Here is a 72,089-nt window from a genome sequence, read left to right as displayed (position 1 = left end):
ACCTAGAGGTAAATCTCCATGAGTTTGGATTTGGCAATGGTTTCTTAGGTATGATACCAAAAGCACAGACAACAAAACGAAAAATAGGTATATTGGACTTCATCAAAATTAAAAACTTCTGTACATCAAAAGACACTATCAAGATGCTCCATGAACCAGGCAGCAGTAGTTGGGGTAGGAAAAAGGCTGTATTTATTATATTGCTTGCATGTTTGTCTCCCTCCTGAGACTGTAAACCCCTTGGAGACACACACATTTCTGGATCTCCTGTGCCGAGCACAGGATAAATATTGAGTAAATGTGATGTGAACTGAGAAAAAAAAAGACACTATCAAGAAAATGAAAAGACAACCCACAGAACAGGAGACAATCTTTGTAAATGATATATCTGATATGGGGCTAGTATCCAGAATATATAAAACTTCTTACAATTCAATAACAAAAAGACAAGCCATCCAATTTAAAAATGGGCACAGGACCTGAATAGACATTTCCCCAAAGAGGACATACAAACGGTCAACAAGCACATGGACAGATGCCCAGCATCACTAATCATTAGGGAAACGCAAATCAAAACCACAAGATACCACTTCATATTCACCAGGATGTCTATAATATTGTTTTAACAGTGGGAAAAAGTAGGTGTTGGTGAACACGGGGAAAAATTGGAACCCTCATGCATTGCTGGATGGAATGTAAAATGGTACAGCTATTGCGGAAAATAGTTTGGCAGTTCTTCAAAAAGTTAGACATAGAATTACCATATCACCTAGCAATCCCATTCCTACTTATACACCCAGGAGAATTGAAAACAGGTGTGCAATTAAAAACTTGTACAGGAATATTCATAGCAACACTGTTCGTAATAGCCAAAAGGTGGAAACAACCCAAATGTCCACAAATAATGAATGGATAAACAAAATGTGGTGCATCCATACAATGGAACATTATTGAGCCATAAAAAGGAATGAAGTATGGTCACATGCCACAACATGGATGGAACCTGAAAACATTATGTGAAGTGAAAGAAGCCAAACCAAAAAGACCATATATTATATGATTCCATTTATATCAAATATCCAAAACTGGCAATATGGAGACAGAAAGTCGATTAGTAGCTGTTTAGAACTTGTTTTTGTTTTTATTGTGGTAAAACATACATAACATAAAACTCTCCATTTTGAACTTTTTTTTTTTTTTTGAGGAAGATTAGCCCTTAGCTGACATCTGTTGCCAATCTTCCTCTTTTTTTTTTGCTTGAGGAAGATTAGCCTTGTGCTAATATCTGTGCCAGTCTTTCTCAGCTTTATATGTTGGTTGCCACCACAGCATGTCTGACAAGTGGTGTAGGTCTGCGCCTGGGATCCAAACCTGTGAACCCAGGCTGCCAAAGCAGAGTGCACCAAACTCAACCACTATGCCACTGAGCTGGCCCCTATTTTAACCATTTTTAAGTGTAAAGTTCAGTGGCACACTGTTGTGTAACCATCACCACCACCCATCTCCAGAACTTTTTCATCTTCCAAAAAATGAAACTCTGTGCCCATTAAACGTTAACTCTCCATTCTCCCATCACCCTGCCCCAGGAAACTTTATTCTACTTTCTGTCTCTATGAATTTGACTACTCTAGGTGCCTGATAGAAGTGGACTCATACAGTATTTGTCTGTTTGTGACTTGCTTATTTCACTTAATGTATTGTCTTCAAGTTTTGTCCATGTTGTAGCACGCGTCAGAATTTCCTTCCTTTTTAAGGCCTAATAATATTCCATTGTATGTATAGACCACATTTGGCTTATCTCTTCATCCGTCAGTGGACACCTGGGTTGCTTCCACCTTTTGGTTACTGTGAATAATGCTGCTGTGAACATGGGTGTGTGCATACCTGTTCTAGATGACGTTTTACGAAATGAACATACCCTTGTGGCTCCCACCTAGATCAGGAATAGAACATGACCAGAGTGCATCGATTTAAAGGTACAGCAGGAGATTTCAGACAATTTCCCTGCCTGCGTGCGGCTGCTTCAGGTCTGGAGATTGGATGTGTATTTTCTCTACTGCGACGTGGTTTGAAAGAGATGTTTAAAAACACAGTTTATAATCTGTAAGGATGAGTTGTGCGATTTAAGCACCTTCTTTCCCTAAAACATCTCAGGAAGCTAGTGCGACATGTTTGGGGCTTGCAGCCGCAGCTGTATGAGCACAACGTCACTAAGTGTCATTCTTCCAGGCTCTCCTGGCCCAAGGAGGTTTGCGTCCACCTGGAGAACTCCCGCTCTTTTGTCAGCTTCTGCTGGGGCATGAGATTTCAGCCTGAGTGAAAAATTCTGTGGCCGTGGCCTGCCTTCCTGCCTCCCTTTCCTTCCTTCCTCCTTCCCTCCCCTTCTGGTCCTCTCTCTGTTTATATTTGTGCTTTAGAAGAGTTCTAGAAATATTTAGAAAAATCTCTTTCTTACTAAATCTTTGAGTCATGCAGGTACTTTGGGCAGCTGTGCTCTGTTCATCCCAGGACATCAATGGCACTCAAGGACAAGGGTGGGGGTGGGGGGAGTTCATGGATCCAAGTTCAGGAAGGACAGTAGAAAGCAGCTGTCTGAGCAAACGAAGCTGTTCACAAGTGATGGACATGTTATCTTCTCAGAAAGTGTATGCTGTATAGGCAGGCGGCATGATTCTCCCAGAAGACACTCTTAACATTATGTTGGCGACTCATCAAGGAGGACACGTGGGAGACGTTGCCAGGGACATCCATGGGGCCAACCTGTGTCTGTTTGTCAGAGATTCCGACAATGAAAAAACCAAAAAGAAACCACCATTTGCATATAACTTTATAATATAATTTAAAGGCATCTCAAGTGAAGTGATCAAGAAGCCCTGGGCAAGAAGAACTTATTGACCGTGATCCCACCCACATCCTCAGGATGGGCTGAGTCCTTCTCGCTCTACACCCGTATTTGCCACACACAACTCGCCCAGGTAGATTGTTTCTGCCAAGGGAAGTGCAAAAGATTTCTTAAAAGTCTGGATGCAAATCTTATCTAAACTGTCACCATCATGCTTTATCACCCTTGAAGCAGTGGCTATTCTGAAAGGGTGGTCTTGGCATCTAAAGACTTCACTGGCACAGGTGGCGGGGAAGACCAGCCAGCACACCTGGCCGAGCTGTGTTCCCTGCCAGGCATGCACCACGCTCAACAGCAGAGGACAGCTGGAATGACGAGGAGGAGACGGTCTGAAGACTCGCCTCAACCTAGACACGGCTGGAGACTTAGAAGGTGAGCAGAGCATTGCTGTGGCTGTGTCTCTGTCAACGTCTGCTGGGCTCTCCCTTTTCTGGCCGACAATTGCTAGTCCTGCTGATTCTGTGGCCTGCAGCCGGGCAGCCTCTGGCCTCTTCATCTGAGGCCTCATGGCCCACCCAGGGTCCAGAGTGCAGGAGGGTCTGTGGGACACCACCCTGCAGACTGACCACAAGGTCTTTCTCCCGAGGGAAATGGACAATGGTAATTACAGGCTGTTCTTCAGAACCCAGGCAGCCCTGGGAGTGAGGAACCATACCTCTTACAATCCCAAAACTGTAAAAGGAAGGAAGCAACTGCAGCTGCTGACGTGGAATCACCTAGAAATTCCACCCCCACGGAGCTGGCCTCCTAGCTAAGGGGAAAGAGAACTTGTGATTGCCAGAAGACAGTGTGGCCTCAGTTTAATGCTTTGACCCTTTTGAGTTCCTGCAGTTGGACAACAGGATTGGAGCAATCAGTGTCTCTGTCCCTAACCAGCTGTTTTATGGAAGGTCTGTTTGTTCTGTCTATTTCAGGGCAATGAACTTAAGAGCAGAAAATCTAGGAGTCAAGAAATAAGAGATTCCATTTTCTCACACAGCCAGCCAAGGAAAGAGAATTCTGACTCATGAGTCTCATTAATAAGACGTAAAAATGATTTATCGCCCTATTTCAAAGCAGAAAAACACAAGTAATGAAAACGCTAAAAGTAAAAAGGTCTGGTCTTCTACTGCCCACCAGACAAAGACAGAATAGACATAGCTGTCCATAAATGAAGGACTTCAGAGGGAGGCCTCTTCTCTGTCACAGGATAGGAACCTCCGACTTAGGATGCCAGCTGCCAAAATACTCGGGAGCTGGTCAATGTTCTCAATGAGATTTCTTTCTGGGGCCTTTGTCTCTTCCAGGAATCCCCGCCACAGTCATGTCACTCATCCTACTTTCAGACCCAGGAGCCAGAGAATGGGGAGGGACAATGCTTCAAGGTTTGGAGAGGGACCACTGAGTCCTTGAGAGGTAAGTCGTTATACGATTTTACAATGAGCTGGGAAATGACCCCAGGCTTCCTGACTTTGCCGCTGATTTATCTCCAGCACCAAATGGCCAACGAGGAAACATTTACACAGGCAGTCCTGATAGCAGGTGTACAGGAAGTGATAAGCCCAGGCTGGAGCTAGAGGCAAGATGAACGCTTCAGAGAACAGCTGATGTTCCATGAGGAGCACTGGGAAACACCACTGCTGCCAGAGCCAGGAGGCTGGGTCAGGCCTGGCCCCGCTGTCCCAGCTGTGCCGTCCGGACAACTTATCTGCCCGCCAGGTCCTCAACTGCAAAATGAAACCAGTGATGCCCACCTCACTCTTTAGTGGGATGTTGTAAGAGTCAGATAACATAGTGAACAGAAAAGTGGTTTGAAAAGAATAACATACAATGTGAACATAAATTATAAAAATCAACAGAACTCAGATCAACTATAAAAAGACATTTTGGGGAAAATTTTTTAATATGGACCAGGTATTAGATGATACCAAAGAATGATTGTTAATTTTCTTAGGTATAATAATGGCAGAGTGGTTATTTAATATTTTGAGATCACGCTGAAATATGCAGGGATGAAATGATTTGATGTCTGAGATTTTCTTTAAAATACTTCAACAAAGAAAGAGAAAAGGGACAGACGAAGCAAGTGTGGCAAAACATCGATAACTGTGGAAGCAGAGTAAGAAGCGTATGGACAGCTTCTGTCTACTCTTCGGCATATTTAAAACTTTTCAGAATAAAAACTAATGTTTAAGTAAACAATGCAAAATTTGGGAGGACATTAGAAAGTTCCACTGATGGTCATCTCCAGAGCATAGAAAATGTGTTTCCTTCACGAGCCCTTTCCACACTGGTCATCCTGCTGTCAGAAGACAAGGCCAGGAGAGGCCAGACAAGGGGCCGAGTGGGACCAGAGACAGTAGGAAGCAGCTCCCCAGACTCTCTCGTCTGCTCCGCATCAAGTCAGCCACCCTGTGCTGTCAGGTCATGCTTTGTCTTCAGACCTAGCTTTCATATTCAGCTTTGTCATTTAATGGCTACGTGACCTTAGACCAAGTCACTTTATAACAAAGTCACGGAGAGACAAACAGATGCTTGGGCACGTGCGTGCACACACACACATACACACAAAACCACTAGACTCGACCCCCTTGGGCCCTAGGAGCCACCACGGTCCATGGGGCACAGGCACTTTGCCGTGGGTTTGATGGTCATTCGAGGGACAGATACTAGGGACCAGGAAGAGGAAGAGGACAAAGGGGGTTGGGAAATGAATAGTTCAGCTAAGGCAGGGTCCAATGAGTCAGTCACATCTGGGAACTGAACACGGAAATGAACACTTTGTCTTCGTCCTAAGCCCCATCCCTGACCATTAAGTACACAAGACACTACAAATAACTAAATAATCCCACCAAGGGTGACAAATGGGTTTTTGGGTCCCAGGACAGACAGCATGTGGGTCGGAGTTCCCACACTGACTAACTCAGTGGCCTTGAGTTTCACCATTTTTCCTCTTCTGCCAAAAGAAACGACTGGACTGATTTTAAGATCCCCACAGTCCAAAATTCTAGAGGATGAAATTAATTTGGGGCAAGTTTCTGACTTTCAAGCATCTCTCTCCTCTCATCAAGACTTGAGCTTTCCCAGCGAGAAGGAGCAGTTCAGGCCCCTCCCCCTGCCGCCTTCCGCCGCGTCCCCTCACCCCACCCCCGCTGGTTTTGGTGGTCTTTGCCGGGGCGGGGCTGGGGAGGGGGTGATGAGAGAGAGGAGTCTCGCTTGTTTCTTCCCCTCGTTTCTATGCCGGCGATGATTTACAGCGAAACCTCCAGCAGGCAGCTACATCAGTGAGCTCCTAGATTTGGGGGACCTGGGGAGTGGGGGCGGAGCGCACAGGCGAAAGCGCCTGCGTAAAAGCTGCAGGCACCGAGGACCGCGGGAGTATCGGCACGAGACGAGGATTAGCTCTACCCCGGGGCGACCCCACAAGCACGATCCGTGGGTTCGCTTGTGCTGGTTCTTCCCCACTCCAGGCCCTTCTGGGATAATGGCGGGAGAGGTTCCCTGGTCGCCGGACGAGCCGGGACGACTTGGGAGTGAATACCTGGCGTGCGGACCGCGCCTCTCCTGCAGGACTCAGGGCGCTCCTGCGCTCTGACGAGCCTTCCGGCAGGCTGGGGAAAAAGCCCAATTCCAGGCAGTGGGCGCTAAAGCGCCCAGGAGCAGGCCCAGGGTTCCCCCACTCCGTCCCAGCTCCGTGCGCTCCACATCCCCAAAGCCACAGCTCCGGGGACACCCCAGGGCGCCGCTGTTCCTCTAGCGTTCCACATCCTCAAAAACCAGAACTCCAGACTCGAGAACAGCCCCCAGTGTCTCTGGGCCCCACGTTGCACCCTCCTAGGCACCTAGCGCGCACCAAGCCTAGACTTGCTCCGTCCTGCCTGGTCGCAGGCACCCCTGGCAAGCAAGGAACCGAGCGCCCTCCTCCCCGGGACGCGCCGGCTGCATCGCCTCGCCCGGCTCAGGCGAGGTGGGGCTGGGTGGGTCTGCCCGAGAGGGGAGGTGACCCGTTAGCCGGCACGTCCTCGCATCTCTCAGAGCAAGAAGCCTTCGCCCTGTGCGCCCGCTGCTCAGATCCCGGGACCCCCAAGCACGGCTGAGAGGGGGCCTCGCGGGGAGTGGAGCCTGGAGACCCCACCCGGACGCTCCCGCATTCCCGCGCACCGCAGTGGGGAGGGGAGGCGCGGGCAGCTCTCTTACTTGGCCGCAGGAGTCCGCCCTGGCGTGGCTGGGCTCGGGCTTTCCGCGGCGGCCCCTCTGCGCCCGTCGGCGTTGAGCCCCGTCCGCAGCAGAGCGGGGGAGAGGACTTCTCCGGCTGCTGGAGAAAGCGAGCTCCAAGTTAGGAAGCCGCGGGCCGGAGTCGCTCCTTTACTCTTTTCCCGGTACTTTTAAAGGGAGTCGGACGGCAAACCCCTCCCCGGACCCACCTCCTTCCCCGAAGGCGGCCACCGCAGCCGCCTGGCCTCCAGCCCCTTTTGTTGTAATTCGAGAGCCGCCACTCCCGGGGCCGAGGGGGGTCTGCGGGGGAGGCCGCGCGCCAGCGGGGAGCCCTTCCCAGGCTCTTCACGCCTAGGTTTCCGGAGCCTGAGAAGCCAGGGAGGGGGCCTTTCCTCTGGGAGAGTCCTCTGCCCTCCACGCCCCCGCACAGCGCCCGGAATTTAACCCTTCGATGTCCTTATCCACCAGCGCTAGGGCGTCCTTCCCTAATCCATGTCTGTATCCGGGGAGCGCAGCACGGCCCAGCACACAGTAGACGCTCAATAAAAACTGATGAATGAAGAGTTCAGAAACTTTCATCCGTCTCGCCGGGCTTTCTCCTCTGAGGGGAAAGCAGATTCTGAAGGTGAAACAAACAGCCCCCTTTCTTCCAATAGACCACATCAACCGATCAGCGAGACTCTCTCTTCGCTGAGGATCAGCTTTCTCCTTTGTAAATTAAAGGCTTTGGAGTCAGTGACCTTGACGGTCCTTCCTGGTATGGCAGGGCCAGGATTAACAAGCTCTGCGCTGAGGGTACTGAACAGGACACAGCCAAGGGGTGCATGTTGTGCTGAAGGACATTCCATGCCTGGCTCTGAAGCTCATAGCAGGGGCAAAGTGACCCTGTTGGGGGAGCCCTCGTGCAGACTCCCGGGGCTCCTTAAGCAAGAGCCAGGCTTGGCCAGGCGGGAGGCCGCAAGCTGTAAATCAAGGCAGCAGTCTGTGGGCCTCTGTTCGGGCCGGCCCGGAGGGGGCAGTCCGCAGACACTGTGACGCACTGACGCGGCGATCCTCCTCGACCCTCCTGCGTCCCTCTCCCTCCTCGGTCCTGTCCTCTCGCTCGGCTCCCTCCCCAGCGCACACAGCACCAGCGAAATCTCAGACTCCAGCTCAACCTTCTCTTCTCGCCCAACCCATTGGCCTCCAGGTCATTCCTCCGGGCCCCCTGGACATTCCCACGGCCACAGTAACCTAGGAGCGCCAGACTCGGGCACCCTAACTCACAGCGCGCCCCACCCCTCTGAGCTCTGCTAGGCAGAAATGGGGTCTTCTCAGGCCCCTCCTGTTGACCCTCCACACCCATCACCCCTTGGTCTGGCGAGCAGTAGGGGGAGGGGCGGGAGGGAGGTGGGCGTGGCCATGAGAGGGAGATCGAGTTCTCGCGGTGTTGGAACGGTTCCGGGTCTCAACAGTTGTGGATGCAAGAACCTACACGAGTGATAAAATTGTACAGACCTTAACACACCCGCACACTCACAAGTATAGGCAGCACTGGGGAAATCTGAATAAGATCAAAACCTTGTCTCAACGTCAGTATGCTGGTTGTGATCTTCTCCTACAGCTTTGGAAAATGTCACCGTTGGGGGAAACCGGGCAAAGTGTATGTGGCATCTCTGTATTATTTCTTACAACTGCATGTCAATCTACAATGATCTCAATAAAAATTTCCACTTAAAAAAAGAAAAACAACCGCACAGGAGCCCCAAGGCCCCCAGGACACAATCTGCACCCTTGGGTACAGCTGACAGGGAACATCCAGCCCACCCATCTCCCGGTCACCCCCTCCCCCATAGGCCCTCACTGCTGTTTGCTGTTCTCCGTGCCTGTTGTTTCACACCCCAGGGCCTTTGAACACACCATTCCCTTGTCTCGTCTGCCCAGCAATGCCTAGTTGTTTGAGCTCTCCCTCAGCTGTGACAGTCCACCCAACACAGGGCCTGCACATGGCAGATGCTCAATGAAAGCAAGTAGACCTGGGGTCTCTCTACTCCCTTCATCCTTTTCTCTGATCCCTGCACTTCTAGTCCTACTCTTCCTGCTAAAGCATCAACCGACAAGGCACAAAGTGAAAGGAAACTCACTTCGTAAACAATGTTTTTTCTGATTGTGACAAAAGCCCAATTCCTTGTGGAACATTCAGGAAATATGACAAAGTACAATGAAGAAATTGGTCACCCCGGTGTCCACTCACCCATGGATGAACACTGAACATTTTGGAATATTTCCTTCAGGATATTTTAAAAACCAAATTGTAGATATGGCTTTTTGTTTTTGGGGTTTTGGGTGAGGAAGATTGTCGCTGAGCTAACACCTGTGCCAATCTTCCTCTGTTTTTTATGTGGGACGCCACCACAGCATGGCTGATGAGCAGTGTGTAGGTCCACACCAGGGATCCAAACTAGTGAACTCTCAGCTGCAAAAGCGGAGTGTGCAAACTTCACCACCACGCCACTGGCTGGCCCCCTAGATATCGTTTTTGTATCTAGCTTTGTTTTTTACTGTATTGTTTTGTGTGCATTTTTATACAGTGTCCTTTTTAATGGTTTTAGATGATTCTAGGATCTAAAACTACCATGTTATGGCATCATTTCTATACTGTTAGATGTCAAGTTGTTTACAACTGTTTACTACTATAAATTACACGGTGACAATTATGCTCGGAAAAGTAACATTTATCAAGTAGCTACTGTGTGGTTCCTGCTAATTGTTACAGATTAGAAAACCGAGGCTCAGAGAGGCTAGGTAATTTTCCCAGAGTCACAGAGCTGATCAGGAGCCAAGCTGGGATAACTAAAGGGTACCTGACCCCTCCTGCAAGTACTTAATGACTGCACGCTGGAGGCCCCAGTCCACCTGGGCATCACCGTGCCCCCACTACCAAGAGAAAATGAGTTTCGGAAGCCTGCACAGAGTAATTCATTGACGCACTTTTGTTGAATCAAACCGAAGACCTGGGAGACCACTTCAGGAAGGCAGCAGACTCCTGTTCCAGATGAAACAAAATGATGACCGTGTGCTGCAGGTCTGTAAATCCGGGTGCGTACGCTCCATCCCCCAGGTCCTGTGCTGCTGCAGAGGCCGAGCCACACAAGGGATCTGGAGCATGCTTCTGCTGTGGGAGGACCTGGGTTCAAATCCTGACTGCACCCCTTCCTGTCCTGGACGGGTGACTCCCTTTGCCTCGTCTGTAACAAGCACCTCACTTTCCTCCTGGAGTCAAAGGGCCGAATGCACCTGGGGGCGGGGAGCTGTCCCTGCCGCGTGGTGTTGCACAGAAGGATGCTGTCTGGCGTCTGCTCCTGCAGCGCTGCAAGGCTGCAGGGAGCTGGCACAGCTCTGCTGTGCCGACTCCCTGCGTGAGCGGGAGCTGCAGAGCCCACGCGGCCGGAGGGAAGGCAGCGCCCCGGCCTCCCGCAGGGTCCGTGGGAATTGCTTCCTTAGGACACACTCCCAGGATGGGATGACTGAGTCCAAGGGGTGGGGACTGTTCTCTCACTTTTTTCTTGGCTGTTGAGCTCTCTTGCCAAGTGGCCTTGCTAACAGTCTGGGCATGTGTAGGAAGCACCCCCGGGGCCTCAGTGGAGGCCCAGCTAATGTTCTCATCTGTGCTCTCATGCAGCTTACACAGCAGTGTGCGGACACTGACAAGACACAAACTGACACGTGGAAACAATGACATATGGGAGGGAGCGTGGCAAGGGCTATGGAGGAAACCAAAGCCGAGTAAGGAGGCTAGAAGGCGAGGGATGCAGGGGGCGCTATTTCATCCCAGGTGGCCAGGAAGGCACCTCCGACAAGGTGGCATGGGCAGAGGCTCGGAGGAGGGCACGGGGTGGTGTGGACATTTGGGGTAGAAGATCCCGCTGTCCTCTGGGCTCCACAGGACTTCACTGTCCCACTCGTGAGCTGGTATCACTTCGGCTGCTGGTAAGGGTGTGTGTGCGTTGGGTCTCTCTCTGCGCAGGACAGCTGTAAGGCCCTGTGCACAAAAACCTCGGCCCCGCGGCCTCGACCTCCGTAGCCTGCAGCATGCCTTGCTCATATTATGGGCCGTCAGTGTCTGCTCAAGTGAATCAGATTGAATAAAAAACACTTGAAAGCCTATAGGCATGATTAAAACAGAAATCATTCTAGTTGGTATTGTTACTGATTGCCCATACTAACAGGAATGGAGAAACGAGGAATTTACATCTACAGACCTGAAGAAGAGGCTCCCTCTTGCCTACTTGTTAAATTAAAAGGGAACCAACCAACCAGCCCAATAAATGACCATTGATTCAGCCGTTTGGAAAGGGATTTGGAAATCTGTGTCAAGGGGCCAGGATGTGGTTTGGATCTGGTCCTGGGGGAAGGGATTGTGGTTAAAAGAGTCAGCGTGGCCAAATATTTCACATGTTCCAGTGGTCCTATGTTGGCCAGATACCTGTCAGGCCCTTCTATCCGGCTTTCTCAGATTCAGAAATCTGTAGTGTTCTATCCACCATGCTTAGCGAGTGTGGACACTTTACCCGAGAAGAGCGAGGATGGCTCCTGCCTCCTCCTGGGAGGCAGCGCCCCCTGGTGGGCCGCGCCTCGCACAGCACTGACCTTTGCCTTCTCCGGACCAGGTTGTAAGGCCGAGTTCAGAGAACGTCAGATCCATGCATCTCCGTTACAGACGTGGGAGCAGGAACCCCCAGCGCTGGCGACGGGTCACGGTGCGGTGGCGGCGCAGAAGCTGCGCCGAAACCATGTTCTAACTGAGGCCTTCTAACCGCTGGTAGAATCACAAATCTGCTCAGAAAGCACAGTGGTAAACTGGACGTGGGCTACATGCGGAGCGGTTACGGTGCCTCTGTCTCTTCCCCAGGAAGCACGTGTTTTTACATTGGAGTATACTTTCATTCACATAACCTATTTTCTAGGATGTATAATCATTCTTTGTCACACACTGTGGGCTACACTTCCCTCATCCCTTTCCTTTTCCTTTTCTTACTTTCATTATTAAACATCATCACAGCATCTTTGATTTACTTGGGGAGCTCAAAGCTTCCCAGAGCCTTCTCTAGGGAAGAAAGCAGGGCAAGGCCATCCTTTACATCCTGCAGAGAAGACACTGAGTCTAGAAAGGGGAAGTCCATTTTGCATGGCTGACCTACCATTTCTGCTCCCAGCCTGGGCTGCAGCCACTTAGACCCTCAGAAAACTTCAGGGGCTTGCAGCCGACCCGGGGCCCAGTTCAGCCTCATGTCCCCAGTGCTCCCATCCCTTGAACTTGACCTGGTAGGTGCAGTTTGAGAAGCCTCCGTGGAAGTGTGCTTTCCTCTCCCGGAGGGCGAGCGTCTGCAGCCCTGCCGGTAGAAATTAGTCCCTTGTCCATAAACTACTGGTGCTCGCAACAGGATGGTGGAATCTCAGAAATATCACGCTAAGCCAGAGAAGAAAGAAGCCATCCACAAAAGAGTAACATACTGTATGATTCCATTCATATGATGCTTTGGGAAAGTCAAACTTAACTACGGTGGCTGAAAGCAGATCAGTCTGGCCAGACCCTGGAGCTGGCATGCGGCTTACCTGGGAAGGAGCGTGAGAGAACTTTCTGGGGTGATGGAAACGTTCTATTTCTTGACTGTGGTGGTGTTTACATTGGTATTTGCACTTTTCCAAAATTCGGGAAGCTGAATACTTAAAATAGGTGAATGTCATGTTATGTGAATTATTCCAGAATAAAGTTGATTTAAAACTTTATTGGGCCCCCCTGATGTCCTCTTTTAAAGTGAAAGCAGCTGAGGCAAGGGCAGCCCAGGGTGATGTGTGGTTAAGAGCACAGTAGCCAGGTCAAACTGCCCGGTGGAATCCAGCTCCCCGCTTACTAGCCATGGAAACTGAGTGAGTCGTTAACTTCTCTGGGCCTCGGGTCCCTCCTCCGTGAGGTGTGGAGATGCCTCACAGAATTCTCATGAGGCTGACTTGGATGCGTACATGTGAGGTGCTCAGAGCGCAGTGTCTGGCACACGGCCAGTGCCAGCTCATTTAATTTACATGGAGGTGACTTGTTGGACACAGACTCATGTCAAGCTTTTTTTTCCTAGTTCCTGGTTTTTTTTTAGAGCACTTTTGGGTTTACAGAAAAATTGAGCAGAAAATACAGAGAGCTCCCAATACCCCCTTCACCCAGTGAATTTCCCCTATTACTAACATCTTGCTGTTGGCTGGTACATTTGTTACAATTGATGAAACAATATTGATACATTATCAACTACAGTTCATAGTATACTAGGGTTCATTCTTTATGTTGTATGTTCTGACATTTTGACAAATGTATAATGACGTGTCCACCATTACAGTATCGTACAGAGTAGTTTCACTGGCCTGAAAATCCCTCATGCCCTCTCTGTTCATCCCTCCTTCCTCTCTAACCCATGGCAACCACTGGTCCTTTTACTGTCTCCATATTTTGCCTTTTCCTAAATATCATATAGTTGGAATCATACAGTATGTAGCTTTTACAGAGTGGCTTCTTTCACTTAACAATATGTATTTAAGTTTCCTCTATGTCTTTTCGTGGCTTGACAGCTCATTTCTTTTTAGCACTGAATAGTATTCCATTGTCTGCATGTGCCACAGTTTATTTATCCCTTCACCTATTGAAAGACGTCTTGGTTGCTTCCTAGTTTTGGCAATTATGACTAAAGCTGCTGTAAACATCCTTGTGCAGGTTTTTGTGTGGACATAAGTTTTCAGCTCATTTGAGCAAATACCATGGAGCAAATTGCTGGATATATGTGTACAGTAAGAGTTTAGTTTAAGTGGTATACATATATGATGGGATATTATTCAGCCTTAAAAAGGAAGGAAGTTCTGGGGCCGGCCCTGTGGCCGAGTGGTTAAGTTTTCGAGCTCCACTTTGGCGGCCCAGGGTTCAGATCCTGGGCGCAGACATGACATCGCTCATTAGGCCATGTTGAGGCAGCGTCCCACATGCCACAACTAGAAGGATCCACAACTAAAAATATACAACTATGTTCCGGGGGTATTTGGGGAGAAAAAAGCAGGAAAAAAAAAAAGGAAGGAAGTTCTGACACATGCTGCAACATGAATGAACCTCGAGGACATTATGCTGAGTGAAATAAGCCAGTCACAAAAGGACAAATACTGTATGAGTTCACTTATAAGAGGTACTTAGAGTAGTAAACATCACAGAAACAGAAAGTAGAATGTTGGTTGCCAGGGCTTTGCAGGGGTGAAGGAAGTGTTTAATGGGTAAAGAGTTTCAGGCTTACAAGATGAAGGAGATGGAGTTATGAGATGTCATAGAGAATTATGGAGATGGATAGTGGTGATGGTTGCACAGCATTATGAATAGGTTTAATACCACTGAATGGTACACTTAAAAATGGGTAAGATGGTAAATTTTATATTCTGTGTATTTTACCACAATTTTTAAAATTGGAAAAAAGTCACATGTAACAGGGCATGCGGTCCAGGCTGGGACAGGTGGGAATGGCCAGTGAGAGACACACATCCAGGAAAACAGCCTAATCCTTGCGCAAGGAGGAGCCCCGGGACATCTGGGCACAGGCGGGATGGGGCTGGGCAGAGAGTGGACCCTGGGAATTTGGCGAAGGCACAAAACACGAGGCAACAGGTTCTGAACACCAGCTTCACTTGCACTATAATTTTGCTCCTCCCCTCCCTTTTCACCTGCCCCTCACTGGGAAAGCCCCTGCTGAGAGAGGAGGGGACTTTGAGGTAGCCCCTCATTTAGAGGAAAAAAGCAAAAAGAAAGCAAGCCTGATCCAAATCTCACTCCCAGACACCTGGCCTCTGCCAGCTCTGACCACCTTCTCTCAAAGATGCAGCTGGAACTGGGAGAGTGAGGGCCAGACAAAAACGGACGTGCTTCTGCAGTGCCCTGGGCTGGCGGCCGGCAGGGCCCTGGCTCCAGGCTGCAGCCCCGCAGAGCCTTGGAGCAGCCTGCCCCGTTGCCCGAGGTTGGCTGAGGACACAGCCTGACTCTGTTCCATTCCAGCCACTGGCATTTACGAGGCTCCTGCGTGCCCAGAGCCGGTTCAGCACCCAGGGCGGGAGAGGAGGGCCCCATCCTGCTCAGCCTGCCAGGCCCCACTGCTGGGGAGAAGGCCCGGACGAGCCTGCAAGGGCAGATGCCTTATCTCACGTATCTGGAGAGGACGGGAGCTTCAGAGGGAGCCCTGGTTCAGGAAAAAGCCCCCGAACCCCAACACAGTTAATCACCAAAATGCAGGAACACTGCCGCACCCTGAATTGTGCCCCTGGATTCACATGTTGGAGCCCTACCCGCAGTGGGATGGTATTTGCACATGGGCTCTGGGAGACGATTAGGGTTAGACGAGGTCGTGAGGGCGGGACCCCCTGCTGGGATCCATGGCTTTCTAAGAAGAGGAGGAGAGACCAGAGCCCGCTCTCTGCCACGAGAGGTCAGGGCAAGAAGGCGGCCGTGTGCAAGGCGGGAGGCGGGGCCTCGTGGGGAAGGAGCTCGGCAGCGCCTGGATCTGCGGCTTCAGCGTCCAGACTCAGGGAAACAGTGCGTGTTGTTGAAACCGCCCTTCTGCGGTCATTGGTTCAGCAGTCTGCGCTGACTGAGACAAACACGATTGCTGCTTCCTCCCAGCCTCCCAGCAACACTGTGACCCTGAGGCTTTGCCCCTCGGTCCCCTCCGTCCACGGTTATACTCCCTCCTCACACACAGGCGCATCCACTGAGCCTCCCTGCGTTCGCCGAAGAGGCTGCCTCGTGAATAAGGCGCCCTAAGAGATGTGGGAGTGATGTCGTGTCTCCCCAACACCCCCTCCCTTCGGCCTCTGGCCTGACCCTCCTCCAGGTGGACAGCAGCTGTCCCCACTTGGCCCCTGATGCTCTGGGGGAGACGGGGACCCGCGGGGGTTACCAAGATCCTTCCAGGAGGTCCATGAGGTCAAACTATTTTCGTAATACAATTAAGACCTTATTTTCCTTTTATTCTCGTTCTCTGGAGTTGGCGATGTGTCAGGAGCTGCCAGAGCCACTTGGTGGAGAGCTCCAAGATCTCAGGCGTCTTGCGCTCCGGTCCGGCTTTTCCCCTCCGGAAACGAGAGGCTGAGTTAGATAACGAAGGGCCCTCCTAACTATAAAAGTCGCATTGCTCTATTTTCTCTGACTCTTGGTCTTTCCTGGAGATTGAGAAATAATTATACCTTCCTCACTTACCTCACAGGGCTGTTGAGAACGTGAAAGAAATTAAACGTGCACATCCTCTAAGGAGGGAAAGTTGCTCCCCTTTGTCATTGGGTGTGATGAGGGAAGGAGCAACCTCAGGAAAATCGGCAGGGGCCGCGTCATCAGAGGCCCCGCCTCAGCGACCAGCCTCCTGGGTTGTTAGGAGACCGCAGCAGGGATGCGCATGTCTGCGGAGCATCAGTCTTTGAACAGCCTCCTCTCCACACAGCCGCTGCTTGGGAATTGGAATCGTTTTCCCTTAAAGGAAACCCGGAGTTCCTGAGCTGTAGTAAAACAAAAACGCAGCTTCCTGTGGCTCAGCATAAGTAATTTCTAGCCATTGAGTTTCATTCTCCTGGTTTTTCCTTACTAGCTTGATGTCTATAATCTACCTATCATCTCAAAACTTTTAAAATTGTGAAATATAACCTACATATAGGAAAATGCATAAAATACAAACATGAGCATAATGAAGCAATATAAAGCAAACACCCGAACACTCACTACCAGCTCAAGAACTAGAATGTTACTGGCATCCCAGAAACTTCCTCACAACGTACTCCTCCCCAAAACTGCCACCCTGTCCCAAGGTAAACTCTCTCTTTTTATGGTAATGAGTCCCCTGCGTGTCTCCTGACCTCCTAATATCAGAGGGCTCCAGGGCTCAGCCTGGGTGATGCCATCAGGCCCCCACTGTAACCACTTCTACATGTAGCCAATTCCCAGATGCGGATCTCCAGCCTGGCCCTCTGCACACCTCTTCCGACCCCTGTGACCCCCTCCACGCTTGACAGTCACCACTGGGGATTAAGGGACGCCTCTGTGTTATGTCCCACACCACCCTCCTGATCCTCTCCCCAAATCTGCCCCAATCAGAAACGGTGAGGCATCTTCCCTTCCTGCTGTCTGACTCTTGTCAGTGCAAATAACCAATAACCAGCCTGCCAACAGGACAGAGAAGGGGAGTGTTACCTGAGCCAAGTGGAGGACTGTAATCTGGGAAGGCAGTCTCCACAAAGGAAGACAGCTTTCCAGAGAAGCACAGTTTTCAGTACAGTTTTATACCTTTTTGGAAGAAAGAACATACATCAAACACACCCAGGACCTGTACTCATCAGAGTTTCAATTCAGTTCAGATTAGCAGGTCAACACGACCCGACCCCACTTGGGAAAAGGACGACTTTCCTTCAGGAGTACCGATCTGGGAAGGAGAGGTGCATGCTTATCTTCAAAGGGTGCGTTCCTTTACTTTGAGATAGTTTGATGCACCCTTATCTTTAACGCTTAAAGCAGATGTACAATGTATGTTTGATAGGCCGTAAGTCAGGCTACTTAGTTGGGGCCAAGTCAGGTTTAAACCACAATAGCTACCTCTAAACCTCAATACGTGAAAATTTCTTATCAGTCTTTTACTTTTAAGCCCCAGATTCACTGCAAATTCTGCTGTCTCTGCCTTCGCAGGCTCTCCAGCATCCAGCCCTCCCCAGCTCCTCTGCTCATCACTCTGTTTCAGAAGCGTGAAGGAGCCCAGTTCATGGCTTTGCTTCTGCATTTGCCCCAACCTCCGATTTTCAAGCCCCCAGGCCAGGTAATGCTTTTCTTTACCAGCCGGATGCTGTCCCTCCTCCGACCAGCACCTTGTGGTGGCATCCCGTCACACGGAGAGTTTAAGCTGAATGACTACAACAGCCCACGAGCTCCTATGCCCTCTGCCCCACTGCACACCTCTCTGCCTGGTCTCCCCTTCGCTCCCCCTGCTGGGGCCCACGGCCCGCTCCCCGGGGCCTTTGCACCCTTCCTCACACTGGAGCTCTCTCTACTTGGGGCTCCTTGGGCTTCCTCTCTTGCCTCCTTCAAGACTTTGCTCCAATGCTGTCTCCTCTAGAAGGTCCTTCTTGATGGTAATACTTTAACTTTCCACTCCGCCCCTCTGGCGTTTCTGACCCAACTTCCCCGCTTTCTGTTCCTCCCTTTAGCTCTTAAACCTTCTTGTAGCATACTATACACGTTATTCATTAATTTTTCTCTCCACTGGAATGTAAGCTCCATGGGGCAGAGCTTGCTTTTTATTTTCTCAATTTGTTTTTCTTCACTGCTATTTTGAACACCTAAAACAGTGCTTGGCTTAATAAATATTTGTGCAATTGGCACCCAGGGAAGTCCCTAAAACATTTCCCATGTCTAATCTTTGTTTTTAAGTTGTTCTTGCTTATAGGAACCAAGGCAGAATATTGCCAGATGACCAAATGGCAGAACTGGTCCAAACCAGAAAGGTCCAAGATGGCAGCAGGGTGCCAGGTGTGAAAGGTGCTGTGTGCAAGAAAAGGTCTGCATATGCCCCAAATGCCCAGCCCAGAGCGATGTGGCAGAGACCCCTCCCCCTTCACATCCTGTAAGAACCCTCTCACCTTCCCTTCAGGAGAAGGTGTTGGAGAGCACAAGCTCTGCCTCCTCCATTCACTGATCAATGAATAAAGTCTCTGCTCTGCTATTCCAAACCCTGTCTTGTCCTGTTGGCAGCAGCGGCCATGGGCAAAAGGATCCACTTAGGGCTCCGTAAAGGGAGAAATGGGCGGGTTTTTTGAGGCCAGCAGAGTCCTGAGGAGCAGATACCAAGCTGGCCCCGCGGCCCTGCCTGGTCCCTCATCTCAGCACTCTCACTCATAGTGCGTTCCTGACTTCTCTGCTTTTGGAAAGCCAGGAGTTCACACCTCCTAGGTTTTCACGGCACTTTTACAGACGCACTCACTTCTTCCCTACAAAGTCAGGGAAAGTTCTCACCATGTGGCTGAGGGGAAACTGAGGTGCAGAGAGAGTAACTGCTGTTCGCAGAGGGGCTGCCTTGCAGTAACCACAGATTTTTTTCAGAGTGTGTGTGGGTGTGTGGCGTGTTGTACAATAAAGAATTTGTCTGGTCTCTGTCCTTGGTTCTGGGGAGGGAGTCTTTAACCGTGGTCGAGGGCCCTCCAGGACCAGTTCAACTGACCCCCTCTCTTATTAACAGAGTGACCAAGAATTGTCATTCAGAAAGTCTGCAAAGTCACGTAACCTGAGTATGCACAAAGGAAGAAATCTTGACCCGAAATGACCGCAGAACCAATTATCCTCCTTCCCGTGGAACCCAAGGGAAGGAACTCGAGAGTCAGACTTAGCAGAAGTGAGGGGTCCCTCGTTCAGGAAGATCTGGTGTTCAAATTCCTTCCCCACCTCATCGAGAATGTTTAGAGCCCTGTCAGAAATGATTCAAACCTCACCATAAGTGCTTGAAGCCCGCCAATCAAAACCTGCCACACCAGCGTTTCCATGTGCCAGCCTGTTCTCCCTAACCTTTTACCTTTCACCCCAAATCCTGAATCGGGGAGACAGACCTGAGAACACATGCCCCCTTTTCTCCCTGCAGATGCATGTCACAGAATAAAGCTGATCTCTTTTCCCAAAGGCTGATGCCATAACTCATTGGCTGTTTATGTGCCTCAGGCAAGAGCACCCCAATTCTGAGTGGTAACATAACCCCTTAATTTCCCCAGGGACAGAAGTGTCTTTGTTATTCATGGTGGACCCCTCAGTTCACACCTGAGTTTATGCTAATGAGATGACTCATGGTAGTCCCTGGATAGTTTCAGGTTGGGGGCTGGCCATGCCAGAAAGACCAACTATGTGATTAGAGGGGTGAGGTTTTGGGCTACATGATACCAGTCCAACCTCCCAACCTCAAAAGGAAGGCTGAGGATTGAGTCCAATAATGTGGTTGATGATTCAACCAATCATACTTACATAATGAAACCCCAGTAAAAACTCTGGATGCCACATCTTGGGGGCACTTCCCGGTTAGTGACGTGCATTAAGGTGCCTGCAGGCTGATGTGTTCTGAGGGAGGAGAGCTTTGTATTTGGGACCCTCGCAGACCTTCTCTTCTGAGTCCTTTCATTGGGCTGGGGTCCTGATTTGTATCCTTTATAATAAAACTGTTAAAAAAACAAAATTCAACCAAGTAAATTTGAAGACCTAATTGGCTTTATTCAACAATTCATGGATAGGGCAGCATCCCATCTAGCAAATAGAAGACTGCTCCCAGGAGATTACCAAATGGAAGGTTTTTATAGGCAGAAGGAGAGTGGAGCAAAAAGATATTAGCAAAAGAACAGAAAGGATTGTTTCAGGCCAGGACATCTTTTGGGGCAACAGACCAGATTCTCTCTCTTTTTTTTTTCGAGGAAGATTAGCCTTGAGCTAACATCTGCTGCCAATCCTCCTCTTTTGCTGAGGAAGACTGGCCATGACCTAACATCCATGCCCACCTTCCTCTACTTTATATGTGGGATGCCTGCCACAGCATGGCTTGCCAAGTGGTGCCATGTCTGCACCTGGGATCCGAACCGGCGAACCCCAGGCCACTGAAGCGGAACATGCAAATGTAACCACTGCATCACTGGGCCGGCCCCAGACCAGATTCTCTAGGGTGTATGTACATCTACATTGCAATTTCTAGGTCCTATAATGTGTAAATATCAGCTTCACATGAGAATATCAGGATGTTTACCAAAGTAGCTGTTCCAATTTCCCTCCCACCAGCAAGTTGGAAATGGTCCACTTCTTCACCAAAATCCATCAGATATCTTAAATTTTACCATTTGAATGAGTGCAGAATGGTCTCCCACAGTGATCTTGATTTGCATTTCCCTGATTGCTAATGAGGTGGAGGATTTCTTCATGTTTATTGGCCACCTGGCTTTCTCTTCATGTTTCCTTTGAGACTGTTGCCCATGTTGTCTCGGGGCTGTTTGTTCTTTCTGAGGCATCCCATGTTCATGGATTAAGAAGACAATCTCAGAAAGATGCTAATTCTCCTCAAGCTGATCTGTAGGTTTATTTCAACTTTGGTAAAAATTGTAGGAGAAATTTTATAAGATGATGTGGAAAAGCAACGGATCAAGAGTAGCCCAGATACTTCTGAAGACAAAGAATGAAGTGGAAGAATTGACCCACCAGAATAAAAGATGCATTATAATATAAAGTTACATTAATTAAAGAAGTATGGTACTTGGCATAGGGATAGACAAACTGACGGGGAAACGGTATAGACAAGCTGCAAACTATCCCGCTCATTTGAGGAGTTTTGACGTGTGACAAGTGTCTAGGCAGATTACTGGGAGAAAAGGGACTATTCAGTAAATGCGGCTGGAAATTATAGTGATCCAGATGGAAAAATGAAACTGGATTCTAGTTATCACTGTACTCAAAAACCAATCCCAGAGGTATTAATAACTTGTGTCAAAGTCAAAATTTTAAGCCTTTTAGACGACAGTATAGGAAATTACCCTTCTAACCTCGGAGTGAGGAAGAGTTTCTTAAACTAAATACCAAAAGCATTAACTCCAAAAATATTTATAAATTTTATTGTATTAAAATTAAGATCTTGTCGATCAAAATGCAGCTTAAAGAAAGTGAGAATACAAGCTACAAACTAGAAGAAGACATTTGTAACAAATATAGCCCAGAAGGATTAACATTAATAACTCCATTATTTGATCTGTTGTACAAATACATCAAAATGGATGACATAAAGATTTTTTGAGATGGTTTAGTAATGAACAAATTACACTGAAAGTTGCTCCTCTACTTAAAAATGTATCAGAGACAGTTTTCCAAGGTCCAAATGTATTATTTAGACATAATTAACTCCTTTTAGTAACTGTAATATTTTGTAGCATGGAAGTTTCATAATTTATTCAACCATTTATTCCACTGTGGATGTGCATTCAGATTATTCCATTCTTGTGATTACAAGCAATTCTGTGTTTAAGACTGTTTGCTATGGAGATGGATTGCCGAGGTTTGAATCCTAGTTTCATCCTAGCTATGTGCTTAACCAAGTTGCTTGACTTATGTGTTCCTTATGTGAAATATGAGGATGGTACTCATTCTTGCTTCACGGGATTGTGGTAGAATTAAACGAGGGCATCCGTATAAGGAGGAGTGTAGAACCGTGCCTGGCTGCAGCAGGAAGGCCTGCGCGTGCCAGCTACATATTCCGCAGTACACACGGTGCTTTCATTCTTATGGGATAGATTTCTAGGAGTGGGATGGCCTAGCCACAGGGGAGGAGTATTCTAAGTTTTGATCGATACTATCAGATGACTTGCCCCAAGGATTGCAGCACGTCATGGTCCCACGAGCCAGCCCTGAAGAGGAGAGCACCTGTCTGGCCTGCCACACCCTCCAGAACTGGACTGCACCGGTTCTTAATGTTTGCCAATCTGATGAGAAAAATGAATCGCCTAACCTAATTAATTGAACGTTTGTCTTAATTTGCCAATGCTGCAGGATGTATTCAAATTTAGGGGTGTTAACTAGCTACATTTCAGGTTCAATTATCGCCTTAGAGTGACACTGAACCGGGAGACATCTCTACCCTCTGGGTGGTGACACCAACGGGAAAAGACAGCATCCAGGAGCCTTGGATAGAGACAAAGCCACCCGCACCCTGTCCTAAAGGGGAGAACCACACAACGTGTAATGACGAGATATGACACAATCACGGTATGACAAAGATCTTAACGTTTTGTGTTTTTAAAAGGTGCTTTGGCCATTTTTGACCATTTGTTCCTCCACATAAATTTTAGAATCGGCTTTTCTATTAAAAACCTTCTCAGAATTTTGATTAGAATTGCACTGAATCTATAGATCAATTTGGGGAGAATTGATATCTTATAATTGATATCTTAAGCATCTCTGCCAATGAATATGGAATATTTTTCCATTTTCGTTGTCTTGTTTCTCATTAAAGTTGTATAATTGTCTGCATAAAAGTCTTGCCCACCTTTTGTTAGATTTATTCTAAGCACTTCATATTATTTACTGCTATTATAAATGGCATTTTTCAAATTACATTTTCTAATTCTGTTGCCAATATACAGAAATGCAATTGCTCTTTGGATATTAAAATATCTAGCAACTTTGCTAGCTCTCTTATTCATTCTAATAAATAAAGAGATTCTTTTATTAGAATCCATGTAGACAAGCTTATCTGTGAAAAATGGCCATTTTCTTTCTCCCTTTCCAATTCTTTCGATTTTGTTTGCTTCCTTGACCTTGTGCACAGGCCTGGTTATTCAGGGAGAGGCCACGGAGAAAGGGTCCTAGTGGGAACCCTAGTTTTGCTTCTGCTTGTTCAGAGAATGACTGCAGCGCTTTCCCACCAGGCCAGCTGCCGGCGGTGGCAGATGCCTCTGCTAGGGTCGGGGGTCCCTGCTCTTCCTTGTCCTAAGTCGATTTTTACTGTTACAAGCATGTTGAATTTTATCATTTTATTTATATATTTCCTATATCTACTGGTGTGATCATTCAGTCTTTCTCCTTTATTATTAAGGTACTGAGTTACATAAATACGTTTCTTAGTTTTTCCTTTTCCCACTGTCCTTTTCCAGTTTTCATATGAGGTCTGGCTAGCCTCACAGAAGAGGTGGGGAATGTTCCCTCTATATTATATTATCTGGAAAAGTTTGCATAAGACTGGAATTATCTGTTCTTTGAACAGTGGTAGAATTTTCCTATCAAACTACTTAGGCTGAGTGAGAAGATTTTAAATCACTAATTAATTCTTTTATGAATGTAAGACTATGCAAGTACCTTAATTCTTCCTGAATCAGTTTGGTTAAGTTGTTATTGTATAGGATTTTGTTCATCTCATCTAAGTTTTCCAACTTAGTGGCATTAATATATTTATAATTTTCTCTTATCTTTTTAATATCTGCTTTATTTGTAAAATTGTTTATGCCTTCTCTTTTTTCTTGAACAATTTTGCTAAAGTTTTGTTCATTTTATCAGTCTTTTCAAAAAACCAACTTACGCTTTGCTGATCCTCTATTTTCAAGCTTATTATTTGCTTTATTCTTTTTTTGCCTTGCCCTTTTATGCTTAGTTTATTAAATTTTATCTTTTATGCTTTTCTAATATATGCATTTTAAAACTGTAGTGTTCTTCTAAGTACAACATTAGCTGCACCCAGCAAGTTTTCAGATGTATTTCATTTACGGTCAGATCTAATTATTTGCTTCAATTTTTTTTTTTTTGAGGAAGATTAGCCCTGAGCTAACTACTGCCAATCCTCCTCTTTTTGCTGAGGAAGACTGGCCCTGAGCTAACATTCATGCCCATCTTCCTCTACTTTATATGTGGGACGCCTACCACAGCATGGCGTGCCAAGCGGTGCCATGTCTGCACCCGGGATCCAAACTGGTGAACCCTGGGCCATGGAAGTGGAACGTGCACAGTGAACCACTGTGCCACCGGGCCGGCCCTAATTATTTTCTAATTCTTAATATGGTTTCTTCTTTGGAACATGAGTTACTTAGAAATGTGTTAAAAATTTTTAAATATTGTGTCTTTTTAAAAATTATCTTTTGCTATTAATTTCTAACATGATATTGTTGGCAGAAAAGGTGGTCTGTGTGAAATTAATTGCTCAAAATTCGTTAAGTTCAAATTTTGTGAATGTTCTACCTGCGCTTGAAAAGTATGTGTTCCACAAATGTCCATACATTAAGTTTGCTTGGCATGTTATTCAAGTGTAGTAAACTAATTTTTGCTGCTTGATCTAATAATAACTGGGAAAAGTGAGTTAAAATCTTCTATTATAGTGAGTTCTCCCATTTCTCATACGGGCTTCCCTTCACTTTTGAGGAGTCGAGTTAACCGTTTCCTTACCAGAGCTCTGTCTTCCTAGAAGGTGCTTAATAAATGATCACCTGCTGTTGTGGGTCGAATTCTGTCCCCCAAAAGAGACGTTGAAGTCTTAATCTCCAGTACTCGGGAATGTGACCTGGTTTGGAAATCAGGTCTTTGCAGACGTAATCAACTGAAAATGAGATTGTACTGGATTACGGTGGGCCCTGCATCCAGTGACTGGTGTCCTTATGAGGAGAGAGAGATCTGAAGACACACAGAGAGGAAAGCCAAGTGCAGGTGAGGCAGAGACTGGAGAGATGCTGCCACAGCCGAGGACACTAAGGGTTGCCAGGGAACCCCCAGGAGCCAGGAAGAGGCCGGGAAGGATTCTTCTCTAGAGCCTTAGTGGAGAGCACAGCCCTGCCAACACCCTTGGACTTCCGGCCCCCAGAACTGAGAGAATAAATTTCTACTGTTTAAGCCCCCCCAAGTTTGTGGGGATTTGTTATGGCAGCCCCAGGAAACTAACATACCTGCTATTCCAGAGTGTTGATTCGAAGTGAGTTTCTCGCTAGCCTGCCACTCGCCTCACCACGACAGGTTAGCACTCATTCATTCGTGAGAGTGAGATGAGTCTGTGTGCTAAACCTCAGCTCTCCAAGTCTGAGCCCACTCTCCGCTCTGAGAGCAAGCAGTGAACACACCCCAAGGAGGCGCCCTGGGGAAGACACAGGCTCGTTATCCAGGGAAGCTAACTGGTCACGTTATGACCTCTCTTCAGTTCCTCACTAACAGTGGAGGTGAAGTGAGAGCTGTGGAGACCTTCACATTTACTGTCTCTATCATTTCGTACAATTCGCTCAACACTTCTGGACTTCCACCCATAGAGTGACTACTTTCAGCTTCTGATGACATTGCAAAGGGGACACTGCTTCTTCACAAGGGCGGTTCAGGTTCTCAGAGCAGCAGTTAGAGCAGCCACCACAGAGAGTGGCGACATCTCTTTCTGTAGCTGGACAGCAGCCACTCGGCCCCTGATGAGGGGAGGCCCCAGACCTGCCACTTGGCCCTTGGTCAGGCTCTGAGGGGAAACTATCCAGACAGGATGAGTGAGACTGCACCTAGAACCTTATATCCAAGAAAAACGGGGGGCCTGAACTTGGTTGGTGGCTGATTAGATGGGGAGAGAGGGTGATAAGAAAGAAGTCATCTAGAATGACTTCCAGGAGTCTGGTCTGACTCACCTGGTGCATAGAGAGAGGAGGTCGGGGGGAGGAAAGGCTCATATTTGGACGTGAGCTTCAGGATCCTCTGGGACATCTAGGTAACATCTGGTAGGAAACAGAAATAAGAGACTATAACTCTCAAGAGGGGTCTGGAAGGAAAGGCGGTGGGATCTTGGAGGCAGGAGGTCTTCCCTGGTGTGAGGCCCAGCATGGTGTAGTGGTCTCCAGCGGGGGTTGGCAACTCCCACCCACGAGCAGAACTGGCCTACCATCTGCTTTTTGTGGAACAAAGCCACACCCCTTCATTCACATATCATCTGTGACGGATTTCATACTACAAGAGCAGAGTGAAGCCAGTTTCAGACAGAAGTCAAATGGTCGGCCAAGCTAACGTATCACTATCTGGCTGTCTGAAGAAAAATTTTGCCGACTCCTGGTCTAGAGCGGCACTTCCCAACCTGCAGTGGGCAGCAGGGACGACCTGGAGACCCTGTACAGTGAGGAACCCACTCAGGAGGTCTGAGGCGGCCCCAAGATTCAGCGCTTCGGTCAGGCCGTGGTGACACCGGTGCTGCTGGTCCAAGGACCATGCTCTGAGAAGCCAGGACCGAGAGCAGCGCTGTCTGACAGGAGAATAACGTGAACACGCAGCTCAGTGAAGCTTCCAGCGGCCACGTGAAAAATGTAAAAAAAAACAGGTGACATCAATCTAATAACATATTTCATTTAACACAATATAGCCAAAATGTTATCATGTCTTACGTAACCAATGTAAACAAATTGGGATCTTTTACTTATTTCTTTGGACGAAGGCTTTGAACTCTGGCATCTATCTGGCCTTATGGCCCGTCTCGTTAGCAGTGACCATACTTCATGTGGCCGGCGGCTGCCTTACTGGACAGCGTAGCTCTAGACGGGAGCCAGGCTGCCAAATTCAAAATCCCAGACCCACCGCTTACTGGCTGTGGGGCTGTGGGCAGGTCCCGCCACCTCTCCACGGCTGCTCCTCCACCTAGAAAGTGAGGAGAGCAACTGCGCCGCCTCATGCTGCCGTGCTCAGGAGTGTGGGCGTCAACGAGGAGCTTACCACAGCCTGCCTGGCAGTCACAGGCCATCATCACGCTGCTGGGATGATTCTGCACAGGAAGCATGTCCCCCCAGATAGAGGAAGGGGTTTGAGCCCTGGTTCCTGCCCCACACCTCAGGGGCAGAGGGGGAGTTAAGCAGGCTCCTCTTTCTCAGCCCATCGTTACCCCTTCCTGCAAGGTCTTTTCTTTCATTCCACAAATATTCACTGAGCCTTTACTGTGTCTCGGACCCTGTGCCAGGCACTGGGGATACAGCAGAGAAACCAACACAACTCCTCTCCCCGTGGATTACATTCTAGTAGAGACTCACGAGGAAAAATGAATATAGAATATGCTAGAAGGTGACACCATGGGGAAAAATTAAAGCAGGGTGAGGGGACAAAAAGTGCTGGGGAGGGGCAGAAGCATAAGTTTTAAGTAGGTGGCCAGGTGGGCTTCCATGGGAGAGCAAGTCATGGAAGGTCCTGAGGCCAGTGGGGCTGGAGCAGAATGAGGCTCGGAGAGAAATTAGAGGTGGTCAGAGGGGTGTGGAGTGCGCATGTTGTGTGTGCCTTATGGGCAATTACAAAAACTTTGGTTCTTCTTTTGAGTGAAATAGACCGCCAACTGGATGGGTTTTGCTGAACAAGTGTCCTGATCTGCATTAGGTTTCTCAAGGCTGCTGTGTTGAAGGGACCCCGTGGGGGCGGGGTAACCAACCAGCCCTCTGGGCTGTGAGGTGAGGGCTTCGCTGGGCTGAGGTTCCAGTACTCAAGCCAGGAAAGACTCGGGCAAACGGGTGTGGTTAGTTAGCCTAAAACGAGGAGACCAGTTTTATCCTTTGTCCTCCTTTCATAACCAACCTGCGTCCCCCATAACATCCATTTTAATGTTTGACAGTTGAAATATGCATGTCCTCATGACATATCATGTTGTGTGCCTTACGCTTACATAAATGGCATTATGTCATAAATCTTATTTCTTTAAGTTTTCAACACTATTTTTAAGATCCTCCATTTTGGTCTATTTACCTCCAGTTCATCGTTTCGAACGGCTGCACAGTCTCCATAGTGTGCAATGGCCACCTTTTACTTACTCAAGACCTTGCTTGCCTCCTCAGATAGCTCAGGTAACACTGCTGAGAGCATCCCTCTGTAGTCCCCTTATGGATCAGGTGGGAATTTCTCTGGGCAGCACGGGCTCTCGGACACATGCTGGGCTAAACTTGCAAGTGCTGCCGGCTTGCTTTCCAGAGTGGCCGCAGTGGGTTTCACGCCCCCAGCAATACCTAAGCTACTGGGCCCACATCGCTGCCAACACTTCCAATAGCAATTCTGAGGGCAAGGTAGGGGCTCTATTTTCATTTGCACTTCTCTGGCTCCCTCAGTTTGTCTCTTCTTGTTAAGCATTTGGGCTTGCCCTTCTGTGAATCACTTTTTAATACTCATAGCCCATTTTTATTTTGATTTCCTTTTTCTTGTTGATTTGCAAGAAACCTTGTACAACACGTATTAATCCCTTTTCAACTTTAGTCATTGCAAATATCTTCTCATCTGCCATCTGTTGGCTTTGGGTGTGATGCTGTTGAACAGAAATCCTTCCTTCAGGTGAAGCTGGATCCATCCTTTTCCCCCTTACATTTGCTGTTTGGTGGGAGGCTGTTAAGAAGTGATTATCTTTTAAGGAAAATTTTGGGTGAAAAAAATTCTGAAGCTATGCTTAGAACAAGATCGATATACAGAAACTCCCTTCTCTAGGCTGGGCTTCCGGAAACATCTGTCGTACTTGGTCCCTACTCACCACTCCCTACTTTCGTTTTTCTTTGTTTCAGGACTAAATGGGTTAAGAAGAAAGGAAATAAACTGAAGTAAATTCAGTTCCCCTAAGGTTTTCTAACCACAGTTTAAAATGCAACACCCTGGGGCCAGCCCAGTGGTGCAGTGGTTGAGTTCGCATGTTCCGCTTCTTGGCAGCTCGGGGTTCGCTGGTTCGGATCCTGGGTGCAGACATGGCACCACTTGGCAAAAGCCATGCTGTGGTAGGTGTCCCACATATAAAGTAGAGGAAGATGGGCAGGGATGTTAGCTCAGGGCCAGTCTTTCTCAGAAAAAAGAAGAAGATAGGCAGTTAGTTCAGGGCTAATCTTCCTCAAAAAAGAAAAAAAAACCCCACAAAAAACTGCACAAAACTCTGCAATCTGGAAAGAAAAAAGCAGATTGAGAATATAAGATTTGTAAAATATTTGTTTCACAAACCCTAGAAATCTAAAGAGGTGGTTTGACAAAGAAACCAGATATTTACAAGGCACTATGTGCTATAAGCTGTTTTCTATTGGCTTAGTTATAAATATAGAAATAAAGAGAGTACACGTCACCACCCATGCTCCAGAAGGTTCAGGGATCAAACAGGTACACTGATGGGCAACAGGGCCACAAAAGGTTGAAGACAATTTTAAAAATGTGATTTGAACATTATGGAGAATGGCCAGGAAATTCCAGAAAATTCTATTGTGTTGCCATTACCAAGATAAAAGACTTTATGGGGCTGAGTAAAGCCCATTAAACGCTGATGTGCCTCAATCTTTTTGAATCTAAAATCTAGGTAATAAATAAAGCCTGTGCAGGTGGAGAAGATGGATCTTAGGAGGCGAAAGGGCAGAGCCAGGTCCCTGGAGCTTAAGTCCCGGGTCTTCACGGCAGGAAGATATCAATCTTTCCCAAGACGCCCACTTCAAACTCTGATTATCGAGTAAGGCCAGAGGCCCAGCGGGGCTAGGGCAGCAGGGTATCGAGCCGAGAGCCGGAAGAAACGACCTGGAGACTGCGAACGAGACATAGAGGTTTATCTGGACTGACTGACAGGGAGAGTGTCCGGTGGCGGCCGGCTGGACAAAGATTTGTGCTCCGCTGCGGCCCCCTGGGAGAAGCGGGCTTAAGCAGGCAGAGGAACAAAGGCTGCGTGTTTACCAAGGGGGATCATCCTTGTATGGCCTGCATTCCAAGGACCAGAGCCCTGCACCTCCTCCTGGAGACCTTGAGGGTCTTGGTGTCAATTACCCCATGAGAAAGCAGCTGGTCGGCCAAGCCCAGTACTGCGATCATCATGGGTACTGGTGCATAGCCCAGATAAGAAGCCTCCAGGACACGTGGCCGTTAAAGGGGCACACCAGCTAATGTCCCTACAATCATGAAGGCTGAAAAGGGTGACCGGTGGCATCCCACGACCGCCGACAAAGTCAGGGCGGCGCGCTTCGTCTGCCGCGACCCGGCCACAGCCCCACTTCCCCCTTCTTTTTTCAGGAGAAAGCAGAATCTGCTTTCCCTCCATTTAGTAAAGCGCCTGTATTTAAACAAGCCTGTCTTCTGTGCCTATCACCGTCATGCTTTGTGAGGAGCTGGCAGTACTTTCCTCGGGCAGAAACCTTTCCTAAGGCTGGGTTTCTCGTTTGGGCTTCTTATCTGGGTCTCTTACACACAACAGGCTGTTGACAGAAACGTTTAAGTGGCCATGAAGTCTGGAGCCAGATGTAACTCACTTGCCAAACAGGACCAAGGGCAGAGAGAGGCCGGAGGCCGAGCACAGGTCTCCCAGCGGCAGGTCCTCTCAGCCCCCGTGATGTGCTCATACAAAGGGGCGCCCTGCCGGGAGGGGCACTATCTGGTAACAAACAGAAACGCCCGACAGCTCGACTCCCATTAACGGGGGCAGATCACAGGCTGAGGAGTCAGGCTCCCACACAAGGCGGGGCTGGGAGGACCTTCACGGTATTGCTTTCATCCTGACTCTGATGCTCCAGGCAAATGGCCTAATCTGCCACACTGGGCTTTGGGATTAAAGGGGCTCCTTTGTCTTTTGATGACCTTTCCAAAAGACAGTTTGACTGCGAGGGAGATGACGTTCACACCTCTGCTCCCAGACCAGCATGAGCGCCATAAGCCCCTGTGCAAAACATTAGCATTTCAGGATCTCAAAAAAAAAAAAAAAGATCCACTTGTGCACTCCAGATTCATGGGACAAATGGAAACAGATGAAAACAAGCAAAAACCCAGAACCACTGCCTTTCAGATCTGTTACCATGGGTAGCAGTTGGAAATCTGCACTAACTTCTCTTCAATCAAGTGGAATAAAATTTAGACATCTTTAGACGCCTTAGATATTTTAATGTATTTACCCTCAGGCACAAAGACCTATATTTATTGCACTGCCTCAAAAATCACTCAAGCAAGCTCTCTCTTACCATTACGACACCACCTCCCTGCTGTCACCGGGTGAGCATGCGCTCTCCTGCTGCCTCTGCTCCCTCTCCGCTCCCATCTGGTTCTGCCTTTCCCTCACCTTTTCAGACGTATTTCTTAGGCTCTTATTTTTGTTGTTAACTGCCGGTCCCCTTCCCCTTTCATCTGTCTTCAGGTTCTGGCTCAGGTCCCCACTCCTCCTCCAGGAAAACCTCTGTATACCCCCAGCTGAAAAGGAGGTGTAGCTTCTAATAGGCACACTGGTAACATTACTAACGAGATTCCTATTTCTCTGGAAAGAAGCCAAGGGCTTCAAGCTTAGATCTATTTGCAAAACGGTGTAACATAAAGTCAGCATTTGATTTAATATCTATGAGAGAAAAACACATAAAAGTTGGCTAATTTCTATATAGTTAACAGGTACCTTAAAATCACCTCACAAACAGTCATCTCAGAATGGCCTGTATTGTAGGTGAATGGCTTAATATCACATCTTGGGAATTATTTCTCCTTGTGAAACACGTGGTTTTGTGCTGCAGGATGCACAGGGCCTCCCTCCACAACGCATACAGCAGGGCTCCAAGCAATGCACAGCAAATACAGCAAACGCATCGAGGGTGCAGTCAGACGCAGACAATTTATTTTACTGAATTTAGACTCAAGTTCAACAAAGCATTCTAACAGGCAACAAGATTCAAACATCAGAGAAAAATCTATATAAACTGCAAGAAAGCCAGCTCAGAGAGTCTGTGGGCCATGGCTGCACTTCCATTTCATGGATTGTCAACACCCCTCTGTGCGCTCGTGTGGTGGCGCGAGCTCGCCCAACACACAAAGGGATATGACACCACAGTCTCCCAAAGACAAGTGTTCCTGCCATGAATGGAAAACATCACTGAAATAAAAAACACTTAAAGATGCTCCCTTAGTTTTTCTATTTCCTAACTGTAAAATATACTCTTAGCAACAGAACAAACAAATCTCCTTGGTTGGTCGCATCATTCATTATTGAAAGGAAAAATCAATATCATAAAAAACAAAACACTGAAATAAATAACTTTATAATTTACTTATAGGTAGTTTTGCTGCATTGCACATTACCACACAAAATTCAAAAGGTGACTTTTTTTAAAAGCTTGGAAAACACATCTGCCTCTTAGAGTTTCTTGCTAAGTCTAGCACGCTTCTTACAAGGAAAACTAGTCTATGTAGGCCTGAGTTTAAGGTTTAAACATCTGTTCTTCTAGAGCTTGCCAACCTGAGGGCACAGGTGTGGATCCACAGGTATGACAGTGGGCACGGGCAAGGGATCTTCTCAGCCTCCAGGGCTCCAGGCTGAGCCACAAGCAGCCGCTTCGGTTTGCCCCAGGTTGGGGAGGGCTGCCGAAATCCAGCAGTTTAGGATGAAAATGTGCAAAAACCACGGGTACGAATCAGTATGTTTGTACCTTTAGTGTGATGTCCTTCAATTGATGGTGACATCTCTGAGAGCACCCTCTGGAGGTCTGAAGAGGAGCAGCACACGCTACGACTGACTACGGACAGACTAGGACAGACGCACTGACAGTGGGCGTGCCTCCATCAAGACTTCGCCCACCACGCTCCGTCTTTGACAAGGCTTTTAGCGAGTTCCCGCCAGGCCAATTTCTTTCACTTTCTATTACAGTATTCAGATGCCGCCTTGGCCGCTCTTATCTGGTATTAATTCTCCTCCTCTCGAATTCAGCTCCCCCCAGGCTTGCCTCTCACCCCCATGTCCCCGAGGGAAAGCCCCTGGCTGCCTCCTCTGGCGAGGCTAGAGGGGTGATAAAACCATGAGACCTTCTCAGGACAGCAGACATCTTGGCACAAGAGTGAGCCCTCCTGAACAGCACTTTTTAAATTTGGGGGTGGGGAGGCATGTTTCCTGGTTTATTAGAAAAGTGACCTTGAAAATAATCTAGAGAGAACTGTAAGAAGTGAAATTCTGGTGCATAAACAAATATTTTAAGATAGAAGTTGGGTCACTTCTCTTGCCCACCTTTTCGTGCCCACGAATGGTAACTATCTTCCTGAATTAAGAGTACGCTACTGCACCTCCGTTCTGTAATGGGGTTGTCCACGCAGGGGGCAGCAAACGTCTTCTGTAAAGGGCATTTGGTAAATATTTTAGGTTCTACAGGCCATGTATGGTCTCTGGTGCATACTCTTCACCTGTTTTTTCTTTAACAATGCTTTAAAAATTGAAAAACCATTCTCAGCTCAAGGGTCCTGCAGATTTTCCCTGTGGGCAGGTTAGCTGAGCCCGCCCCAGGGAGTTATTTGGCAGGGGATAGTGGGCACTTAGCTGTGCGAAGTGTAAGCTTCTTTGGGCCCTAGAACTCTAATCTGGGGATTCTTTTGGAGAGAGAGGTAGGTCCCTGCGGGGGATGCTCACACCAGGCTGAAAGCAGAACTCCTAGGAGTCCGTCTCTACTCTGCTCCCTCAACAGTCCAGAACTGGACCAAATTGGCATCCTTTATTTAAAAAGGGCTATTTATGATAGGAAGTCCTAATTAAGGCCTATTTAAATCTGCGCCTATGCTGCTTATCCTTACCTTGATTTTAAAAGGAAAATGACATACTCCAGGCATTTAAAAATGCTCCTTCTACAGGTTAAGGCCTCAGCACTCCAATTGGTTGGTGGCAGAAGAGCTACAGTGTGAACTTACTTCCTCTTCCCTACTAATGCCGTCCAGCCTGCAGGCCACCTCACCCAGTAAGTCAGGAGGCTCCCCAGCTCACTCTGCTGCGGGGCATCTGTGACAGCTCGCTTGTGTCTCGATAAGGATCTAAAGAGCTGGAGCCCAGCGTTTCCAGAGCTAGATCTTTCTGAGGGACATTCACCCCCATCCTCTCTGAAACAAGCCTCTGTGCCGAGATGCTGGAACAGCTTCCGGCTCCGCCAACCTTCTGGGTTGTATGAGAGGTAAACTTCTACCAATAAGTTTCTCATTGCTAAAATATTCATATTGAAGAGGAGAAAAAGAGAATTTGCATTTCTTTCATAAATTTGTGATATTTTAAGTCATCAGTATACAGTATATCATGTTTTTAAGTAATTAATGAACAAATAAAATCCAACTTTTTTTCTAAGTTAAATAAGGGCTTTTAGAATCTGAATTCTTTCTCTAATCAATGATTTTTTAAAAAAACAGCTAATAGTTCTCAAAATACACATTTGCTACCAACTAGACGAATTTAACTGTTCTGGAGTTAAGAAACAGAATGCATGCACCACACACGTGCGCACGTGGATACACACACAAAGAAAAGGAACTTCACCTCAAAGACTATGTATGAGAATTCCCAAAGCTTCTAAAAAAAATGAATAGGTGAAAAACAACCAATCTCACATATACCAACCTAGGTGTCCTTTTTAGGTTTTTGTTTAAAATGTCCAAATTGTTTTCTTCAAAATGTGAGTTTATAACTTATATGAAATTCAGACCCTTCTCTTAGTCTGGATTTGTGGTGGCATCGCCAACGCAGCCTCACCCACAGCAGTAAGAGAGAACTTGTCAGGCTAAGCATGGGGTCTCCAAAATAAAGCTGCTGAGACCATTTTTAACTGACTGGGAACAACAACCTGAAGTCGGAAGAAACTAGAGCCTTAACAATTAAACAAACAAAAATGTCTCCTAAGGAACTCTGAGGAGCCTGTCAGTGGCAGCAGCTTGAGGTCAAACAACATTGAAACCAGTGAAACTAGGAATTTTCCAACTCCTTAAAAAACAAAGCGTTCCAAGATCAGTGAAAGAAGGGATACAGAAAGTAAGTACCTGTGGTCAGGAAAAGATAATGGTAATGGGGATTTTTAAAATAACATGAAACAGTAAATTCTGAAGTGTGCGTTTTTAAAAGAAAGCCCTGTATCCCTCATTCTCTTTCAATAGCATTTCTCATACGCACACACACACACACACACACAGCTCTAGTGATTATTTCACATTTTTCAGGTCTCTTCTCTATCAAGTTTAAAAATAATTACTTCCTGGCACCTATAGTTCTCTATTTTGGATATAAACAGTTTTGATGTTTTAAACCTGCAAAGAAAACACATAGCAACAGACCTGAACAATAAACAAAACCTAAGCATCAAGACAGGCAACAAAGAGGATTATCGTCTCAGTCAGGAGGTGTTTTGGTTCTGTAAAGATATCACTCTTGGTCTTACCTCCACTGATGGAAAAAAACACCTTTGACAGTTCCCTCCCATATCAAAGTGCATCTGTTTAAAATTGAACATACCTTTAAAAAAACCCAACAATCTCAGTAATTTTTGGCAGATAACCTCTACAGCAAAAATGAAGTGATTTTCCCTTTTCCTACTCAGTTTGAAGCTGTATTCAAAGTGGCTAAATGTAGTACTTCTAGGACAGCAGAGCTAACAAACAGTGGATTGTGTTTTTGTTTCAAGGAACAAAAAGGGAAAGGAAAAACAAAACCAAATGAGAATACAGAGCAGAAACCCTGAGGCAAGAATGGCTTTTCCTCTGGAAAGTCTTCCCGGGGCTCTCAGTCGCGCTCACAAGGGACCAGCGATCTTCTGGGACGCAAGGCCTTCCTCCAGCCAGAGGGTGGCGGCAGAGCCACCGCGGAGCGTCCTGCGGTGGATGCGCCGGAGCCGCAGCAGGTACAGAAGGATGGCGAGCAGGACCACCAGGAAGCAGCCCGAGAACAGGTAGTGATTGTAGACAAAGGAGAAGCCCCGCCAGCGAGCGTGACTGGCCCGGAAGGTCTCCTGCTGGATATCTCTGCCCCATGGAAACAAAACAACACGACAGACCGATGAGAGATGGCAGAGGGCGAAACAGGGAGGACTGTGAGGTCGGAGTGCACGGGATATGGGTCGGGGACTTGGTTTAAGACAGCTCTGCACGAAAACTGTCACCTGGGTCTTGGGGGCTCGGTTTCTTTACCTCTAAATGTAGGATACTACGGCCTGACAGAGGGTAGCTGTAAGCATTAAGGATAAAACGTGGCAGTTTATTCCTCAGTCTGCAGCAGTTACCATCACTATAATTTGGGTAACAAAAATTACAGAAACCTAGACCTGTGAGCGTTTCACTAACCCACAGAATCCAACGTGGAATCAAAGCACGTTTGTCATCAGTAAGACCCAGCACTCACATCTTTTCCAGTTAAGCCAGCTAAAAGGATTGCTGGGAGATGCTCAATTAAATGAAGGGAAAAAGCCCAAAAAAGTTAATACCCCATTTATCAGTGAACCAGGGTCTTACGTGGGGGTCAGCTGACAGTGGGTCTGTGAACTCGAATGGGGGAGAATGTGCATCTTTCTGCTACCAGTCTGCCTAGATGCAGCGCCCCCTCTGAGCACGAAGGCAGACGACAAACTGCCGCTGCAGCAGGGGCCTCGGGCTTCCCGGGGAAACGCACAGACCTGTTACATCACATGGCCGGGTTTTGCAGATGCCTCGAAACATCATCAACATGCATCACTACATTGCAATTACAGAAATGACTAGTTCTGCTGCCAGATCTTGTCATTTAATGAGTTAATAAAGAACATATATTACTATATGACAAATTTGTTCTATAATATTTTGATAAATATATTTTAATATAATGGTTTCCTCTGTGCCCTAGGTATGTATATTATGCATTAAAAACAGTATTTTCAGAAGGGATCCAAGGCCACAAGGTTAAGAACCCTGGCACTAACCCTTCTGCACAGGGGTTAGGGAACAGCCAGTTGAGAATAACCGAATGTTTTTGCGCTGTGTATGATGGATAGCTAGGGTGGGAAGGGAGGAAGCCCTGGGGGGATTCTACAATTCTGCCCACGGCCAGCACTAACAACACCCCAACATCCACAGCTCACAGCTGCTGCGATGCATCAGAACTGCAGAGAAGCATCTCGTTTGATTCTCATTACCAACGCAACAGCCATACCTGAGGGGTAAAAAGCGGGTCCTGTAAAGGATTGCTCCCAGAGTCCACTGAACCTCCTTGTCGTAAACTTGTAAGGCTGTCTTTAAGTTTTTATAGTTGACGGGAAATGAAAAGCCCCTGTGAAATACCTCGAACATCCAAGCAGATTTGAAGCATTGATACCTATGAACACCAAGCACAAACATGAGCGGGACTGATTCATTTGGCAAAATGAACCAAAAAGACAGAGACAGCCTTCCCTCTGTGAGCAACGTGGCTGCAAAGGCATCAGGAGGCGAGTGTTCTGAGCAGCCAAACCAACCGTGCGCGTTTCAAGGTGACTGACTTGGTTTACGCCCCTTGTCCCGCAACACGAGATGGTTCACCTGTTAAAATCAATTAGCTCATGAAACTTGGTCTCAGCATAATTTAACACGCTGTTGCCATGACAGGTTTCTTCCTCAGGGATTCCATCATTTACTCATTGAATAAATACTGGGTAAGTTCCAGCCTCTTTGGATCTGTTTCTTTATTATAAAACAAGAAGGCAGGAGGATCTTTTTCAGCTCTGATATTCTAGGATGCTAAATATTTATCAGAGGCTTACTTTTTGCAAGCAGTGGGCTAAGCAAGCAATAATAATAAATAATGAGACAGTCAATGGACTTACATGACTTAGAAGAGGATTTTTGAAAGGCAACAAATAACTATAAAACAAAGCAGAATATGATAAACACCATTAGCAAGACATAATCAGTGCTCTGGAGGGAGACCCGGAGAGAGCACGGAGTCCGGTTGAAGGGGCAGAGGAAGACTCGAGAGGGGCAGCATCTGGCCTGACTCGGACATCTGGGCAGGCCTTCAACAAGCGAAGGCTGCATGGGGAGTTCCAGGGGGAAGGAAGAGCGGAACTCTAAGATACGTTTGGGCACTAGGGTTTGCTGTCCCATTTGAAAGGAGCCCAGGGCAGATGAGGAGGAAGAGTGACTGAGGATAGGAAGGCAGGTTGGGGCCACGGTGTGGCAAGCCAAGGGGCCAATACTGAATGTGCGGTTTCCTGCAGCCCCCGGGCCTGGCCGCCCACGACTTACTTCAGCCTGTGGAGGTCCGCGTGCGAGGCGTAAAGCCCTCGGTCAAAGCGCTCCCGCAAGATCGACCACTTTGTTGCACAATAATCCTGAAAGAAATTTCACCCAAAATAAATGATTAGGTTTAAAGGGTTTATTAAAAATCTTTTTCGTTTTGGAAAGGGTTTACCAAATTCATATTCATAACAAACACATTCTTCCAATTAGGAAACACCAGCTTAACTTCTCTATGTGCACGGTGAAGACAAGATTTACAACACTCCGTGAATACTTGCCGATTAGCAAAGACAATGCTTGTTCTTTGTCTTAAAACTTTGTCAAGGTTTGTTAAAGAGAATGTCACTGCCCACAACCAGCCTCTTCTAAACTGCTTAGTTTCTTCCCCCAGGACTCGTGCCTGTGACAGGCAGAAACTTTCAGAAAAGTGAAGTGGTTCAGACTGAGTACCAATGTCTTTGGCTGCATCGTGCAAGGTTCTGAGAACAGAGACAACTGGAAAAGGCACTGTCTTCTCGAGACGGGAAGCCATCTGCAATAGTAGTAACATTAAGAGCTGGCGTCTGCTGGGTACTGTGTGAGTGCCTTTTCTGAATGTGATACTTAAAACAACTCCTTGACACGGCTACTACTCTAACCTCTAAAGGATGAAGAGACTGAGGCTCAGGGAGGCGGTGAAACTTGCAACAGGGAACACAGAGACCAGCACTCAGCCTGCGGTGAGAGGGTAAGGACAGGCATTTCAGGCAGAGGAAACAAGACACGAACAAGACAGAATACAGAGTTGGGTAGATGAGAGGGAAACGAATAGCGGTCTGAAACGGTCAGAGTATAAAGTGATAGGTGGGAGACGAGGCTGCAGGGTGGGGACGACATGCTAAGGAATTTGGAATTTATCCTGGAAGAAAAAGGCAGCTGCTGCAGGTCTTAAGGAGGCGAGCAGGCGTGTGCACTTGTTTCAGACAGAACCTTCGGGAAGCAGTGTGGAGGATGACCAACGGAGGGAAGACCAGAAGCACGAAGACCAACCGGGAGGCTCCTGCGACAGAGCAGGTGACAGACAGGCCTGGACCAGGACAATGAGAGTGAGACAGGAGGCAGGGAGGGGTATGAGAAATATTTATGATGTAAAATAATAGGCTTGATGACTGATTATATGGGGGTGTACAGCAAGGGATGAATGAGTGACAGGGAGAAGCCTGTAATTCCTGGGTTTCGGGGAGGGGGACTGGATGGTTAGTGATGCCATTAACCGAGACAGCATAACCGGGACAGCATGGGGAGAAGACGGGGGGTCTGTCCGGAGTCACAGGCACTGAAATCTAGCAGGCACTGGGCAGGGGTCAGGCCTGGAGCCTCTTCTTGAGAGGCAGCAGCAAACCATGAGCATGGATGCGACCATCCAAGAACCTGAAGGTCAGAGGGCGAAGGGGAGAAGTCTGGGATCACCAGGTATAAGGGGCATGAAAGGGGGAAACCTGTGAAAGAGCTTAAGAAACTGTCAGAACGGCAAGGGAGAACAAGAGAAGGGGAGCCTTGGAGCTAAAGGGACAGGAAGGCTCGAGGAGCAGTGTCAGACAATTCCATCATTACACGGCAATACAAAGACCGTGGTCTGGGAGCCACTGTGACCAGAGCAGTTCAGAGTGGTGGGCAGAAATCGGCTCACACGGGAGTTTTTACTTCTGCTGTCACTATTTCTCTTGCCCAACCAAGGGAACAGGGCTCCCAGCGGTTTCCGTTCTTTTGACCTGGGCCTCCAGACGTCAAGGGAGGATGTAAGCTGCCACTGTCCACTCGGTCTCTCAAAAGCGAGCAGAGGACGGCTTCTTTAAGGTTACCTTTGCAGCTTTAGTGAACGTAGCAGCATTGTAGTCTCCCCCCATTCGTAACACGTCCTCAGTGCAATAGTAGAACTCAGAAAAGCCGTAGAATTCACTGTTCTGGAAGTGAATTGGGGGCTGGTAGACCCCATTGAGGGACGTCTGCGTCTCATTTGTTTTATTCATGAAAGGCTGGATAGTCTCGCGACACAGGTCAAAGTCTCCTGTCCCTCGGAGGTACAGGGTCTGTCCATTTTGCTGAATTTCATCTTTAATGTCTAGGGGTAAGCAGGGGTCCAGGTACGGAGTATCAGGAATCAGACCAGTCTGTTTCCCCAGGAGCCTGCATCACAAAGAGAAACTTGTATCATGTTTCGGAGGATAAGTCAGTGCAAGGAACACGAGTCCTGCAGGGTGTTCTGCGGGGACACAAAAGGGTTCTGGGATAATTAGGAGAATGGGCACTTGGGCCCTTCCTAGAGATTCAGGATACACACCTGCATACAGCAGACACCTTAACGAGTCCAGTGCAACAGCCTCCCGGTGCCATCACCCGTCACCTCACCGAGAGACGGCCTGGCGCCCACCGCCACACCTCTGCTCAGCGAGCTCCTCTCAGGCTCACGTTCGCGGCAGTCAAATGCCCAGCAACTGTGTTGTTCCCAACCCCACGGTGCCACTAGAGCTTGTGATTTTAATTATATACAGACAAAATGTGACAATGAAAAGAAGTAACTGGCCCTGTGAAAACTAGGTTAGATGCCTTAGAAAAATATGAAAAGGCAAGTTGCTAGAAAATTGCTGTCAAATTAGGTGCCAGCAAGATAAAAAAAAACTGGGAAAAATCAGTAAAAATCTAGAAGGATCTGGTATCAAATTGCTTCACAGATGTCTTCAAGTCCTCAGTATTCTTTTTTTTTTTTGAGGAAGATTAGCCCTGAGCTAACATCTACTGCCAATCCTCCTCTTTTTTTTTGCTGAGGAAGACCGGCCCTGAACTAACATCCATGCCCATCTTCGTCTACTTTATACGTGGGACGCCTACCACAGCATGGCGTGCCAAGCAGTGCCATGTCCGCACCCGGGATCCGAACCAGTGAACCCCAGGCAGCAGAAGCGGAACATGTGCACTTAACCACTGCGCCACCGGGCCAGCCCTATGTCCTTGGTATTCTTTAAAGAAAGCCAAAGTGACATCAACATGAGGGGTTGCAGTGCATGCCAGAGAAATGATGGATGTAGCCTAAGAAAAAACTTCAGTCCAGAGCAGAAGATTGGCCAACGAACATACAAATTAAAACTAATTATTATAAAAGTCCAAGACTAGCGAAATGTATATTTTGCGCCACCATTTTCAGTTGCCCTCTGCCTAAATTAAGAAGTAGCACTGAATTGTCCATTATATAAGCTTCTTGACATTAAAACCAATTAGGAAAAATTCGGGTTGCAGAATAAAGTGTTTCTTCAAAAGTCTGATTCAAATGTCACTTATAAAATATTTCTATTTTAAAACTATTATAAGATTTATTTAAGAATGTGCTAAATAATATACCACCTTTAAAAAGACACTATGAGACTGCCAATCCTGTAACTCACACTATTCAGCTAATGTCTGGGCAGACAAAGGACAAGTTTTTCTTGCTTTTCCTATTCACATACGTGAATTTCTGGAAAATGTGGTACCGAATGGCTCTGACCCGGTCTTTCTTAAAGTTCAGGACTCCACGGGTTTTCTAAGATTAAATTGGCCAAGTAAAGATACTATCATTTATCTCTATGAATTAGAATTTTTCCTCTCAAAAGTGTTTCATTAAAAAAAACCAAAACAAAATAGAGGAATTAACAGGATATCTTACGTAACCCAGATTTCAGACTTTTTTGTTCATCCAAACGGCTTTTCTGTTCTTATGGACTAATTTCAAATAAATAATTGCTATATACTTATAAAATAAATTTAAACTGATAAAGTGTTGCTTTTATTTGTTTTATATATTTTCTATACCAGAATTCTTCATAAACTCATTTTTAAAAGTTTCACTGCTAACACTGTTTACGACCACCAACTTTGACTTCTAGATCCCTTCTGTCTCGTGAATAACTTCCTTCATTCCGGTCTTATTCACTAACAACTGCATGGACTGGTTTTCAATAACTTCGCCAGAACATCACCTACCCCAACTTTATCCTCACTGACCACAGGCCTCCAGGACACACGCAGCAGCCCAGGTGCTGAGTTCCCCAAGGACTCTGCAATCTGGAACAGCCTCATCCATGCTGAAAACTATTTTCATAGCCTGAGATGCAATTTCTAATCCATCAGGGGAGGTGTGGGTCTGAGAGAGAGACCCTCCTTTGGCGCCTGCTGGGAGGTGGGCTGAAGGCAGGACCCTTGTGTCCTTCCACATCTTCTCCCAGCTCAGTTGGCAGGGGAATAAAAAGTCACCTAGCAGTGCTGACACATTTCTGTTGACTGGGGTCTCCCTGCTCTGCCTGGATATGTTTTCTAGGAGGAGAGATCTAGGTTTGAAAGTGACTGCCAATGAGTGGAAGGTGCTTTACCTGTTCTTTTGAATGGTGTTGGCAAATATTCTGTCTTCATATCTCTGTCGAGCAGCATTGCCACCAAACCCAAGAAATGTGGCCACGTAGACTCGGTACACATGCTCAGTTTGGTGAACATCGCACCCCAAGTTAAATTCAGCTAACAAGTTCTTAGCTATTTCTTCCTGCAGATGTAAGGATAAAAAACTAATATTTTAAATAATACAAAAACAATTACTTCCTATTAAAAAGAAGAATCTAAAAAGATTCTCATCTAATAGGAGCAAAAATTTCTGCTTCTGCATTTCCCAAGGATCCTTCTAAGCATCCCTAATTCAATATGACAATTCTCACTTAAGAAGTTTCAGATGAGCTGCCCATTTGTGATGTTGTTATGACTTTTTGAAAAAGGAAGTTAGCAATATAGTTCATATCCTCTGGTCTAGTAAATTTACTTATTGAATTCTACACTTTGGAAACAATCCTAAACATTCAAAAATCTCTATACAGAAAGATGTCCTTTGCAATACTATGACAGAAAAAACTGATGTAACCCAAATATACAACTCCAAAGAGGGTTTAATTAATTATGGTAATTAATAGTTTATGGAAGATCATGTTTATGCACTGTTAAATAAAGGACACAAAATTGTATTAATAGTAAGATCAATTATAAACAATATATTTCTGGAAACTATAAATAGGAAAGGAAAAATGAAAAGAAATACACCAAAATGCTAACAATGATTTTTTTGGATGATGCATCCATGGGAAATTTTTAATTCTGATTTTTCAGTATTTTTCCCAGACTTGCTTTATACATATTTTTTGCTTATCTCGAGGGAAAAAACATGACTTTTTCAGAGTGGAACAGTTTCTAGAGGCATGTCTGGATGGGAAACACGAAACATAAATTGTAACACTTGAATTTACTAAGCAATTTTCTTTTCTTTTCTTTTTTTTTTTTTTTAAAAATTGGCACCTAGGCTAACAACTGTTGCCAATCTTTCTTTTTTTTTTTTTTTCTGCTTTATTTCCCAAACCCCCCAGGTATATAGTTGTATATCTTAGTTGCAGGTCCTTCTAGTTGTGGGATGTGGGACGCCACCTCAACATGGTCTGACGAGCGGTGCCATGTCTGCGCCCAGGATCCAAACCCTGGGTCGCTGCAGCGGAGCTCATGAACTTAACCACTCGGCCATGGAGCCGGCCCCTACTAAGCAATTTTCTAAGGTGCTTAATAAACCTATGAACCATGTTTACGGAGCGAGCGCTCGGGGCCTGGCGGTGCATTAGATGCCCTGAACATGCATGATCTGACTTCAAGCTTAGAACACTCCTGTGGTAGAGGCACTTGCCTTTACATTTACAGATGAAGAAACCAGCTCAAAGAAGTGAGACTTGCAAAAGGTCATACAACTAGTGAGGACAGGGTGCTGACGCAGCCCGGGCTGGTCCAACCCAAGTCTTTCTTAACTAGTACGCTGTGCTAGGGGATAGGAAACCAGGCTTTGGAAGTAATTCACAGCTCAATGGGAAGAGAGTAATAAAGACATGGAGCAATCCAGGAAGACGCCTGGAAACCCTCTTGGTGCTCTCTACACAAGGCTGCCCAGGCAGTGAATGAGAGCACTGAAGAAGACGGAGAAAAGCAGTAAACCATCGGTGGATACAAACCTCAGTTCTTTCCAGAAAAGACAAAAGCTGCCTGAGCCATAAAAAAAGCTTTTTCCCCAATTATACCTTAAGAAATCTGATGCTATTAGATTAAGTTTTACAATACCTGTTGAGAAAGGAAGTGACTGCAGAGAAAATATAAACAAAAGCTCAGGCATGTGATTGACATGTATACCAAAGAGAACCCCTCAGTTCAGAATGCAAACAGCTGATTCAACGAACAAACACACACGTCAGTGGAGGTCTGCCTTGGTTCCCTCCTGCCTCCTTTCTCCTGGGTTGAGAAGGTGGTACCTCAGCAAGCACAGTAAAGATGTGTTCAGACTCAGAAACAAAACAAAAATGGATGGAGACATGTTAAATGAAAACCAAACCAAACAGAAGGAAATTTGTACAGATAATAACCTGCTGTGAGGAGGCAAAGCTTACAGTTTTGGGAACTTCATATGCTATCTGAGTGGACACGCCTCCCATGTCGAGAATACCAGCCGTTCTTTTACGGAGAATGGCTTCGCTGCTTTCACTACCAGGAATGTTAACTTCCACAACTGCCTCATCATCTGGAGAGAGCAAGAAACAGCAATGGGAACAGAACAAACCTAGAGAATGGGGCTGTTCTGAAGAGTCATCTTGTTTTCATGGTACATTTCAAGCATATCTAGGCAAATCCAGCCCACTCCTCCCAACTGAGATCAAGTTAATTGTGTGAAACAGCACTCCTCTCACTCCACTCCTACACACTCAGCTGTGTCACAAAACTGTGCTCCGTTTTTATCCTTTGGATTAAATAGAGAAAGCCATCATGTCCAGTTAGACACAGTAGCTGGAAACAAGATACTCACCGTCTTCAATATGCTCAAATCGTCCCAGGACAAAGTTAATGCCAATCCAAGCATACACACCTACAGACATTTCACGGGGTGAAGGTAAGAAGAACACAGTGTTGAAACATTGTGTGACACTGATCAATGCACTCTGTGCAGACATCTCATTTATTTTACTCCCTGCCAACCTGTGAAAACATCACCTGCTATAACACATTTCTACTGATGTATTTTACCTCTTAGTGGTTTTCCAAGAACTCTCAACTTTAAAATTTATAGTTTCACATCATTTACATAGGTTGAAAATATAATTCTCTAGGTGCTGGTTTTCCTCTGAGATTTATAGGTTGTCTTGAAACACTGGCATTTTTACTTTTTATAAAGTTAAACTTATCAATTTCAAGGCTCTAAAAACAAGTTAACTTTGACTCTTTCCTTTCCTTTATCCTTCACTTCCACCCAGTTGCCAAGTCTGATGCTCGTTTCACATTTTCCACACCTGATCGGTAGCCCCGTGCATTAGCACCTTGATGTAAGCTGTCAGAGAGGGAGTGACAGCCCATCTAATCCCCTTCCAGCCCCTCCTCCTCCACTCCACTCCTCTGCTATTAGACTGATCAACGGAGCCAAGTCCAAACTCCACAGCCTGACCATTCAAGACCTGTCCAACTTTTAATATCCCCACCACCTTTCAAAAGGGCCATAATCCAGTCAAACTAAAATACTTTTGTTCCTTTGTCCATAGTGTATCCTTTCCTGTGTTGACTCAGATCATTTCTTCTGCTGGAATGTACCTCCTCTCTCTCAGATCCGTGCCCTTACCATGCCCTGGCATGCTGTACTTATAACTGTCCCTTGAGGCACACTTCAAATGTCACTTTCTCCGTGATGCCCCTAGCCAGAAAGAAAAACGTCTCCCTCTTTCAAGTTCCCGTGATATTTTTTCCTTATCATTCTTACGGCACTTAAAACTCTACCCCGTATAGCAGCTAACTGTGTACCTCACTTATCGGTAAACAGCTCAATGGCAATATCCAAATTTCATCCAATTTTCTATTCTCCATTGTGCCTTTCACAGAGGACTATTTGCTGAAATGATAGAGGATTCTGAAATAAAGGTTTTTTGGCCTTCATTTCCAGCAAGCTATTCCCCAAATAATTTCATCAACTTGTCATTTTATTCTCAAATAGGAGAATTTCTTTGAAAACAGAACTAATATTTTCTAAGTGCATCAAAGTCAAGAATAATTTCCCCTTCAGTAAGTAAATCAGTAGAAGGCTCCAAGAATTTGGTAATTATTGTAATTCCAGAACGGTGTAGAACTTAGGCAAGAAATACAAACCTTTTCTATCAAAATGAGTCCAATATGAAAAACTACATGCCAACAAACTGGACAATCAGAAGAAATGGACAAATTCTTAGACTCTTACAACCTCCCAGGACTGAATCAAGAAGAAATAGAGAATCTGAAAGACCAATCACAAGTAAAGAAATTGAAACAGTTATCAAAAACTTCCCCCCAAATAAAAGTCCAGGACCAGATGACTTCTCAGGAGAATTCTATCAAGCATTCAAAGAAAATTTGAGAAGATTACCCATTCTTCTCAAACTATTCCAAAAAACTGAGAAAGATAGAAATATTCCTAACACACTTTGTGAGTACTACATCACCCTGATACCAAAGCCAGACAAGGACAACACAAAGAAGGAAAATTACAGGCAGATATCGCTAATGAGCATAGATGCAAAAGTCCTGAACAAAATATTGGCAAACCAAATACAGTAATACATTAAAACGATCATACACCATGATCAAGTGGGATTTATACGAGGGATGCAGGGATGGTTCAACCTCCACAAATCACTCAGTGTGATATACCACATTAACAAAATGAGGAATAAAAACCACATGATCATCTCCATAGATGCAGAGAAAGCATTTGACAAGATCTAACATCCATTCATGATAAAAACTCTCAATAAAACAGCTATAGAAGGAAAGCACCTGAACACGATAAAGGGCATATATGACAAACCCACAGCCAACATCATACTCAATGGGGAAAAACTGAAAGCCATCCCTCTGAGAACAGGAACAAGACAAGGGGTGCCCACTCTCACCACTCTTATTCAACATAGTACTGGAGGTTTTAGCCAGAACAGTTAGGCAAGGAAAAGAAATAAGAGGAATCCAAATAGGCAATGAAGAAGTGAAACTCTTGCTGTTTGCAGATGACATGATTTTATTATATAGAAAACCCTAAAGAATCCATTGGAAAACGATTAGAAATAACCAACAACTACAGCAAAGTTGCAGGGTACAAAATCAACTTACAAAAATCAGTAGCATTTCTATACTCAAATAATGAACTAACAGAACAAGAACTCAAGAATACAATTCCACTTACAATCGCAACAAAAAGAATAAAATATCTAGGAATAAATTTAGCCAAGGGGGTTAGCCAAAAGAGCCAAGACCTATACAAAGATAACTATAAGACATTACTGAAAGAAACTGATAATGACATAAAGAAATGGAAATATATTCCATGCACATACATCAGAAGAACAAACAGAGTTAAAATGTCCATACTACCTAAAGCAATCTACAGATTCAATGCAATCCCAATCAGAATCCCAATGACATTCTTCACAGAAAAAGAACAAAGAATCTTAAAATTCATATGGGGCAACACAAGACCCCGAATAGCAAAGCAACCCTGAGAAACAAGAACAAAGCTGGTGGCATCACAATCCCTGACTTCAAAATATACTACAAAGCTATAGTAATCAAAACAGCATGGTACTGGTACAAGAACAGACACACAGATCAATGGAATAGAATTGAAAGCCCAGAAATAAAACCACACATCTATGGACAGCTAATCTCTGACAAAGGAGCCAAGAACATACAACGGAGAAAGGAAAGTCTCTTCAATAAATGGTGCTGGGAAAACTGAACAGCCACATGCAAAAGAATGAAAGTAGACCATTATCTTTCCCCATGCACAAAAACAGACTCAAAATAGACCAAAGACTTGAAGATAAGACCTGAAACCATAAGACTTCTGGAAGATAATATAGGCAACACACTCTTTGACAACAGACTTAAAAGGATCTCTTCAAATATCATGTCTACTCAGACAAGGGAAACAAAAGAAAAAATAACAAGTTGGACTTCATCAGACTAAAGAGCTTCTGGAAGGCAAAGGAAACCAAGATCAAAATGAAAAAACAACACACAAATTGGGAGAAAATATTTGCAAATAATATATCTGATAAAGAGTTAATCTCCAAAATATATAAAGAACTCACACAAATGAACTACAAAAAACCAAACAGCCCAATCAAAAAGTGGGCAAAAGATATGAGCAGACATTTTTCCAAAGAAGATATACAGATGGCCAACAGACACATGAAAAGATGCTCAACATCACTAATCATCAGGGAAATGCACATCGAAACTACAATGTAACATCATTTTACACCTGTTAGAATGGCTATAATCACCAAGACAAAAAACAATAAATGTTGGAGAGGATGTGGAGAAAATGGAACCCTCATCCACTGCTGATGGAAATGCAAACTGGTGCAGCTACTATGGAAAACAGTATGGAGATTTCTCAAAAAATTAAAAATAGAAATACCATATGACCCAGCTATCTCACTATTGGGTATTTACCCGAACAACCGGAAATCAACAATTCAAAGAGACTTATGCACTGCTATATTGCAGCATTATTCACAAGAGCCAAGACACGGAAGCAGCCCAAGTACCCATCGACTGATGACTGGATAAAGAAGATGTGGTATGTATATATATTCAATGGAATACTCTCAGCCATAAAAACAAACGAAATCATCCTATTCACAACCACATGGATGAACCCTGAGGGCATCATGTTAAGCGAAATAAGCTAGACAGAGAAAGACAAACACCGTATGATTTTATTCATATGTGGAATATAAACAAACTTACGGACAAACAGAACAAATTAGTGGTTACTGGGGGACGAGGGGTGGAGGGTGGGCACAAGGTGTGCAGGGGTATACTTACATGGTGTATGACAAATAATAATGTACAACTGAAATCTCCCTACATTATAAGCTATTATGACCACAATAAAAAAAAAAGAGTCCAAAATATGCTTCCTAAATGTGGCAAAAACAAACTAAATATTTTTAATGGCTTAATGTTTAGGTAATAAAGACCAGTCATGTAAGAAACTAATTTTGTCATTTAAAAATTATAATATTTCAAAGCTATGGTTTCCCAAATTTTAAGATATTAAGAGTAATTTCCTAAAGTGTACACTAGGGAAAAAGGGGAAGATTTAAAAGAACAGCTTCCCAAGTTTCAAACCGAAGACCAATATACCAACCTTCTTGTTTCCCTGAAATTACTTCTGCGTGAGAGTCAGAAAATAGGAAGTCAAAGTGCACAGGGATGTCGGTCAGGAGGTCTTCCAGGATGGCACTTTGCTGGCTGTAAGACAACCCAAGACTTCACAATCAAAATATTTTATGAGTTTTTCTGTTTTGAAAAAAGAAACAACACTGTGGCTCTGGTGTATCCTATATGAAACACTTAATTTTAAAACCAAAGCAATTTACTGAAAAGCTTATTTTTGGGAAGGAATTTTCAGGAGTTGTGTGAATTATGTGATTTCTAGATGTAAAACTCCAACTGCAAACAATCCTTAAATTAATAAATAGAAAATCAGGTTTTTTAAAATGACAACTTTATAGTTTGATATTTACAGTCATAAACGAATACGCTAAAAGATATTTGGTGAGTTCTGGCATAAGGGAACAGTTCTGGGACTATTCTGTATTTGAAGGAAGAATTTTTTTTTTGAAGATTGACACCTGAGCTAGCATCTATTGCCAATCTTTTTTTTTTCCTTCTTCTTCTTCTTCTCCCCAAAGTCCCCCACTACATAGTTATATATTCTAGCTGTAGGTCCTTCTAGTTGTGCTATGTGGGATGCTGCCTCAAGCATGGCTTGATGAGTGGTGTCATGTCTGCGCCCAGGATCTGAACCAGGAAAACCCTGGGCCGCTGAAGCAGAGTGTATGAAATTAACCACTCGGCCACAGGGCGGCCCCTGAAGAAAGAACTTTGAAGGTCTTCCCTTTTGATGACCATGATGCGAGAGGAGGAGGAAGACGGGGAGGAGGGACATTCAGGGGAAGAGGAGGAGGAAATAAACTACCACCCCTACCCCCACCCCACCTTGGGCCTGGCCTGCCCCTGTGGAGCGTTACCTTTCAGGAAGGATTCTCATTCCAGCTGTGCAGAGAATGTAGAGAGGGGTCTCTTTGTGTTTTGCCCGTGGCACATGCTCGGCAGCAAAGTTCAAGAGTGGAGAAATGTAATCACTGACTTTCTCTGGAGAGGTGGCAAACTCTGAAATGCCTAAAGAAAAAGGGCACTTTTGTTAGCAGGTAGCTATCTTTGCTAATAAGCTATGCTTCTTCCGTGTAGCTAGGCTGAAAAAAATGCAAGCTACATACCGTACTCTCCTCATTTTTCCCATCCCTCTGGCAACTCCTTCCACAGTCTCTCTTCCTTAAATGATGGTGGTACTAAATGTTCAGTGCTATGCTCTCTTCTTCTCAGTCATCAAAAAAACACAGCCCCAACTGAACATCTACTGTGTCAGACACTCGGGATGTACTGCACATGAGCTGATCCCTGCCCTCGAGAAACGTGCTCCCACTGTCCTCAGGCAGCACTCACCCCTATGGCTGCCATCACCGTCTATATGTTTTAGATCTCCAAACCTTACCGGTAGCCACCAAGATCTCTTTCCCAACCTCCAGATCAGTATGCGGTAACTGTCCACTGGACATGGCCATGTGCTTGCGCTCACAGCCCCCAAACTCAACATATGCAAATCTGAACTCGACTTTCACTACAAACCTGCTCTTACTGCTAGTTACCTACCTCAGCAACCACCATTGTTGACCATCCAGTGGCCCAAGCCAGTATCCTGGATACAATCTCTCCCCCTCACCCCAACACGCATTCTGGGTTGCACTGACTGCCTCTCCTTGGTACCCTTCACACTATTTCACTTCTCCTCATCTCTTTTGGACACCACCACCCTGCCAGCCTCCTGCACCACCCTATTCTTCAGTCTTGGCCATCCCCCCGACAATTCCATATGCAAAGGGTGTCTCTTCCTGGCTTAAAATCCTTTTCTGGCTCCTCAATGCCTCCAGATAAAGCTCGAATCTAGAACTGCATAACCTGCTTTGCATACTCACCCATCCTCTCTCTTCCCACATTCCTTCCATTCAGCTTCAACTATACCAAATAAAAATTGCTGTAACGCATCATCCTCTGGCCTCGGGGTCCATGGCCTCCACCAGGAAGAACTTCTCTGTCTCCCTCCCCACCCACTTCCCACCCCTTTTCACCTGGGCAACTCCTGCTCATCCTCTGAGCTACTTCCTCTTCGGAATCCTTCCTAACAGAACCCTGAAGATGGGCTCTCCTTACATTCTATGCTCCCCCTACCTCTAGCTGTAGCACTCATTACACATTATCAAAATTATCTATTTACTTATTTGCCTCATTTCAACTGGAAGTTTCTCAAGGGCACAACTGTCTTGTTCAAATTTATATTCTCCACTACCTAACACAGTGCCTGGCAAATAGCAGGTGCTCAGCAAATATCTGTTGATTGAGAATATAAGTGAATGGAATATTTCCAGCTGTCCTCTAGCCTACAGCATTAAAGACGATGAGGATTTTAGAAATTCACATATCCCTTATTTCACAGATTAGAAAATTGTGGACCAAGAAGGATTACATGATTTGTCAAAAGAATCAGCAGAAAACAGACTAAAAGCCAGATTTTTTTTATTCCACATACAATGCTATTTCAATGTACATCAAACCCAAAACTATCCAGAATCTATTAATTAAAAAATGTCCAGAGCTTTGCTGTAATGCTATGCACGAGCTTCCATGCTTCAGGACAGAGAAGTGCTATCAAAAGTGCTTGAGTTTCCACTTCAAACACTTCCGAGCATCAGAGAGAACCATGTTAAGCCTGATTTTAATGGGATTCTCGTGCATACCCTGGGATGATGCCCTTTGTTCTCAAAGGACAACTCTAAGGCATGGGAGGTTTCATCTTATTCCACAAGAGCAGTTTAATCACGGATGGAACTTGCTTTGTGAAGCTGGATGAAATGAAAAATGCTTTTTAGAGTTTTATTTTTTAATCTTCTGGTGAATTTTTTACTTGATCAATATTACTTTAACCCTGAAAGTCTTTCTAGATTAAGGATACATAAAAACTTAAGGGGTGGGAAAAAAGAAAACTAAAATTAGTCATCACTAAAACTTATAGAAAAAATGATGTTCATTCACGGAAACAAACTCTGATTTCAAAATAATGCTTGTCCAAGAGAGTCAGATAAAGTTCCCCTCCTCTAACCTGAAAAACTCAGTAGAGATTTTGAATTTTCTGTGCAACATGCTGGTGCCCAGCTGCCTAAAAATCAAAGAACAATCAGCTTGTTCAGGGTTGCTGAAGAAGGAGGTGGGGCCTGAATCACTCCGTGAAGAACGCGCAGGCCTCCAGGGGTCTGCAGTCCACATGGCGGGAACCATTCAAGGAGGGGAGGTATTTTGTCATGTTAAAACTGAATCTCTTTTTCACTTATAGTTTTGAAATAGGAGATAGTAAGCTATGCTTATTTTTTATCAGCATTCTCTAATATTTTAAAAGATAAAATCCTTGATTGTTTTTGATATAATATTTTACTATTTAACACATTAGCAAGATGAAATAAAAGTGCTAAATTCTATCAAGATCTACGGTCCACTGTTTTAAATCCGTGATCATCAACTATCAGGATGTAAAAGGCCTATTTCAAGGTCATCCTGACACCTTCCATTCCTAATGCTCTTGACAGAGAGGTGCTGCCCAGGCAGATGGTGTTGATATAGGAAACGTTGAGAACCACTGACTTAAACTATCTAAAGGGGAAGGCAAATCCTAACTTTTACATAACACACTGGCTTAGAAATTCTAATATCTTTAAAACTGGACATAATGATATCAGCTCTTCTAAGTTCTACAGTCACCCTTATTAAATAATCTACATTAGAAATATATTGGGCAGCAATTTTGTTTAAAATGACAAATATATACCAACGTATAGAGTACAGCTATCCATGAGTTATATGAAATTACCTTGTCATTAAGGATAAAGACCAATGATTATTTGGATAGGAAAAACTCCCCCCACAATTCATGCCAAGTAGCAAACGTGAGCAGACACCATGAGTACAGCCCTGTGACAAATGCTGCAGGAGACAAAAATGACAGGCAAGATTTTTGGATATTTTATTAATGTGTTGGTCATCTTATGCAAGAAGCATGGAAAAGGGGGAAAAAAGTGAAACCAGGAGACCAATTGAGTCCTGGGTGAGCTCTGAATTAGGGTGATGACGTTGGCGTGAGAAAGGGAAAAATGTGGAAGACATCATAGAGAGTGAAAGGCAGAAGCTGTTTACCAATCAGCTATTTATCATTTACATACCGGGTTTTATTTTCATAACTACTGGCTTTCGGTTTTTATCCCTCATTTGCCTGATATCCAACAGATCATGAGGATTGCCATTATGCCTTGGCCAGCAATAGACAAAGATTCGAGACCCACTGCTACCACAGTCCACCACGATGCCATAGTTCACATTGGGGTTATTGGTGTCTGTAGCTTCAATGTCGGTAACTCGCGCCAGGTACCTTGTTTAGAAAAACATACACTTTTATTGAGACAGAGAATATCATCTAAATCTAACAGAGCAAACACAATAAACAAATGCCAAGTCAGTGAGTCTTGGCTGTGCAGCGCACCACTGTAACATTCTTACAACTGCTGAACGAGCGAAGAGCCAAAAGGAAACAAAACAAGTGACGGTAATGAAGATAACCTAAATCACACACACACTCATCACTCCTTTAAAACGCTCAAACGAGTTCTAAAAAGCAAAACTCTATTTCCAAACTATCAACATTAACCGAAAAATCGGCTTAAAAGATATCACAGAAGAAGCTTATGTTTAAATCCTCTTAGAACGTGGATGTGGTGGCTAATGATTAAATAGTTTCAAATAGTTTAATTTTTCATGTCATGCTGTATTCAGCACAGAATCCATTTCCTACAGCCACATGTTCCTTAAATTCCAACTTAATCCCAAGTCTTGAAGCCATGAAATGAAGGAATGGCAGCCCATCTAGAAAACAAATGTTTTTTTTCTCTTACCTTTGAAACTTCTTGTCTCTGGATAGCCGCCCATATTTATTTCGGATTATGACAACCGAAAAGTATAAAAGTGAAACAGCAGCAGCCAGAATGCTGATAACAATAATCTGGCGTAAATGGGTATTCAGAATTCGAGGACATCCCGCTGGAGAGATGCTAAAATGCCAGGAAGCAGGAAAAAGACAGGAGATGCTGATCCTGAAATTCCGAAAAACAGATTTTAAAGCAATCTGCTCCAAAGAGGCCTCCCCCACCTAAACTGACCGCCAAGTACCACAGTCAGTGTGAGCTACCCTATTTCCCCGCCGGCGGGTGTCTGTGTACCAGCATCCTCCATATTGATATTTCCCTATAAAACTCATTACTATAAAATCCTATGAATGAGAATTAAGCACTGATGCTTATGACACTTCTGTGTTTTCACCCCTTTTTTGAGAGTATTATGCAGATTTTTATTTGTACTCTTTTGTTTCAAAAAATGAGACAGCTTACAAGTTCAGTAAGATAGATCTATAATGAAATCAGATTTAAGAATGATGAAACCAAAAGACAATTTAGTACACAGAAATGCATGTAATAAGGTAGGCCTGCAAAGGTGGCTGAGCATCCTAGTGGCCAAAACTTTGCCATTAGATTAGAAACATATAAATAGCTCAGGAGGAGTAAGATTTTCCTAATACTGAATTCCAAGGCAAATTTCTCCCTGATGATTGAGTAAGAAAATGAGAAAACAGTATCTTTAACTACATCCCCAAAACAAAGTCAATAAATGAGTTTTATATGTCCTGTGTTTTCAGAAATATTCCTGAGACATTTTTGCAATTAAAGGCTTTTCTTCTCAGTTTATGTCAGGAACGAGAGACTACTATTAGGCTTAAAACAATTCTGCTGCCTTTAGAATAAATTTTATTTTACAGTTAATTTCTACACTCTTCCCTAGAAAGAGTTCTTTCTGGACTAAAATGCCCCACAGAAGGGGGAGGTAGCCTGCTAACCCAAAGGAATCTCCTGTTTGTCATTCTGAGTCTCCATGTGGGTTCCTGGTCTACTCCATGGGGTCTAGCACCCCCTCCCCACAACTCCGAGGCTTACAGATGGTTCTCCTGTGCCCACTACAGCCCCGCACAGATTCCAACATGTAGGCCTTTCCGGTAAAGGACACTAACCCTGCAGAATCCACCTGGCAGTAGCACCTTCCTCCTGTGACAGGAGCCCCACCGGGGCCCTGGAAGAACAAGGGGTTACACAGAGGGTAGCACAACTTTGCACACTTTGCACTTGGGATTTAGATTGTTTTTTCCTCTCAAGACCTATTCCTGTGGCACTGAAATCTCGGGTATTACAGCACCATCACTCACCTCCCCATGCTGACAGGTCAGAGGTTAGGCAATGCCCTGGGGTCAGTCCTCACACAGAAACACTGGGGTCCTCCCGGAGTTCGAGCCTCCTGCCATAGCAAGTAAGAAAAATCATAAAGGGCATAATCCAAGAAAAGGTCTATGCTCTTTATCAAGTGCGTGTTTAAATCCAACCATGGAGCCGGCTTGGCGGTGTAGTGGTTAAGTTTGTGCATTCTGCTTCGACAGCCAGGGGTTCACAGGTTCAGATGCTGGATGCAGACCTAGCACTGCTGGTCAAGCCACGCTGTGGCAGCATCCCACATAAAATAGAGGAAGACTGGCACAGATGTTAGCTCAGTGACTATCTTCCTCAAGCAAAAAAAGGAAGACTGGCAACAGATGTTAGCACAGGGCCAATCTTCCTCACCAAAAAATAAATAAATAAATAAAAATAAAAAATCCAACCACACATAACCTGGAACATGATCCTTGCACTGAAGCTGTTAGAAGGGCTTATTTTGAGCAACACACTCCTAAGTTAATTTCATGCTGTCAGGGATACAGGCCTAACACAAGAGAGATGATTCTAGTCTGGCACCAGTTAGTGCTCTCTACTTAAAAGCACATCTGTGACCCAAAAATACCAGGTCACCAGATAGGTCTTAACCACCTTACGGCAGCGAATGTTAACAAAGATTAGGGGAGGGGGTAGGAGGTAGGCAGAACGATTAACTGAATGGGAATTTGAAATACCCGTTCATCTGAAAAATATCTATTAGATCTCCCTTTTATGTACAAAATACCAAGCCTAGTCAGCTGTCACTCTCACAGTACTGCCACTCCTCCAGCTCCCACATCTCAAGTCACACAGAAAACAGGGGCCTACAGCCAGGGCCCGCTTCCAACCAGCCGGATCCAAGGGCCGCCTCCCAGTCTGCACCTTTCTTGGTCGTGCAGCACTGCGTTCTCTCTTCCAGGCCTCTCAGACAGCTGTCCCCCCTACTCTGCTTCTTAGCTCTTCAACAGCTCCTTCTCAGGATCCTCCAAGTCGCCTCATTTCGTCTGCTCTGTTCTGCAGGCTTCTTTCTGTCTCAGCTCCATTCTCTTCTAACTGATCGCCATTCCTGGTCAACCTCATCTACAGCTTCAATGACTGGACTGATTCAAAAATTTCTTTCTCCAAAAATATGTGCAAATCACATATCCGACAACGGGTTAGTCTCCAAAATATATAAAGAACTCACACAACTGAACAAAAAGCAAACAGCTCAATCAAAAAATGGGCAAAGGATAAGGACAGACATTTTTCCAAAGAAGATATACAGATGCCCAAAAGGTACATGAAAAGATGTTCAAGATCACTAATCATCAAGGAAATGCAAATCAAAACTACACTAAGATATCACCTTACACCTGCTAAAATGGCTATAATCACTAAGACTAAAAATAACAAATGTTGGAGAGGTTGTGGAGAAAAGGGAACCCTCATACGCTGCTGGTGGGAATGCAAACTGGTGCAGCCACTGTGGAAAACAGTATGGAGATTCCTCAAAAAACTAAAAATAGAAATACCATATGACCCAGCTATTCTACTACTGGGTATCTACCCAAACAACTTGAAATCAACAATCCAAAGAGACTTATACACCCCTATGTTCACTGCAGCACTATTCACAAGAGCCAAGACATGGAAGCAACCCAAGTGCCCAGTGACTGATGGCTGGATAAAGAAGATGTGGTAATATATATATATATATATATATATATATATAATGGAATACTACTCAGCCATAAAAAAGATGAAATCATCCCATTCACAACAACATGGATGGAACTGGAGGGTATTATGTTAAGAAAAATAAGCCAGACTGAGAAGGAAACACCATGTGATCTCACTCATATGTGGAACATTAACACACAAACAAAGAGAACATTTCAGTGGTTACCAGGGAAGGGCGGGGGAGGGCACGGGATTGAAGGGGAGCACTTATGTGGTGATGGATGGAATGTAGTGATAGAAGAAATAATGCACAAGTGAAATTTCACAATGATGTAAACTATTATGAACTCAAAGTAAAATAAAAATAAAATAAATTAAAAAAACATTTCTTTCTCCACTGCAGGCTTCTCTTCTGAGCTACAGATACCTTCAAGCACCAACTGCTGTCTCCATCTGAACGTGGCACAGACCCATGGAAGACGTTTCCGAAGCTGAACTCTTGAACTGCAATCCTTGCCCTCTTTTCTCCCGACCTGCTCCTCCCTTGCGGTCTCTGCTCGCACCACACACAAGGGAGCCGCCCCTGACCCCTCTCCCCGCTTCACCTTCCACAGCCAATTTCCTACAGACGCCTTCCATTTCTCTAACCTCAGTTTATCTACAATCTGTCCCTTTTCTTACCGCTTCTGCCTGAGGGCAGCTTCCTGCCTCTGGCCTGGCCTAGCAGAACAGCGGCCCCAGGAGTTAGTCTCCCACCTGCAGTCTCAACCCAGCGGCTCTCCAGCTCTCCATCCGATACCTTCAGGCACAGATTCTTCATCCGAAGCTGACAGCCACCCGGTCCCTGCTCAGGCCCGGGGTCCTGCAACCTTGCGCTCAGAATCCTCCAGTGGCTCCCGCCGCACTCGCACTCGAAGTAGACGCCAAAGGCTCGACCCTGACCTACCTAGTCCTACAGGATCTCGGCCCGTTATCGCTCTGACCCACCCACTCCTCTCCCCTTCCCACTGCACTCCACCCGCCCTGACGTCTCGGCTGCTTCGACAGGCTAGGCACTGTCTGGTCTCAGGGCCTCAGAACGTGCTGCTGCCTCAGCTTGGAAATAATCTGTACGGCTCACTTCTTCACTCCCTTCAGGTCCTCACTCACTGTCACCTTCTCAGAGAGGCCTTCCCTGGCTACCCCACCTATAATGCAAGCTCTCCTCAACACCCATCCCCTCAACACCTCTCCCTTCCCTGATTTATTTTCTCTCCTTAGCGTTTACTTATTTATTAAATACTTATATAGTGCTTATTATGTGCCAGGCCTCGTTCAAATGCTTTACAAGTATTAATTTATTCCTCCAAACAATCTACAAGGTAGGCACTATTTGCACAACATTTTACACCTGAGGCAGGGAGGCTAAGTAACTTGCTTAAGGTCACACAGCCAATAGAAGATGATAGAAATAAAAGAGCTGGGATTCAAGCATGAGAATCCATGCTCTCATCCTGTCCTCTAACACCCTGTGTGTGTGTGCATTTCTCCTGCTCAGGTGTCCCCTCCTCTAGAATGTGAGCTCCAGGAGGGGCCAGATGCACGTCTGCTTGGTTGACTGCTGCATTCCCAGCATTACGGACTCTAGGAAAGTACCTGGCAAGAAGTCAAGTGTCAGAGTTCTGGGACCCAAAAAGCTTAACAGCTTATCCACTAGAGTGATCTGTCCAAAACAAACGGAAACCATGACACCTTCCCACCTCCCAACTTCCTCTCTCACTCAGGAAGAAGTCCTAACTCCTTAGGGTGGTAAAGGAGGTCCCTCACAGCTAGTCTTCTGCTGTTCAACATGGCAGCCATTGCCACGTGTGGCTGTGTAACATAATTAAAATAAAAAATTCAGTTCCTCAGTTGCACTAGCCACATTTCAAGTGCTCAACAGCCACATGGGGCTTCTGCATTAGACAGCAATGACCCAGTCCCCGTCTATTTTCCTGCTCTTATCCCCTAACAGACAGTCTGGACAGATAGGTACTCTATGTTCCAGACACACTCAACACAAGCTGCAAGTCAGTGGAGCGCCTTGTAGTCCTCTGCATTTGCACGACACCTCTCTCCTTTGGGTCCATCTGTTGGCATTCCTATGTATTCCTCATGACACAAGTGAGTACCTTTCCAATCCTCACATCCCAGAGTACGCGCTCATCATCGCAGTGGGCTGCACTACTATACCTGTGGCTGACTTTCTCATTACACAGCAAGCCCCTCATTGGCAGGGACAGCCTCTTGTGCACCTGCTTCCTCAGTGACCAGTGCCTGTCACAAAAGCGACGAGCAACCACTGTTTGTTTCGTGGATGGCTGGGAGTGGGATACAAAGGTTAGTCAGGTACGGACCTAGCTCTTAAAGAATTTATAATGCAGAAGAGGGGATAAAACACAGACATACAAAGATATATTACAGAGTAAAAAGTATTAATGCCTATCTGACAAAGGGGGGAAAATCATTTTAACCAGTTCAGGTTTTATTATGCTGTCCACGTTATACCATGTACCCAAAACTTAGGACAAACAATATTTGTGACTTAAAAATTTACACAAAAAGGAAAAAAATTTCAACTACTTGAATGTTTAAATGAATTTTAATGTTTTCATAAGGTAGCTCCCTTTTAGCATTGGAATATGGTGAGATTACTATATCACACCTTTTATTAGAATTCCAGTGGCTCAAAGATTTAAATATTAAAAATATCCATATAAATGTAAGATAAAAATGTAAGTAAATATTTATATAATCTTGGAATGGGTAAGGCTTTTCTATAAATGACATCAATGTCTCAAACCATAAATGAAAGAAAATACATGTTCACATAAGTTTAAGACTTCTGAGTGTTTAAAAAAAAATCCCTTTCAATATTCTTTTGAAGATTCTTTTGGCTAGTGCAGCTAAGGAACTGAATTTTTAATTTTAATTACATTAAACAGCCACACATGGCAACAGCTACCATATTGAAAAGATTATTGTGTATTTGTGAAAAATACACAAGGCTTGGGAAACTTACTTGTAACACACATGACAAAAGGTAAACATCTCTTACATATAAAAAGTTTTTACAAATAACTAAGAGAAACACTGGAGCACAAAAATGAGCAAGGATAAGTGGAAATTAGCAAAGTAAGAAATATAAATGGCTGATAAATTTAACTTCATTAGCATTTAAAGAAATATAAAAACAAGACTTCATCACTAGCAGGTTGGCAGAGATTCATATCTAACGATCCTTTGCTAACAAGGGGGAGGAAGAAGGTCCTGAGTACTATTGGGGAGAAGCTAAACAGGCACTAACCTTCTTGGGGCACATGGGTAATGTACATGAAAATTTTACACGTGCTCACCCTCTGCTCTACTTATCACTTCCAGAAATTCATCCTTAGGAAAAGATAGGGTAAATTCACTAAAAATGTAGAAAGATGTTCATCAGTTCAGCATTGGGTATAGTAGCAAAACACTGTTAGTAAACTAATGTGCATTATAGGGGGTGCATTAAATTAAACATGGTCCATCTGAGCAATGGAATATGATGTGAGTATTAAAGGTGACGATGCAGACCTATATTTATGGACATGGAGAGATATCCTCGATATATTAAAGTGAAAAAACTGCATCACGCATAGAGGGTGAAAATGGAAGGAGAGAAACCAAAAAGTTACCAATGGTTACTTATTTCTGAGTAGTAAGATAACGGACCATCTTTATTTTCTTCCCTAGGCTTGCCTATATTTCTTAGAGGGCATATATTAATTTTATCATCAGAAGAAATAACAGAACTATTTTTAACAAGCTACCTTTGACTGATACCTCCAGTTTCCAGCATCGAATCCTCTTCTGGATATATCAAGAAAGCCTATCTTCATGACAGGAATTCCAATCTAAATATCTTTTAAAATCGATAATTATGTGAAAGCTGGACTAAGAACAAAGAGAAGAATATTTTAGTTAAAGTCAAGGTCCTTGGGGGAAGAAAGGCCTTTAATGATTCAATGATGAGCACCATGAAGTGACACGAGCACACAGAGGAGTAGCAAACAGGACTGCAGACTTCAAGGAATCTGCAGACTGGTTACAAGGAAATTACTAACACCCAGGAAATGATCAAAAGCATAATAGAGACGATTCATCTCTTGCTATGAGAGGTCAGAGAAGACTGCCATGAAGGGTAGTCAACAGGAGGAGATTTCTGGAGCTGGGAGTAGACTTCAGATGGGGAGGAGAAAAGAGAAAACATTTCAAAGGAGAAGACGCACCATTGGAATTATCGTAGCAAATTTAGTAAATGTTATTTAAACTGGTGTTTGTCTTAGAACTTTTTGTTTTGAGATATGTGAGGATTCCAACAAAAAGGAAAAATTGATATTTTTGTTAAGTTCCAAATTTGTGTTTAAAGACATAGAGAAAAGAGGACAGCTTACAAATTGCTGAAGTAATTGCTTTTATTTAGGACAAAAGTATGGCTGAATATTGCCCAGTAGTCAACAAAACGGAAATGTGATCTTAAAATGTAAATTCCAGGGCTGGCCCTGTGTGTAGTGGTTAAGTCCAGCGCACTCCACTTTGGGAGCTTGGGTTTGTGGGTTCAGATCCCAGGCATGGACCTACACCACCCCTCAGCCATGCTGTGGCGGCAACCCACATACAAAGTAGAGGAAGACTGGCACAGATGTTAGCTCAGGGCGAATCTTCCTCAGTGAAAATAAATAAATAAATAAGTAAATAAATTTAAACTCCTATGGCCTTTGCAGATAAGAATCTTGGCACCACAGTTTGGGGAGGCAAATTCTTAGCACTATTACATAAACTGCCATGTTTTTAAAAGGCCTAATTTCTGTTAGACCTATCATCAGAGAGAGGCATTAACTCTCATGATTTCAGCTAGTGGGCCCTCCTGAGCTGAGCATTCTTTAGTGGAGCAAAGCCCATCAGGTCATAGGTCATAAGTCACTGTCTTTGTCAGTTAGTTCTCACTGATACTCCCAAGAACACAGTGAAAACAATACAAATCAACTCCAAAGTGAAATGGCTCCTCTGGTGAAAAATGCAGGATGCAGTGAAACAGACAGCAAATTCTCAAATCACTAGCTAACAAAATCATAGACAAATGAGACTCTGGAAGAGCTAGACCTCTGAGTAAGAAAAGGTGAGATGACATAAAGGGTGCTTCAAAAAAGAATGATACGAATACCCAAAGATTACAAGAGGATCTTGAAAAATCAAAGAAGCCCACACTTCGGCAGAATTTTCTAAGAAATAACCGTCTTTTTGAGAGTGAGAGGCCACAGTGAAGCGAAGGCGCTGGTGGCACTCAGTGGTGGGGAAATACATAAAAACAACTTGATTCATTCTTTGAAGAAGAATGCACGCAGTTGCATTTATGATCTACATTTTCTTTGATATTTATTTTTAAATTTTATTTTTCAATATTAAATCCTAATCACTACCTCTCAATATTCATTTGCAAAATTCGAGCCCCCATTTTAAATGATCTTTTTCTGCTCACACTTTTTCTGCATCACCTCTCAAGTTTCCCAAATCTGCAATTCTTACTTTCCTCGAGTTCAGTTCCACATCCTGAGCTTTCTGACACCGTTACTGAAAACTCATTTAGTCTAAGTCTGGGGTCACAATCTTTTGACACAAACTAATACCACCTTCCAAATTCTCCAGGTCTAAGAGGAGCATCACCACTGACTGGGGTCACCTGGTTCTTAACTTTGATTCCCACTTATCTGTGTGTTGACACATTGTATCACTCATCAGGTCCTGTCAATTCTTCCTCGAATAGTGCACACATCTAAAATGACCACAGCAAACATCACTACCTCAAGACAGATCTCTAGGTGGGTCACCCACTGCTGCCTTCACTGTGAACACCACTCTTAGGAAACATCTCTCTGTAAAATGCTACCTTCAAATTATGACCAGCTGAAGAACCTTCTGGAGCTTATGGGTCAACACCAAATTCCCTGTGTGGCATCTGAAACCTTCCATTCATCAACTGGTCCCGTCTTATTTTACCAACCTGCCCTCTCCTCAGCCCCAGATAACATCTCTCTGCTCTAGGGAGGCACATCTCTTCTCTCCACATAAGCTGTTCTCATTCCTGCCTCTGGACTTTACTAATGTCACTTGCTCCAAACTAATATGTCCTGCTCTCAACATTATACTTCTTTCAAGGCAAAGGTCTATGCTCTTCTTTGGCAAAGGTCTATGTTTTTCTTTGCCAAGATTTAGCTTGTTATACTTTCTAATGTTTTCCCACATGCTGAATATTCTCTTTATTCATGTGTGGTCCATTTTAAATAAACATGCTGAATAAATATGTAAAGAATATAAATCCTTAGATCAACTTTTGGTTTTGTTTCTTCTTTCCAGACTATACAAACAAGAATTGAGCTCATGCATTCCTGTCAGGGCTAAAAGAATGAAAACCATGGACTCAATATGCAACAAATACAAGCGATAAATCAACGTTAAGGTAAACACAGAAACAGACAAACTACTTACACAAATTAGTACTCCATTTTATAATTCTGCGAATGTGTCAAATAGAATTAATGAACCTCATACAAAGAGAAGATAACATCAAATATAAGATAGCACAATGCATACGATTGTTTTAGGCCCCTCCAAGGCTGCAAAATTACGTTATTTTCATTACACAAAGCGGAACACAGTAAAGACTGCGATGTGAACTTAAACTAGAGATTCGAGGCTCTAATACAGAATTCTTTAATAACTTCGTTTATCTTCCAGCATGGAAGTTGCTGAAACGTAAAGCCTCTCTTTTCTTTCCTAACAGTGATAATGTTCTCTGACAGCGCTCCGTACTAGTGTTCGTCTAACTGAGGCCCGGGGACCCCTGTGGGTTCTGCGAGGTGTTCGAGAGAATGAGGAACTGTCCCTTTAAAAAGCGTCCACGCATTACTCAAGTTTGAGAAACACTGCTCTCACCATCACTTATTGCCCCATTAGCTCGATTTTTTTCAAGGAGAAATCTAAAGCATGAAACTTTATGCTTCAGCAGGGCAAAGCAGAAACGATGCTGAAGGTGTAATGTCCCGATAGGCGTCAGGCAAGAAGCGCGGGGTCCCTGGCGCGGAAGCCCCGCGCCCTGGCAAGGTCCCTCCCCGGCGTGGGTCCTGCGCCCACACTCCGTGACAGAGGGACAATCCAGCGTGGTCACCGGGGCAGGCGCCACCGCCCCGCTCCTCCTGTCAGGGGCCGGGAGAGCACCTGCCGCGGGGGTCACGGGCTGACGGGGGGCGCCCGGATGTGCCGCCCGGCCCGGCGGCAGGGGCGGCACGGGGGAAGGCCGCCGGTAGGCCCGGGGCACAGGGCTCCCCCGCGGCCCGCGCCGCCCCTGCCACCCGGCCCCACGCTCCAACCGCCCTCGCCCCGCCGGCTGCTTCGGCCGCCCGCGCTCCCGTCGTCCGCGCCAGGAAGGCCGCCTCACCTGCTCTGCAGCGCCCGATTCGGAGGCCGCGGCTCTGCGGAGCGGGAGCGGGAGCGGGGAGCCGCGAGCCGAGCGCATCCCGACCACCGCGGCGAAACGGCGGCGGCCACGCGGGCCGGCTTCCCCGAGGCTCCGCTCCCTTCCGGGAGCGCGCCGCGCCGTGCCGCGTCACCGCCCGCGCCGGGAGCGAGCACGCCGAGGGGCGGGGCCTGCGCCGAGGGCGGGGCCTGCGCCGCGAGGACGGAGTCTGGCGCTGGGCTGCATCCCGCCGCCGCCTGGGCTGGTCCGGCGGTGGATTTGGGAGGGGATGATGATGCGGCAGGGGGAGCAAGCGGCTGGGTGACCGTAATGGTGGCGATACGCGCTGTGCTTATGATGCCGCCCTTTATCTTTGTGTCTTGAGGATTATGGTGAATGACGCTTGAAACCTGAACAAGGTCTAGGTATCTTTGCGCGACTCTTGGCGTTTTTACAACTTTGCCGGCCGCCATCTATTTTCAGATGGGGAAACAGGCTCAAACTCAGTCCATGACCCTCTCAGGGTCCACGTAATTACTAAAAGCCAGGGTTTCGTCCCTACCGAAAGTCGCTTCTACAGTCTTAGAGCCTCTTCTGAGGGTAACAGACTGCCTTGCACACGCAGTGCTTGTGAGGAGAAACAGTAAGGTGAGCAGCATGGTTCCTGAGACTGACCCCATGACCCGGACTTGGCACAAGGCCCCTGTAGGGCCACTCGCCTGCGTGCCTTTTAAGCCACGTGTCCTTGAGGCTCCTCTCTGGGCTGTGCACTGCACTGGGATGCTGACAGCCCTGGGCTTGGTTAGCCAGCTGCTTTCTCCTGGGGGGATAGCACAGAGACCTTGGCTGTCTGAGGGAGCTCGGAGGCCCGCTGGGAGCTGGGCCTTGGAATGCAGGTCATAGAGGGACAGTCCCCCTTGGCAAGCACGCAGGCTTTGTTCCTCTGCTTACTTAAGCCAGCTTCAGGGGGCTGGAGCGGATGCACACTGCCTGTCCAGCCTGTGCCACTGGACCTTCCCTGTAAGCAACCCGGTAAGCCCATATGTCTCCTTTGCCGTCTTGGGGTCTTTCCTTGGGTCTCTTGGCACCCTGTCCCGCACTGCTCAGCCAGCCTGGCTTGTGGCAGAACAGCGCCTCTCCAGCTTGACAGAAAACTGCCTTAAAGTCACAGAGCTTTGCAGGAAACAACTGAAGAGACCTTGGGAAGCACAGATTCCATCCCTTTCCCCTCTTTTCCTACAGGTGAATCCAGTGCTGTCCAGAGATAGGAAGTGACCAGCCAACCTAGCCGCTTTCAAATGTTTTTAAAGATGAGAGCCCTAAAAACATCTACTCCTTCCTTTTCGGAAGTGAAACAAGCTTGGACAGAACAAGTAGTTACTCATTTTAAGCAGAGTCCCTTTGGTCCAGCGCCAGCTGGGCTCATCCCGGGGTGGTGATGTTGCATCCCTGGACCAGATGCTGTCCATGGAATAAGGCCAGCGGAGCCCAGGCAGCCTTGTGCTTTAGAGTGGATACCGACTTTACTATTGCTCCACCTTAGAACATGTTTGAGCCAAGGGACTGTGGAAACCGTCTATTCCAAACCATCTCCTTTAAAACCACCAGGAACCCAGAGAGGTTGAGTGACTTGCCCAAGATCCCTGGAGGCAGAGGGGGAAGCAGAACTGATATTTCTGACTCTTACTTCAGTGCCCTTGTATGGCAACCTGTTGCTATAAGAAAAAATGACCCGTTTGGATAGTTTACACATTAGCAACCTCTTGGACGTGTACCTAAGGCTAGCTTTAAGGAGCTGAAGTAGTTGGCTACTGACATGCTGTGATGTTAGGGCCACACACCCTTGAAATCATGTGCCCTTCAAAGTCTTTCCCATTTGGGATACTGGTTTGGAGTGTGGTAGTCTCTCTTATGGAGCCTCCACTAAAATGCCAGACTAAAGTAGTACACCATCAGTACTTCCTGATAGTTCTATGTAATCATTATCTGATAAGAGCTGGGAAAGAAAAATATAAAGAAAGTATGAAAACATGTAACGTGGTGTATTAGTTTCCCAGAGCTGCTGTAACAAATTACTCCAAACTGGGTAGCTTAAAATGACAAATTTATTCTTTCACAGAACTGGAAGCCTTTCCAGAAGTCTGAAATCAAGGTGTTGGCAGGGCCATGCTCTCTCTGAAGACTCTAAGGGAGGATCCTTCCTTGTCTCTCCTGAGCTTCTGGTAGCTGCTGGCAGTCTGTGGCATTTCTTGGTTTGTAGAGGCACCCCTCCAGTTGTCACCTGGTGTTCTCCTGTGTGTCTCTGTGTCCACATTTGTCTCTTCTTCTAAGGACACCAGTCATATTGGATTTAGGGCCCACCCTAATCTAGTATGACCTCTTCTTAGTTACATCTGCAGAGACCCTATTTCCAAATAAGGTCACATTCATAGGTTCTGGGTGGACGTGAACTTTTGGGGGACACTATTCAGCCCAGTACATGAGAGGACCATCCCGGTCTGGGTCATCAGGGAAGGCTTCTTTGAGGAAATGATGTTTGAGATCACACTCAAGAGGTGAACAAGAAAACTAGAGAAGGATGAAGTCAGGGCCTATGTGGAGGAATAGCTTCAGGCAGTGGAAACAGCAAAGAGACTCTGAAGGGGGACGGAACACAACTGTCAGAGTGATCCATCAGCTTATTCTCATTAACAAAAGAAACGAAAAACTGAGCGAGCAGGAGATACCACTTGCTGAAGACTTACTTTATTCCAGGCACAGATCTAAGAGCACTAGAAAACATTTCAAACAGAGTAATAATGCAAATACAATGCATCGAAATTCATGGAATGCAGCTGAAGCAGTACTAACAGAGAAATTTATAGCTTTATAAAGCTTATTTTAGTAAAGAAAAAACACTTGAAATCCATGATCTAATATCCCACCTTAAGAAGTTAGGCTAAGAAAGGCAAGTTAAACCCAAAGAAAGTAGAAGGAAGGAAATAATTTTTTTAAAAATTGACAAAATTAATAAAGCCAAAATTTGATTCTTTGAAAATACTAGCAAAGTTGATAAACTTCTAGTGAGATTGATCAAGGAAAAAGAAAGAAAACACAATCAATATCAAGGATAAAAAAGGAACATCCTTATAGATGCTACAAAAATTAAAAGAATAAGAAAACGTTATGAACTATGCTGATAAATTCATTAAATTAGATGGAATGAAGAAAATTTTTAGAAAACACAATTTCCCAAAATTTAAACAAGAAGAAATAGAACATCTGAATAGCTGTATATCTTTGAAGGTCCCCAAAATAAAATTCCAGGCCCAGATGGTTTCACTAGTAAATTTTATCAACCATTTAAGAAAGAAATCTTACCAATCTTACATAAACTCTTTCTGAGAAACAGAGGAGGAGAGAAACTTCCTGACTCATAAGTTCAGAATACTCCTGATACCGAGAAATAAGAAGGAAAGGAAATTACACATCAATATCCCTTATGAGCAACAATGCAAAACTTCTAACAAAATACTGACAAGTCAAATCCAGTGATACCTAAAAAGAATAAGATAGCTTAACCAAGTGGGATTTTTTCAAGAAATGCAAGGTTGCTTCAACATTTTAAAATCAATCCATGTCATTCGCTACATAAACAGAATAAAGGAGAAAATTCATATGATATACATGATCTCAATTGATGAAGAGATAACATTTGACAAAATTCGACATTCATGATTTTAAACAAAACTTCTCAATTATAAAGGGAATGATCTTCAGTTTGAAGGATGTCTGCGGGAGAACTACAGCTAACATGGTTGCAAGATCAAAGTAACTCATCACGTTCGGTGTTTTAAGAGCATTAAAGTTTGAGAAAGCAGGTGACACCTGGACTGCAGAAGCCATCCTGCAACCATGAGGGAACAGCAATGCAGATAAGAAGCCAATACTAAATATGACGAAATAGAAAAAGCACATTGCTTGGGGCGATCATGGCATCACTAAAGGCACTGAACTAATACCAGCCACTGGGTCTACCTCCTGACTTCTTGTTATGAGAGGAAAATCAAGCCTTTACTTGTTTCAATTACTCTTGGCTGGATATTCCATTACTTGCTGGTAGGTCTTTAAAAATATTTGTTGACTGGTTGATTGAAAGCTAGAGGGGACCTTAAGAGGTCATATTTCCCAGCTGTCTTTCTGTAGTCAGTTTGGGTTTCATTTTATAGATGAGACAGCTGAGGTCTCAGAGGCAAAGTGACTTGCCCGAGCTCCTAAACTTGGGAGGGAGACAGGAAGATTGAATATAGAGAGTACCAAACTGGGAGGTAGACACCCAAGGCCCAGTCCCCACTATGCTGCTAACTGAGCGTGTAAGCTTAGAAAATTTCATTTGCCTCATTGCTCCTCACCACCATATATAATTTTAAAAAGGGAAGGGGAAGGTCGTTAGGTAGACAGCTAAGGTCCTTTCCAGGTCTAAAACCCATGATTTCTCTCTTTTTTTTTTAAAGATTTTATGTTTTCCTTTTTCTCCCCAAAGCTCCCCGGTACATAGTTGTGGGTCCTTCTAGTTGTGCCATGTGCGACGCCGCCTCAGCGTGGCCTGAAAGTGGTGCCGTGTCCGCACCCAGGATTCGAACTGGCGAAACCCTGGGCCGCCCAAGCGGAGTGCACAAACTTAACCACTCAGCCACAGGGTCAGCCCCTAAACCCATGATTTCTAAGACACAAAAGAGAAGACTAGAAACAAGGTCTTCCTCTTCCTCCTTCCGCCTTACCCTCTCTTCCTCCTCCTTCTCCTTGTGAAATCAAACGTAAGATAGAAGAGCCCTTTCATTTTTTTTATTGAACTCCAGATTCCTTTGAAACTGTGCATGTCGGAACCTTGATGAATGGATCAGGGCCAGTGAATAACCGTCAGTATTTAAAACCCAAACAGGATTTCTTTTTAATTGTCTTTCTGAAAAAGCCCCCAACATGGCAATTGCTTGGCATTCTGCTGGCTTTGCTCTCCAAATGTTTTAACCCGTCATTCCTGGGAGCCTAGATTGGCTAAACTGTCCTTCCTGGCGTGTGTGGGTTGGGGGAGGTAACTGCGAGGCAATAGATGTCATGGAAACAGTGGAATCAGTGGCCCTTGGAAATGACGAGTCCCATTGCCCTCCCCCGGTCCTGTTTGACTTCCAATGCATTCATGCACAGACTGGTTTTTGAGTGACTTGGCTGATAATCCTATGTATTTATACAGCATTTGTCTTGAAGGAGATCATAGAACTTGACAGACATGACCTCATTTATGAGCCCGGCATTCCTAAGGCAGAGAGTGGGCCAAGAGAATTCTTATTTTATGGTGTTTTGTTACAGAGAATGCACTTGAGATCCAGAAAGAGCAGGTGACTTGTTCAAAGCAACATTGAAATTCAGGGTTTCCTTCAACCTTTTCTCATCATAGCAGCGTGGTCAACTGTACCTCAAGAGGTCATATGAGATATGGATCATTAAATACTCTAGTAGGGAGTGGACATGGTTGTTTTTGCTGCGTAGGACTCTTCCCTGTTTTTGGTAACTACCTCAAATTTCCAAAGGAATATGACTATCTCACACTCAGTCCATTTGGGTCAGAAAATATGACCTTGGCCTGATTAAGCGGAGTAATTTTATCCCCTCATTACTATGACTGGTACATGAATCATGCTGTTCTGATCAGATATAAGCCACATTCTTCAAGATCAGCTTCATCTGATGAAGTGTTAGGAACTTATGTCCTAACTTTCCTCCATATATTCCCTGTATTCTAATGTGCTTAACTACTTGCTTGCTCCCAGATCATTCCTTATTTTCATGTCTCTGTGTCTTTACACATGTTCCCTATGAGTGGAATAATCCCCCCCCTTTTCTTTTGAGGAAGATTAGCTCTGAGCTAACATCTGCTGCCAATCCTCCTCTTTTTGCTGAGGAAGACTGGCCCTGAGCTAACATCTGCGCCCATCTTCCTCTACTTTATATGTGGGACACCTGCCACAGCATGGCTTGCTAAGTGGTGCCATGTCTGCACCCGGGATCTGAACTGGTGAACCCCGGGCCGCCGAAGCAGAACGTGCGAACTTAACCGCTGTGCCACTGGGCTGGCCCCTAATTCCCTCTTTCCTGACTGCCTGGAGGAAAGCCCTCTAATGCATCCTTCAATTTGCCCCTCTGAAGCCGTGTCATCGTCAAGTTGTCCCTAACCTCCCCAGGCGAGAAAGCCTTCCTCCTTTATCACTCAGCACCATTGTTTGGTGTAACTGCTCTTGCTCTTTGCTACCATCTCATTCCTCTGTGTTTCTTAGCCTGGAGCAAACATGAGTTCAATCCAACGAAAACATTTTGTGTGCCCATGGTGCGTTCCTCTCATGCCCTGCAGAACTAAGAGGCATCCAACTCGCTTGCCTTCCACCAACAGGAATAGATTTCACCCACCTCCCGCTGCAAGGATTCTTCTTTTACCCTATGTCCAAATTCATCCCTGTTGGAAACGCATGCTGTATTTTTTCAAGAAGGTGCTCAATAATGTCTGCTTGAACTGAATTGAACATTTCATCTTGTTGAGGTCAGGCCAACGGCTTCATCTGTCAGAGTCTTTGGAATTCGTATTTGTTATCAACTTGCTCATTATCCTTCTTAGCTTTGCATAATACTTATCTGCATATGTGTCTTATCTCCCAAATCCTCTCCTCTTAGACTGTCATCTCTTTGAAGACAGGGACTATGTCTTCTACTTAATACCCTTCAGTATGTAGCTTAGTACAGTGCTGAGCACATAGGAGGTCCTCCAAACATGTTTGCTAAGTGATT

General features: G+C 45.3%; 2 protein-coding genes across 5 annotated transcripts in view; both read right to left on the bottom strand.

The window, feature by feature from the left end:
* The window catches only part of LOXL2 (lysyl oxidase like 2), an 87,555-nt gene extending 80,258 nt beyond the window's left edge, over positions 1 to 7,297 (bottom strand). For 2 of the 3 annotated variants that reach the window (XM_046656650.1, XM_046656651.1), the window contains exon 1: positions 7,079 to 7,297. The gene's annotated coding sequence lies outside the window, so the exon portion shown is untranslated. The remainder of the gene's footprint in view (positions 1 to 7,078) is intronic. The other variant, XM_046656652.1, reaches the window with a different exon arrangement.
* Positions 7,298 to 32,163: 24,866 nt separating this feature from the next.
* Positions 32,164 to 65,392, bottom strand: ENTPD4 (ectonucleoside triphosphate diphosphohydrolase 4). Of its 2 annotated transcripts, none has more exons than XM_046656188.1 (13): positions 65,256 to 65,392; positions 56,065 to 56,153; positions 54,707 to 54,904; positions 53,981 to 54,186; positions 50,684 to 50,834; positions 49,798 to 49,901; positions 45,433 to 45,492; positions 44,996 to 45,150; positions 42,932 to 43,098; positions 40,391 to 40,715; positions 38,556 to 38,641; positions 37,486 to 37,647; positions 32,164 to 36,326 (listed from the first exon to the last, which is right to left on the bottom strand). In XM_046656188.1, exons 2-13 carry the CDS (start codon positions 56,070 to 56,072, stop codon positions 36,098 to 36,100), a joined length of 1,851 nt encoding a protein of 616 aa, XP_046512144.1. In that variant the 5' UTR covers positions 56,073 to 56,153; positions 65,256 to 65,392; the 3' UTR covers positions 32,164 to 36,097. The 2 variants fall into 2 exon arrangements, with proteins under 2 accessions (XP_046512144.1, XP_046512146.1); XM_046656190.1 differs by having other exon boundaries at positions 45,020 to 45,150.
* Between the last annotated feature and the right edge of the window lie 6,697 nt (positions 65,393 to 72,089).

The sequence above is a fragment of the Equus quagga genome, chromosome 3, assembly GCF_021613505.1.
Source record: "Equus quagga isolate Etosha38 chromosome 3, UCLA_HA_Equagga_1.0, whole genome shotgun sequence".
Lineage (NCBI taxonomy): Eukaryota > Metazoa > Chordata > Mammalia > Perissodactyla > Equidae > Equus > Equus quagga.
The sequence above is the reverse complement of the archived record's forward strand: the minus strand, read 5'-3'. Positions and strand labels throughout refer to the sequence as shown.

Bases quoted from the DNA above. Each gene is read 5' to 3' on its own strand.
- ENTPD4 (XM_046656188.1), bottom strand. The intron at 45,493-49,797 runs GTTGGTATATTG...AAATGTCTGTAG, and splicing joins AATTTCAGGGAAACAAGAAG to GTGTGTATGCTTGGATTGGC. The intron at 40,716-42,931 runs GTAAAGCACCTT...TTTGTGATGCAG, and splicing joins AACACCATTCAAAAGAACAG to GCTCCTGGGGAAACAGACTG.